The sequence below is a fragment of the Carya illinoinensis genome, chromosome 16, assembly GCF_018687715.1.
Source record: "Carya illinoinensis cultivar Pawnee chromosome 16, C.illinoinensisPawnee_v1, whole genome shotgun sequence".
NCBI lineage: Eukaryota > Viridiplantae > Streptophyta > Magnoliopsida > Fagales > Juglandaceae > Carya > Carya illinoinensis.
Genome location: NC_056767.1, coordinates 1833847 through 1905935, shown reverse-complemented (window position 1 = coordinate 1905935; position 72089 = coordinate 1833847). Strand labels below are relative to the sequence as shown.

At 34.6% G+C, this 72089-nt stretch overlaps 2 protein-coding genes across 4 annotated transcripts; both read left to right on the top strand.

Moving 5' to 3' along the window:
• Nucleotides 1-29305: 29305 nt before the first annotated feature.
• LOC122299197 (TMV resistance protein N-like) lies at nt 29306-41102 on the top strand. Of its 3 annotated transcripts, none has more exons than XM_043109257.1 (7): nt 29306-29417; nt 35609-36211; nt 36833-37931; nt 38014-38289; nt 38389-39279; nt 39422-40138; nt 40219-41102. In XM_043109257.1, exons 1-7 carry the CDS (start codon nt 29410-29412, stop codon nt 40921-40923), a joined length of 4299 nt encoding a protein of 1432 aa, XP_042965191.1. In that variant the 5' UTR covers nt 29306-29409; the 3' UTR covers nt 40924-41102. The 3 variants fall into 3 exon arrangements, with proteins under 3 accessions (XP_042965191.1, XP_042965190.1, XP_042965192.1); XM_043109256.1 differs by lacking the exon at nt 29306-29417 and adding an exon at nt 33957-34751; XM_043109258.1 differs by lacking the exon at nt 29306-29417 and having other exon boundaries at nt 35726-35965; nt 36064-36211.
• Nucleotides 41103-60176: 19074 nt separating this feature from the next.
• LOC122298520 (disease resistance protein RUN1-like) lies at nt 60177-64299 on the top strand. The gene is made up of 5 exons (XM_043108306.1): nt 60177-60940; nt 61636-62740; nt 62817-63098; nt 63198-63845; nt 63926-64299. The coding sequence occupies exons 1-5, from the start codon at nt 60426-60428 to the stop codon at nt 64190-64192; spliced, it is 2817 nt and encodes a 938-aa protein (XP_042964240.1). The 5' UTR covers nt 60177-60425; the 3' UTR covers nt 64193-64299.
• The last annotated feature ends 7790 nt before the right edge of the window (nt 64300-72089 follow it).

Below are 72089 nucleotides of genomic sequence, written 5' to 3'. Positions count from 1 at the left end.
TAGTGAAGAAATAGTAAGAAGAAACCTATCATTATTCCTTTGAACGAAATTATAACTTGATTAGATGTTAAAGTGAGTGGGTGGTTGGAGACGTACTGAACTAAGTGACTACTCTCTTTGACAGGACAAGCTGGAAAAAGCAGCAGCTAGCCTTCTATTCCAAACAAAAATAAGGTTCATTACAGTAGAAAGGCAAAATGCTAGAGTTATAATTATTTTATTATCTATTTATTATCTTTTTAGTAATTAATTTTTTTTAAATTTTTAATTTATTTAATAATTAAAGAAGTAATTATTAATAAAATTATATATTTTTTTAAATTTTTTTTAATGATTAAAAATGTTAAAAAAATATATAAAATAAAATAATAATAAAATAAAAAATTTCAAATGATTTGAAAGTAGTAAATGGGTAGCGCTATCACTACCCTAGTAGAAAGTCCTTGGTCTAGCTTTCGTGCCTTTGATTTTCTAAACGTTGCCTTTGCTATATCCGACTATCGTGCAACTACAAATAATTTTATAAACGATACAAATTTGTAACTTTTTCTTTTTCCTCGAACAGTAATGCTAGAGGCAGGAACAAATATGTGACTGCTCGCGAACTCCGCTAACACATGTACATCAGCTATTATCTTTTTTATTTCTTTTGCTTTTTTTATTAAATTGTGCCACGTCCCGATTACGTTCCATTTACACAGCAACGACTCTACCCAACAGCATTGAGTCACATAAATATAAAACGTACTGTTTGAAGAAGTCAAAGTGTCAAACACCTTATTTTCCAAGTTTCTAAACCTACTGTTTTATTTATGAGTTTTGCTATATATAAGTACAATTATGCATTAATCTGTATATTAATATTGATTTATTTATACTTAAAATTTAAATTAACATTGTTTTCAATAAAATCTACTTTTTAACCAATCACATTATATTGGTGCACAGATTAGTGCACAATTATGCTTGCAACTATATTTTTCCTTTATTTACTTCAAAATGGTGCGTCTCTCTCCACGTTGGATGTTGTCTGCAGACAGGCCCGAGTTCGTGCCTGGGTTTACACTTTTTCTTTTACCAAACGTTGCCATTGCCATATCTGACTATCGCGCAACCACAAATAATTTATAAACGATACAAATTTGTAACTTTTTTTTTTCCTCGACACATACAGATAACCAACCGACATCCTTTTAAGTAATACTACATACGGTTATTAAGTGTACAAACATCGCATAATCACTTTGTAAAAAAGAGTGGGGTCCACAATTAAAAAGTTAATTTTTTTCATGTGGATCCCGTATTAATTCATTTTTTTCGAAAAAACTATGCAGCGCTTGTACAACCACAACTGCAAATATCATTTCTCCATCCTTTATGGTCACTTTTTTATACTTCCATGCATTAATTTCAAAATAATTATTATTATAAGTGAAAACAAACAGTTAAAAATTAAGATAAAATAAGTTGATATGATTAATACTTATATACTATTTGAATGGTGAATAGAGATAAGATAAGTTGATATGAAAGTTAAAAATTGAATAAAATATTGTTAGAATATTATTTCTTAATATTATTATTATTTTAGAAATTGAAAAAGTTGAATTGTTTATTCTATTTTGTGTGAAAATTTAAAAAATTATAATGATGAGATGAAATAAAATAAAATACTTTCAAATTGAAACATTACATGTTTATTCTATAAATAACTATTACACAACATAATCATTTGACTCTAACTATTAAGAGTAATAATAATAGTTAAGGCAGTATAATTAAAAATTTTCATAAGAAATTGAATTATAAATTCATAATAATTTTAAAATATAATATGTCATTATGAATATTTTTCTTTGAGAAGTGTGAGAATGTAAAATCAATTAATTTTTTCATTTTTGTTATTTCTTATAGTGTCTTTGAGAAATGAAATAGATTAATAAATATATTTTTAAAAATTTTAATAAAACTATTTGTAATTGGTCATTTGTATTGTGGCTAAAACAAAATTAATAAAAATGTTTGTAGTTAACAAAAATGACAATGAAACAAAACTATTTTTTACATCGATAAAATCTTACCTATATTTAATTAAGATACTTTAGACCATATATTTTTCTCACTGTCAATTTATTTTCCATCAGATTATTGATATCTCTATTTCATACATTCATATTCTTGTTAGAGTTAGCAATTATTTTATCTGAATGTTATATAATAATTATATTTTTATAAAATCATATGAAGTTGAAAATATTTATTTTCTCAATTGGGCACACATGCAGAGCACATTACCCTTACTGTATATACAAATGTGCTTGTAAACTAGGGGTGAAAACCGACGCCTTCGGCGCAGCTTTTGGGCAAAACCAATGCTGATCGATGCAGTGTAAGAGGGAGGACCCACCAATCGTATATAAGCGGTCGATAGGGAGGAGGAAAACCGACAGTCTCGACTCCGACAGTTCTCTGTCTGTTCTCGACCGGTTTTCGGTTCCTACCCAATGCTTTTATTTCTATCCATTTTCCTTCCTACCATATGTGTATTTGCGACCAATGTTAGCATGGATTCTCTACGGGAGAGTTAACCTAGGGCTTGCTTTTGTAGTATTAAAGCCACTGGGCCTTGTGTCAAAATCCCAAGGTAGGAGGCCACGAGCCATGCCTTGACAAGCACCCTTCCATGCCCAAACACCACGTTAGGAGCACTGTTGGCATTGCTTGATTGCCCACAGACTGAGCCCTTGGAGAATCCTAGGTAACAGTCATCCTTAACCAGGCAGCGCACAGTTAGCGCGCACGTGCAAGCGAGGTTGTCACACCATGCTCAGCGCACGGCTAGACTGCATGCACTGTTACAACCCCTAGGAGATTTGCCCGTGACCATACCTCGACACGACTCATGGAGGGTCAGGACAGTCACATGGCTAGCCTGCTTGCATACCTTGGCTCAAACCATGACACGCAACGGGCAACGATAGAGGCTATTGGTCGCGCACAGACCATGTGTGCAGGCTTGCGCGTGCCCTTGAACGTGCTCCTGCGCGCATGCATGCGTACCCCAACACCACTTAGCGAGGCTAGTGGCGTGCCTGTGAGCGCACGGCGCCAGCCTGTGCCTTGTAGGCAAGGCTAGTGGCATGCCAACCAGTGCACGGTTCCAGGCCGTGCCTTGCAGCCCCATAGCCCAGACCGTCAGCTTGGGCCATGCATGCTCATCACCCAGGCCACCAACCCAGGCCATACAGAACCACCGCCCAAGCCACTTGACTGGGCACTACAGCAGCAGTATAGCATCACCCTGTGCCCACCATCAAGCCTAGGCTTAGCACCATGCCATGCCCACCATCAGCAGGCCACGCACAACGCCATGTCGTGGCCACCACCAAACCAACACATGACACCATGCCATGCCATGCAGTGAGCCATGGACCGAACCATGACTAGCCTAGTTGTGAGCCATGCACCACCATAGCCCATCATGGACCTTGCATGCCACGACCACCATGACTAATTTATCCATTTTATTATTTTTATTTATTTTATTTAAAGACTTATTAATTATTATTTCATTTTCTTTATTTATTTATATTTATTTGCCTAGGGACATTTTGAAGTTTTACACTTTGTAAACTCTATAAATAGGACCCTCAGACATTTCATTAGGATCTGTTGGCATTTTGAACATTGAGTGGCCGGCTATAGGACTTGGAGTTCTTCATTTTCGGTGCATCTTTCACTTGGGCTCTTTTGGGGTGCAATTCGTGAATCCCCGAAGAGTGGATCACACCTTGCAATTCATGAATAGGTGTGGTTCGATTTATCTTTTAATATATTTGAAGTTTCCATTCAATTTTTTGTGCAAATTCGTGAACCGGAGATTGTTTAGGTCCTTTGTTATTTTTCAGTTCTTATCTTTGTATTTTGGTTGGTGATTTGTTGATTGATTGGAGTGGGGAGGCCAAATCCTTCATTGGGATTTCGATTTGTGTGGTGAATTGCAAGATCTCTTGTGTTCATGTGTTTTCTCGCATGTTCATGGGATTTATTTGAAGTTTCTTGAAGAATCCCATCTCCCAAACACATATTCAGCCAGCCCATCATTTTGCTCTACACACCACCTTCATTTGCCCATAGCCACAAAACCCTAGCCTCCCATCAAGCCTTACACGCCACCCTCAAATCCCATAGTCAAACCAACCACAAAAACCCTAGATCTACCCTTGAGCAATTCGGCCATAGCTTCCTTGGCTTGGCCGAAACCCTAGATCCTACCATTTCTCATTTCCATTTTCCTTCCATCATTTGATTGGTCAATTCCCTTGATTGGCTCACTCATATTCCATCTTCCCACCAAAACACATCACCCTTATCCATCCCACTCATTTTCGGCCAACCCTAGTCCATCTAGAAATCAAGATCTTAATTCATACTTTTTAAGAATTACACAATTCCTAACTTTTAGAATCTTTACAAGCCACCTTTGCCCTAGCCGTGTGCCCTAGCCGTGTGCCCCCGTTAGCCTTGGCTGAAACCTTCATCAAACCTAGCCTCAATCACTCATCACTAAATCCTAACCAAGATTACCCTTCATCCTATCCTAGCACACAAGTGGCGCCTAGCATACCAACGGTTACTTAGTCGTGCACCATCATCACCCAACCCGTGATCACCTAGCCCAAAATACCATCCATACTTTCTACCATTGAACCATGTTGCCCAGATGACTAACACAAGAGGGGGTGAATTGAGTTGTATTTAAAAAAATAATAATTATAAATCAAATATACAATATAAAATATAAACAAAATACGAAACAGCAATAAATATAAAGAGTAAGGGTAAGAGAGAACCAAACTCAGTATGTTAACGAGGTTCAGCCCCACTGCCTATGTCCTCGCCTCAAGCTACCCCTTGAGGATCCCTAAATTCACTATTCAACCTCCTTCAGGTGGAGATAGAAACCTATTACACCTTTGAACAACATCGCTACAAAGGATCCGTGTAGAACACCATCTACACTTGCAATCACCTTACACGTAGTGATTCAACTATTCCCCGTGTAGAATACTTTCTACACGCATAAGGGTTATCCACATCCTTTTACTGATACAAGAGCTGATAGTGGGTAGGTTATCAGAAAACACTCATCAATGAGTGAAATAAGAACAATACAGCGTAAACTATATTTCTCTCAAAATGAATAAGAATTAAAACTCAATACTTAGAGAAGAGAGAATAGAAGTTTTGAATGAATGTTGTATGCTCTGGATGTTGTGAATGTGAAGCTCTCAAATGATCTATTTATAAGCATATGAGACTTCATATTCAAATTTAAAAAGATTCACATATCAAAGACAATATCATTCATTTTTTAAAAAAATTCAAATAAAAGGTTCTTCTTTTTCAATTGTCAAAGACAACATCATTCATTTTTCAAAAACTTCAAATTTAATCTTTTACTTTTTGCATATGACAAAAGGAGCACACTTTACTTTTCAAATTTTTCAAACAAAAACATCTACCTTTTACATAAGTAAAAAAAAAAACATCAATTACTTTTGAAAATATTCAAATAAAACATGCACATGTGAAAGATGACAATCAATCATCTTTAATATTTTCAAAGTTCAAACCTTTAATCATGTAATGCACATGTGAAAGATGACAATCAATCATCTTTCATAATTTTCAAATTTAATTTTCAAAATATTCATGCACATGTTGAAAATGTATTTTAATGTTTTATGAAAAAATATTAATTTTGAGCCTTAATCCTAATTTTGAATTTTTAAGAGATTTACAACATTACTCTATGACTTTAATGTGAACTTATTCCCTTCTTGCTCATGCTTGTTTCCTTTATGTGCTTGACTCCATTGTGTAGACAACTTGAGGTTGAGACTCCTTTATTCTTTGAATTCATTTGTTATCATCAAAATCCATGTGTAGATATATATAATTACAGAAAACTTGAAACCTTAGGTTCAACAAACTCTAGCCTCATCTCACCCAAGCTCCTTTTGGGCTACACGTGATCTACACCAAGCAAAGGAATTCCATCGGTCACTTGAGGAGCAACAAGACGAGGATCGGACCCTTAGTGTTTGGAGGCTTGACCGAGGTCCACAACATGCGCACGTGCACCGTGCACGCATGGGCTACGCGCATGCATGGCCTGTGCGCAAGCACAGCACACATGCACAGCCTAGCCAACGCAACGCACGCATGCACACCCATGTTGAAATTGACAGTGCGGCTGCCCAGTAGGCTCACACAGGCTGGCATGCTGCTCAACGAAGGCCAGAGTCATGCTGATCAACGCCCTGGCTTTGGCCAAGGCCATGCTGACCAACGCGTGGGGCCTGGGCCATGCTGATCAACGCTCAGGCCCCATTAGCCTGGGCCATGCAGACCAACGCCTAGGCCCCACTGGCCTGGGCCATGTAGCAGCCTATCATGCTCAAGCCCACCATGGTCCAACCCAACGACTCACCAATGGCGCCCAGTCCACACAACCTGGGCCACACATGCAGGGACCAAGGACCAGTCAGGGCTAACCCAGCATGCCAATCTGAAGACCCACGCACACAAGCAAGCAACCCATGCTATGGGTTCATCCAGGCCACCCAAGGCCCACTGACAGCATGAGGCCTTAACCAAGAGGCGTGGATCCAACAACCATTTTCCTTTTGTAATCATTTTATTTGCTTTCTAGTATAAGTAAGGCACTAGGCCATCAGTTGGTTTTTTATCTTTGAACATTGGAAGAATTTGGCTTGTAAGCCCCCATAGACACATTGGTGCTTTGTCACTTAGGTTCCATTGGGTGCAATCCATGAATCCCAAAGGAGAAGGCTCACCCTGTGCATTTCGTAAATCCGGGTAACCTATGTTTTTCATTGTTTTCCCTTTCATTAATGCACTATTGAGGTATTTTAGCATTGTGGATTGTGTTTATTGCATTGCATTCGCATTTGCTTGCTGATCGTTTTACACTGCTCGAGTGGGGCATCGCATAAGGCAACCACAAGTTTCCATTGAAGGGCATCTGGCTTGCACCAGGCCTCCCTGGTCGAATCTGGAGCAAGGTCAGGGATAAGCTGATAGTTACTGCCCACCACCCAAGCCACTCACCCAGCCATAGCCACTTGTCTAGCCATAACCATTTTCCTACTTTGTAGGGAGTAACCACCCACACCATAAACTGCTCAACCACCACCCACTCGGCCAGCCCACAAAACCACCCATAGCCACGTGTGCTTCACCATCAGAAGACACATGTGCTTAACTTGGTCAGCTCACCATCAAGCGACACTTGTGCTTGACTTGGTCAGGCCACCATCAGGAGACACTTGTGTGCTTAACTTGGTCAGCCCACTAGCAGGAGACACGTGTTCTTGACTCAGTCAGTCAAGCCACTTAACCACCTTATCCCACTCAACCGTTTTAGCCCACTCAACCACTGCACATGCATGCATGCATGCACAACCACTAGAATTTCGCCCACTATCATCCTTTGAACACTCATACGAGTTCAGCCAACACCACCCATAACCATCACAGTCAAGCAAGTGGCAAATCATCAAGGCACAAGGAGAGGCGCGGCGGCTTGGTGTCTAGGATCTCGACCGAGGACCCTATCACCCTGCTTGGTTAACCAAAACCAAAAATCTCATCTCATCTCAACTCAACTTATCGTTACAATTTTTTCAAATCCCCATACAAAATATAATAAACAATTTAACCTTTTCAATTCCCAATACAAAATTAAAATTAAAAAATTATATTATAACAATATTTTATTCAATACTATTCAAAACATTTCATCTCATCTCATCTGTGTAACCAAACAGGATAATCAGTCTTTGCCTTTTGGATTTTAGTTCAGTCTTGTATTTTTCCCATCTGTTATGATCACAAATAGGACCTAGAGTCCAAACTGTTACACCCAAATGAAAAGCGCACAATAGAAGCAACTTTTAGTGATTTTCAGCTCTAAGATAAGATGGTTTAAAAGTCTTCAAAGTGCATCAAATATACAAGTAATGGCAATTAATGAAAATTGACAGTTTTGGAATTGATCTTGAGTCAAATTGACTAAAGTGTCTCTGTCGTGATTTAAAGCCAAAACGCTCACTTGGTGCATGCTAGAGGAGCATATTTTCTTTCGGAGACAGCGGATCGAGAAGACTAGGTCATCGATCAGTAAGTGAGCGGTGTTAATTGTAGGCAATAATGCAATGAGGATTGAGGCATACAGGAGAACGACTGCTCAGTATTTTGTAGGGCGGCCTTGGGACACCTATTTATCCTTTTCTTTATATTAAAAAGAAAGCCCCGAGAGTTTGTGAATCTAATTAATTGCCTCAAATTATATGCGTATATGCCTTAAGATAAATGTTATAGAAAAGTGGAAATTATACGTTGGAGAAGAGAGCTATCAAAGCATGTACTACAGAGTGCATGTTATAATGGGACTCGAGTTCTATGCGTGGAGTCTGCCAGGGGTGTTCACCCGAATCCCAGTCTGGATATCTGGCCATAATCGGATCCGGATCCGGATCCGGATCCGGATCCCCAAATCCGGTCAGTTATCTACCCGGATTCAATCCAGGTGGATAACCGGATATAATAATTTTGTATTCACCTGGATCATCCGAATTTCCAAATTTTTAACTAGATCGGAAAAAAATCTGGTCTGGACGCACACCCTTAGGGTTTGGTTTTGTTTGTGATGGTTTAGTTTGATGATCCAATTTGATAAGGATCTATTGCAGTTTTTTGTGGGTTTTAACTAAGACTTCGACTATGGAACGGTTTTTTTGGTGAATCTTGATCTGACCTGATCCTATGGGTGTTCATCCGGGCTGGATTTTTATCTTGTTCAGCCCAACTAGGTTCCGGTTACAGTTTTCAGCCAAGGGCAAACCTGGACCGAAACTTGCAATTGTAATAACCGATACATCTGGTCCGAACCCAGGTATGAAACCCGGTTCTGTATTTAATACCCGGTGCTACCAGGTTTGTATAAAATGAAAAGAATCTGCCCCTCCCTCCCCCATCTCTCTCTCTCTCTCTCTCTCTCTCTCTCTCTAGCTACGAAACCCTAGCCGTTGCCGTATCTCATGTGGCCCGTCTCCCCCCTCGAGTCCCAACCACCCATTTCTCTCTCCCTCTCCCTCTCTCTCTCTCTCTCACATGAAACCTTGCTTTGAAACCCTAGCCATCATCATGTCCCACAGGTTTTTCACTATCTCAGTGGTTACTTGATGGAAAGGAAAGCAGATATGGGAAGAAGATGATCCCTCTGTTTTGAGCGCCGAAACCTTTGCCATCGCCATCATCCTCGTGACCCAAAGGTTTGTTCTCTACGATTTGGGTCCTTTTTTTTTTACTTAGGTCTGTTTAGCTTTTGTTCTTTGCTACTGCTTGTGTAACTTTTGTTCGGGCTAGATTTATTGCATCATTCTTTAGATATTTTAGGGTTTTTTCTTGTTGTTACTTTGTTAATTTGGGTATGTTTTGATGATAATGTTTGAATGTAAAAGATTTAAGGAAATGTTTTTGTCGGTCAGATCTATGCTAGCATATTTACTGTGACTTTCAAGACTGTAACTTTCGAGAGATGCACTAGCTTGGCATCTTGTAGCCGTGCTAGATTACCCATCACCATGCACAGCCCCACATCTAACAGAGCACAATAGCTCATATTTATCTACCACCATCTAACAGAGCACAATATCACAATAGCATATTTCCTTTTTGGATGTTAGTAGATGGATATAGTGACTATACTTGATTTTTTGGATTTGCCATTTATCTTATTGTTACCTAGGGAATACTTTCATATACAAAATCTATATACTCCCTCTTATTGTTTGTTTAAATTGTACTCATCAAACAGCATATTGATCATCTGTGGGCTTAATCAAGAAGATAGTACATCCTTCTATCAACTTTCTAAATGCTAAACAAATGCAATTTTCAAATAGGCCCACTGCATTATGAGTTGCCTTCCATGTGAAAAGAGCCATTTTTAAGTGCATTTTAACTAGCATTAAATGTTGAAGTGATGGCTCTAATAATTAACTTGAATTCACAGTCAAAAAAGCGTAAAAAGGATTTGTTGGCCAAAATGGTGTTGGAGGAGCATCGTGATCGGGAGATGTCTAAGATTGTGAACAAATTGCTTCCTGATCCAAAGAAAACTACTGTGGAAAATCCTTCACAAGCCAAAAAGGTACCCTATTTTCCTGCACTTTTGCAGGTTGTTGGGTTTACCCTTATTTACAGTAAAACCTCTCTAATAGTTTGATTGTTTCCAATTAAACTCCCCCTTTGCAGAGGGTAAAAGCAAGTTGACTTTTTAGTTTATATGTTTTTTGCCAGAGGAGTAATGATGCTACTCCTCAATCATGCAAGAGTAAGGCAGAGCCACCCATAACTCCAATCAGCTTATGGGATGCAACTCAGGTACTCATTCTTTTCCCAGTTGTGATTCTTTTGGGGTGGGGTGGGGTGGGGTGGGGTGGGGTGGAGGTGATTAGGTAAAGGCCTGCTCAGAGATTTGAATATGCTTTCAATTGCTTTCATTTTGCATAAACATGCCTCTAAACATTCAGTTTTTGCTTCATGGGCTGTCAAAGAAAAACCTAGGCTTAAAGAAAAATCTATTTGCAAGCTCGCTTATTGGTACAAAAAAACACGTCACTAATGTAAATGACTGCTGCACCAGCTGGCATACATACCGGTGTATAAGTAGTAGAACTCTTGCTTGTATGTTTGTTTCTTCATACTTATTGTAATTTTTTCATGTGATTCATTGTTCCCTTTTTTCGCTCGATAAGTAAATAAACCCCTAAGACTGATATTTCCTTGAACCACATTAATAGGAAGTGTCCAGTGCACAAAATCAAGGCAATCGTTCCGCGAGTAGTCATGGGAGCTGGAGCTTTAAGTCATAAGATTAGGTTTGATATCTTTACTTAAAATATCAGTAGACCAATTAATAATTTTTAATAATTCAGATGATATATTGATTTTGTTTCAACATGTATATCTTGCAGATAAGCTTGGACCAACAATGGCTATTATGAGACAGGAAATTCATCAAAAACTAAATTCAATTGTGGAGGAATGCATTGATTGCATGGAACAGACATATTATGTATTGGTGGCTATATGTAATCTACTTTTGATATGGAATTTCATATATTGTAATTTGTCTTTTGTAATACAATGTATAAATACCAAGTAATAAAATATGAAGTGATTGCATTATGTTTATTTAGATGCATTTAGTTCAAAAGGTAATTAGTTTTATACATAAAAGAATATGCTTTGCAACATTTTTTCTTGAAAAATTTACAATAGAATATAGGCTCTTAGATAATTAAAATAAATAAATAAAAGCTTCTTGAAAGGAACGGAATGATAGGTTGTTCTTAAAAAGAAAAAGAAAAATGGGTTACAAGCGGAACCCAGATTCCAGGTTTCAAAAAATTCGGATTCACCCGGGTTTTGGCCCGGATTGTAACTTGCGTATAGCCAGGGTGAAAACGGGCCTAGGTTTGAAACTCGGGTTTCAGATTGGGTATACCTGAGTCTAGAACCTGGATGAACAATCCTTTCGATTGCAAAATGATATTGACAATATTAATTTGAACACTGCCATCCAAATAATTTGAGAACCCACCATCAATTGAATATATAAAAGAACTCAATCACACGATTAATTATATAACCAGACGTCTTGAATTTAAGATAAGATGCATGAATTATTTAACAAGTGGCTCGAAAGCGATTTTGTTTAACTCGATTTATTTATTAATCAGTTATTTGTAAATATAAAATTATGATTGTTTATTAACAATATTTTAAAGAGTAATGTTACAGACCACTCTCATCTAATTTTTATTAAAAAGATCACATTCTTACAAATAATTCTTTATTTCTTTCGAAATAAATAATCTATAATCCTTTTTATCTACAATCAAGAAGATGCAAAGATGGTGGACCCATAACAATATAGTGAAGAGCAGTTCTTAAATTTAACATCAATATGCCCTTTAACTGATTGATTAAAAGACTTTTGATTGAGACAAATTGTTTGATGGCTATAAAAGTGCTCAATAATGAAATTGAAACTGTTGCTCTATTAGATCTATTAGTGCACGAAATCAAAAAATTACAAGGATTATATGCAGAATGCAATATACAACATGTGTATCAAGAAGGTAATCGGATTGCTCACAAACTTATCCGATTTGTTTGAAATATTGAGGATTGTTATAAACCGACTTGTATGACCACTTTTAGCTGTCATAATTGACTGTCCTTAACCATCAATTATGACGGCCAATACTGCCTTTGTACTCCTATATATATGGGTATCATTCACTTGTATATATTCAAGATTTTCAATATTGAATAATCCTACGCATTCTTTCTCTCTCTCTCTGTCTTTCCCTCTCTCTTTTTCATTGGTTTCTTTTCCACACTTTTGGGCTCTCTTCCTCTTGCATCTCCTCCTTTTCTCCTTCTGCAAGGAAGATCTGAGATGCCTGATTGCAACGGTACAGGTCAAGAAGATTATTTTGCTTTCCAAGACCATGAGTTTTATAACACGTTATTAGCACGAGGTTCTGTTGATTCTAAAGCTAGTGGTCTTCTACTTCAAGTAAGTTTTTCAATATATTATTTGCAATCCCCAATGTGAGTATTAAAGATTATATTCCTTATTATTACTTAATAAAATTCTACGTTTATTCACATAGTTTACATCTCAATTATATATACGATGAATTAAAATTTTCATAATTTACATTTTAGTTATAATTGTGGTCAATTTTTATTCACATAGTTTATATACAAGTTCCATTTTTTTTTTTAACTTGATATGAATTATTGATGATAAGATTTATCTTGGAATAGAAATGAAGCATCCCTGAAGGATCGCAATAAACCAATAATTTTATTGAGTATCTCATAATAAAACATCTATTGATTCTGTGAGATAGTTTAAAGTAGTGATACATGTACCAAAAGATTGGGATCCTCTCAAAAGCTCGTTATGATTAATGCACCTAAAGTTGCATAATTGAAATTGTGTAGAGAAAAGCCATTAAAAAATATCTGTTTAAAATGAATGCCTCAAATGTGCTCCTAAAGTAGCAATATCGAGTGCAAAAGTTTATAAGATATTTTAAACTTATATCTTGTCTTCTAGTGGTTGAGCAAAATAATGAATTTTTGTTAAGAAATCATTAGTCACGTCCTACTAGTTCCACATCATTCCTTGAAGTGAATGGTATTGGATTTATATCATTCTCATAAGAGAATGATGCGTTTTTTTCAAAGAAACCAAGAGCTTGGACGTGGTAATGAATATCTTTATAGTACTTCTATGATTTCGAGCCAAAAACTCGTATTGGAAAAACTATCAGCTTTTTTTTTTAGATGATATTATACAACTATTGAATCAAATATTATGATGCATCAAAAGTGATATGATTCAAAATATTTGTATGTTTTTCATGATTATCTCGATCATCCAAAATCAATTACGATAAGTCGAATAATTTTCATATGGACGTCTATAAAAGAACCAGAAGATTCTTTTACTATAAAGTCTTCTCACCATGAGCGGAAAGAAAAATTTGCTCGAAGTAAATAAAACGAAATAATTCGATGTTATCTTGATTATCATAGGTAAACTAGAAGTTCAGATGATAATTAATTTATGGATGCAATAAGATAAAAATGTCTCATATTCTAACTGCTAAAATCCCAGTGATGATTGAAGTCCTTGTAGGACAATTAAGAAATTTAGCAGTCTAATGAATATAAGACATTTCTAAAAGCGTGTGAGACCTATTGATACAAAAGTACAAAAGATAAAGCATTCCGAAAGAGAAAAGCACAAATAAAAGAAATTGGTGCTTCTGAAGAGGCCATACTCACAAAACAAGCAATAAGATCCATCCAAACTGTATGTACAAAATTCTCTCATAAGAAAAACTCCTGAAGAGTATAATCCTTCTGAAGAGTACCTTCTGAAAAGGTTTTTCATGAAGTGTCTTCCCTTGAAGATGGACATGTACATGAAAATAACCAGATCTCGATACATTTTATGAGTATTAGCGAAATTCTGGATAGAAATAAAATCGTTATCGATAACGTATTTTCATATAAGATGACACTTGACATTACCAGAAGTAATAAAGAAAGTGAGCCAAGAATCGTTAAATAATACCGACGTAAAAATATTGGCCAAAATAGAAAGAAACAATTCCTACATAATTGATATCACTAGTAAAATGTGATACATATGGACTTGTAGTCCAAACACCTAAGGGGTGATGCTTGTTGAATATCAATGGGTATTTGTATAAAGGAAATGAAAATGTAATATATAAATCATGAATCGGTTTCTCACAAATAATATTGATATAGTTTTGAAGTTGATGAAATTATATTGAGGTTTTTATTAACTGGATAGTTACCGAGAGTTTGGATATGCATGATTAACTGCATATTTATATAAATCACTAGATATGAAATTCATGAAGCGTATAGTCCTGAAATACTTATTCTATCAAGTTTCAAAAATCCTTATATGATCTCAAACAATCCAAACGCATGTAAAGCAAGCTATTTTTCAGATATTCTCAGTATCTAGATTAGCTTTTATTGCAGTTTATATAGAAGATTTAAATGTCATTGAAGCTCCAGAAAAGCTCATGAAAACTGCACATATTTGAAATATAAATCAAAAACCCTTTCGACTTCAAGGGGAAGATGAATGAAATTATTAGTTCTGAAATACTATCTCTTAAATGCAATTAGTATTTCAGATTCATATTACGGTTTTGTAAGAAATGTGCATGATTTAAGGAGAAATAAAATGAAGCACACAGAACATCTACCAGAAGATAGAAACACAACGTGAATATTTGTAAAATATTATTTTATTATCTCGAAACAAAATTACAGAAATTTGAGGTTATTCGCCTCATTTTTTAAACGATCTTACTCTTCATAAATTTGCATAGCATCTCTGTCTAAATGAGTAGGCAATAGAAAAGAAGAGTCAAGCAAGGATTTTAAATTCCTATTCTCTTACTTTATTGTTCCTACCTTCATGTTAGACTCTAGAAGAAATCGCTGAAAGATAGAAATTTTCTCATTGAGTTTGTCAACCTCACAAGTTTTAGATTGTAGTCGCTGAAAAAATGCAACAATGGTTGATGAGTATTGGGTACCGAGACTCACAAGCTCGTAGATAGCATCATCATCTGATTTATTAGTCAGATCATTATTGTATTGTATTATAGCACCTATGGTAGAAGCAGAAACAACTGGTGAACGAGGTGTAGAATACCTCACATATTGGTCACAAAAAGATTGTTGGGCTATTATAGAGTAAGAATACAGACTAGTTACAGAAAAATGAAGAAGATGAGATGCAAATGAAGATAAGCTGAATATTTCTTTTATAGAGAAAATTATGAAATTACGACAAAATTATATATATTGATAGAGGATACGCTAAACACAGATATCCTACAGTTATTTACTAGGCCGTAAAATTAAAAGCAGCTTACCCCTACTATCTTAGAAGTTTGACTTTTTCAGATATCCGCGGCAAGATTAAATGCAGTTTTTCATTATTCTCTAAGTCTTTGGATTTCTTCAAATATCCGTTGCGGCTGATCCTATATTTGAGCCAATTCTCTTTCCAGATTCTCTATTCGTGGCTGAAGATCATGGGCATACTGTTTTGGTGCCTTATTCTTGTTACTGATCATAGGCCGCACCTATGTCACCTAACAATTGTACCTACCAGACTAGCCAGCCACCGTCTCTACCGGTGCACCGTCACCCATGGTCGTAGAGTCTTGCTTCGGTGACACAGTCACAAGCGAGAGTTCCCATGAGTGATCTGCTTGTATAAACAGTACAGATCAACTAGCTCTGATACCAATTGTTACCCAGATGACTAACACAAGAGGGGGGTGAATTGAGTTGTATTAAAAAAATAACAATTATAAATCACATATACAATATAAAATATAAACAAAATACTAAATAGCAATAAATATAAAGAGTAAGGGTAAGAAAGAAGCAAACTCAGTATGTTAACGAGGTTCGGCCCCACTGCTTACGTCCTCACCTCAAGCTACCCCTTGAGAATTCTCAAATTCACTACTCAACCTCCTTCAAGTGGAGATAAAAACCTATTACACCTTTGAACAACACCGCTACAAAGGATCCATGTAGAACACCCTCTACACTTGCAATCACCTTACACGTGGTGATTCAACTATTCCCTGTGTAGAACACTTTCTACATGCACAAAGGTTATACACACCCTTTTACTGATACAAGAGCTGATAGTGGGTAGGTTATCAGAAAGCACTCCTCAATGAGTCAAATAAGAACAATACAACGCAAACTATATCTCTCTCAAAATGAACAAGGATTAAGGCTCAATGCTTAGAGAAGAGAGAATGAAAGCTTTGAATGAAGGTTGTATGCTCTGGATGTTGTGAATGTGAAGCTCTCAAATGATCTATTTATAGGCATATGAGATTTTATATTCAAATTTAAAAAGATTCACATGTCAAAGACAACATCATTCACTTTTTCAAAAAATTCAAATAAAAAGGTTCTTCTTTTTCAATTGTCAAAAACAACATCATTCATTTTTCAAAAACTTCAAACCTAATCTTTTACTTTTGGCATATGACAAAAGGAGCACATTTTACTTTTCAAAAAATTCAAACCTAATTTTTTACTTTTGGCATATGACAAAAGGAGCACATTTTACTTTTCAAATTTTTCAAACAAAATCATCTACCTTTTGCATAAGTCAAAAAAAGTATCAATTACTTTTAAAAATATTCAAATAACACATGCACATGTAAAAGATGACAATCAATCATTTTTAATATTTTCAAAGTTCAACCCTTTAATCAAGGTATGCACATGTGAAAAATGACAATCAATTATCTTTCAAAATTTTCAAATTTAATTTTCAAAATATTCATGCACATATGGAAAATTTCTTTTAATGTTTTATGATAAAATATTAATTTTGAGCCTTAATCCTAATTTCGAATTTTTAAGAGATTTACAACATTACTCTATGACTTTAATGTGAATTTGTTCCCTTCTTGCTCATGCTTGTTTCCTTGATGTGCTTGACTCCATTGTGTAGACAACTTGAGGTTGAGACTCCTTTATTTTTTGAATTCATTTGTTATCATCAAAATCCATGTGTAAATATATAATTACATAAAGCTTGAAACCTTGGGTTCAACAATCTCCTCCTTGTTGATGATGACAAATACTTGATAGAACCTAAAGCCTGTATTAATACTTAAGCTCCCCCTGAGAATGTGCGTTAGTTTTTCAAGGAAAAGTATGAATATAATTCCAAGTATATATAACAAGTTTAGCAATTAAAACAATGTTAATGTTCTAGTCTAACACTTCTCCCCCTTTTGGCATCATTAAAAAGGATCCGTAACATGTAAATAGACTGAAGAAAACGGTGTGTTAGTAGAAACTGTAGATAGTTGAAAAAATAGATCCGTCCGTGACCCGACAAGTGTGGCTGGAGATTTGAAAAAAAATCGCCTGATGTTGTTGACAAACGAGTTTGAGGGCTCCGAGTTTCTAAAAAAATGTCATTTTCACCGATCGGTGCTCTTTGACTTGGATGATAGCTCGTCTTGTTCTTTATGTTATCTCTATAAAATCAGTCTTAAAGTTCATCCAATTCGCTTCAAGTTTTCTTCTCATCTCTATAACTCATCTGCATTCCTTCAACATTCTCGTCTTAAGCTTTCAATTCTTTTCCCAATGGCTCATTCTTCTAACATTTTTCTAGATCCATCCATGAGGCATTCTGCACCTCAACCTCCTGTCCTTTCTACAGCTGCCATTAGTGGCATGTTGCAGCAAGAAAATAATAATTTGGCTAATAAGTCAAATTCCGATACTATCTACGACTTGGTGAGTCTTAGGACTCGCTACTCCTCCTCTATTGTTGCTTTTTCTCAATGGCTACAAGTCAGAAATCATGAAGTTAAAAAGTTTAAAGAACAAATTATTGTACTTCAACGAATTGTTCAAGAGTCTCACACAAGGGAATGAATCATTCGGCATAAGATTAAACAGTTGAAATCTTTATTAGATTCTTCATTCCACTTGCCAGTTCCCATGGATAAGAATGACATGATATTGTATGAAGAGAATGAGCATCTCAAACATGAGACTAAGAATCTCAAGTTTATGTAAAAGTATTTAAAAAATCTCTCTCTATTTTTATTGACTATGGCCTATCTTTTAAGAGATATTCATAGCATGCATCATACCTATTTCTCTTATGATCATACATAATCTATCTTCTGGTAAAGGTTTTGTGAAAATATCTGCTAACTGATCGTGTGTGTTTGTGAACTCTAGTACTATATCGCATTTCTGCACATGATCTCGAAGAAAATGATATCTTATTTCAATATGCTTAGTTCTAGAATGTTGTATTGGGTTCTTTGAAAGGTTTATAGCACTTGTATTATCACATTTGATTGGAATGTGATTATACATAAGTTTAAAATTTTCAAGTTGTTGCTTCATGTAAAGAACTTGAGCAAAACAACTACCCGCAGCAACATATTCTGCCTCAGCAGTAGATAGTGCAACAGAATTTTGTGTTTTACTGAACCAGGAAACTAGTGCATGACCTAAGAAATGACATGCTCTACTAGTGCTTTTTCGATCTATTTTACAACCAGCATAATCAGCATCTGTATAGCTGATTAGATCGAAAGATGTGTGTTTAGGGTACCATAACCCTAGGTTAATTGTACCACTAAGATATCTAAGAATGCGCTTAACTGCGATTAAATGTGATTCTTTGGGAGATGATTGAAAGCGTGCACATAAGCACACACTAAACATAATATCTAGTCTACTGGCTGTTAAATATAATAAGCTACCAATCATACCTCGATATATCTTCGAGTCAACTGGCTTACCGGATTCATCTTTATCAAGTTTAGTTGATGGGCTCATTGGTGTTCCAATTTCCTTAACGCCTTCCATCCCAAACTTTTTCAGTAATTCCTTAATATATTTTGATTGATTGATGAATGTCCCATTTTTTGCTTGCTTAATTTGCAATCCGAGAAAGAATGTAAGTTCTCTCATCATACTCATCTCAAATTCTTCCTGCATAGTCTTAGCAAAAACTTGACACATATTTTCATTAGTAGCACCAAATATTATATCTTCAACATAAATCTGAATCAAAAGAATATCATCATTTTCATATATAATGAAAAGAGTTGTGTCGATTTTTCCTCTTGAAAAACCTTTTTCAATCAAGAAACCATTGAGCCTCTCGTACCAAACTCTAGGAGCTTGTTTGAGTCTATATAGTGCTTTTGTGAGTTTGAAAACATGATTTGGAGAAATATGATTTTCAAAAGCTAGAGGTTGCTCAACATATACCTCTTCATTTATAAAATCATTTAAGAAAGTACTTTTAACATCCATTTGAAAAAGTTTAAAATCTTTATAACAAGCATATGCAAATAGCATTTGAATAGCTTCTAAACTTGCGACTGGTGCATATGTCTCATCATAATCAATTCCTTCTTTTTGATTGGAACCTTGAGCTACAAGTCCAGCCTTATTTCTAGTAATGATTCCGGACTCATCTTTCCTGTTTCTAAAAACCCATTTTGTTCCAATAACAGTATGATTTTTGGGTCTAGGAATAAGTGTCCAAACATTATTTCTTTCGAATTGATTCAACTCTTCTTACATAGCTAGAATCCAAGATCCATCAAGAAGTGCTTCATCAATATTTTTGGGTTCAATCTGAGATAGAAAAGCAGTATGATTGTAAATTTTTCTAAGAGATGATCGAGTACTTACACCTCGTGAAAGGTCTCCCAAAATTTATTCCACTGGATGATCTTTCACAAATTTCCACTGTTTGGTTGCATCTTGTATTAAATTTTGATGATCTTTCCTGATGGTTTCATGTTGAACTTCCTCTATTGTGTTCTCTTTGTTGAGATTGAGATTTTCCGTGTTATTTATACCTCCTGTTTCTTCATCAATAGATTTCTTGGAGAGTAGAGAATTAGATTTATCAAATACTATATGCATAGATTTTTGTACAGTCAAAGTCTTTTTATTGAATACTCTATAAGCTTTACTATTAGTAGAATACCCGAGAAAGATACATTCATCAGATTTTGTATCAAACTTGCCTAAATTATCTCTGTCATTCAAAATAAAACATTTGCATCCAAATACATGAAAGTAACCAATGTTGGGCTTTTTCTCATTCCAAAGCTCATAAGGGATTTTATCTAATTTAGACCTTAACATAACTCTATTTATAACATAACATGAAGTACTTACCGCTTCGGCCCAAAAATAATTAGGCAAGTTGTTCTCATTGAGCATTGTTCTTGCCATCTCTTGAAGAGATCTATTTTTCCTCTCTACTACCCCATTTTGTTGAGGAGTTCGAGAAGCAGAAAAATTATGCATAAAACCATTTTCATCACAAAATGTTTCAATATTTTTATTAACAAACTCTTTTCCCTATTACTTCTGATACTTGAAATAGTATAACCATTTTCATTTTGAATTCTCTTGCATAACTTGGTAAAGGCATTATGTGCCTCATCTTTATGAGCAAGAAAGATGACCCAAGTATATCTAGAGAAATCATCAACAATAACAAATGCATAATATTTTCCTCCTAGACTTGCAACTCTATTTGGTCCAAAAAGATCCATGTTTATCAGTTGCAATGATCTAGTAATGGAAATATGTTTCTTGGTTTTAAAAGAAATTTTTGTTTGTTTACCAAATTGGCATGCATCACAAATTTTATCTTTAAGAAAATTTGTTTATAGTAAACCTCTCACAAGATCACTTTTTGAAAGTTTGGAAATAAGTTCCATGTTAGCATGACCTAGTCTTCTATGCCATAGCCAACTAGTTTCATTTTGAGCTGAAAAATAAATAGCATATTGTGAGGTAATTTCTTCAAAATCGATTGTATAAACATTATTGCTTCTAAAAGCAATAAAATAAATATTATAATCATGATCATTCAAAATAATGCATTTATCCATTTTTAAAGTAATTGTAAATCATTTATCACATAATTGACTTATACTCAAAAGATTATGTTTTAGACCTTCAACAAGTAGAACATCTTCAATTATAAGAGAATATTCATTATCAATTTTACCTATTCCCACGATCTTCCCTTTCGAGTTATCTCTAAATGTCACGTGTCCTTCTTCTTTAGATCTAAGATCAAAGAATTTAGTCTTGTCTCCCGTCATGTGTCTTGAACATCTACTATCTAAAAACCATTTGTTTTTGTTTGTGGAGGACTTCATGCATACCTATAAAAACAATTAAAATGATTTTTCTTGGTACCCAAATTCTTTGGGTCTTTTATTTATTAGTATTAGAAGAAACAAGATTTTTAGGTACCCATATGGCCCTAATAGTCATTATATGCTTTCTTCTAATAGGACAAGCATGATAATTATGACTATTTCTATTACAAAAATTGCAAATAGCATGTGGCATATATGAAGAACTTGAGTAATTATAATAATATCTTTTTTTGACAAAATTATTTTTATAAAAATAATTTTGAATGTTGGACTTTGATGTAGAAGGATTATCAAAGAAGTTTTTATAAGGTTTGTATTTTTGTTTTGGCATATATCCTAAGCCTGCCTTGTCAAAAACACATCTTTGACTACCAAGAAATTTTTTAAAATTTCTTTTTCCATTCGTAAAATTTTCAACAATATTTTCTAAATCAATTTTCTTCTTCTTCAACTCAAGATTTTCATCTTTCAAAATGATGCTTTCTTTTCTTAAAATATCAATTTCGTTTGTTAAAGAAAAATTTTTCTTTTTCAAAGCAGTATATTTGATACCCAATTTTTTAAGTTCCTCATATATCTCTTCTAAAACATTTTGCAATTCTTCATATGAAGGATTTTCAATATTATCAAGATTTGTTACCTCAATGTCATTTTTAGACATAAGACAAAAATTTACTGATTCTCCATTGCTTGCTTCACTATCTGAGCTACTTGAATCATCATCCCATGTAGCTTTCATTGCTTTCTTGCCCTTGTTTCGATCTTTCTTTAGCAGAGGACAATCTGACTTGATATGACCATGCTTATTGCATTTATAACAAATTAAAGTGTCATTTTTACCTGAATCTTTCTTGGAAAACTTTTTGAAGGATTTCCTCGGAGGAGTTTTATTTTTCTTTAAAAACCACCTGAATTCTTCTTGTTATCATCGCAACTTTTTCATTTTTATCGTCATTTTTCTCATCTTTATCATTTTCACTTTCATAAGGAACAGCTTTAAGGGCCAAGCTCTTCTTTGGCTTTCCTTCTTCTTCTCCTCTTTTCATTTTGTACTCATGGGTGATAAGTGACCCGATGAGTTCATTCACTTCGAGTTTCTTGAGGTCTCTAGTTTCAAGAATCGCTGTCACTTTTGATTCCCAGCGTTTTGGTAGAGAGTTGAGAATTTTTCTTACTATCTCCACCTTGAAATAAACTTTGCCAAGAGTTGTTAAGCTGTTAATGATATTAGTAAAACGAGTGTGCATACTAGAAATAGATTCATCATCATTCATCTTAAATATTTCATATTCATGAGTAAGAATATAAATTTTTGATTCCTTGACTTGCGAAGTTCCTTCATAAGTAACTTCCAAGTTATCCCAAATTTCTTTTGCCATAGCGCAAGTCATTATTCTATTAAACTCATTTCCATTGAGAGCTTTAAATAATAAATTCATGGCAGTTAAATTCAAAGTATAAAGTCTATCTTTTTCACGATCAAACTCTTCTTCTTCCTGTTTGACCTTTACTCCATCAACCACTTTTGTTGGAATATAAGGTCCATTTACAATGCATTTCCAGATTTCTCGACCTTGAGCCTAAAGGAATATTCTCATTCTAACTTTCCAGAATGAGTAATTGTCTCCACAAAAGAGTGGAGGCTGACTGCTAGATTGACCTTCACCAAATGAAGTTACAATGTTAGCCATAAGATCTTAACTCAAAAGATAGTTAATCTTATAATAGAGTTCTTAGCTCTTATACCAATTGTTACTGATCATAGGCAGCACCTATGTCACCTAACAATTGTACCTACCAGACTAGCCGCCCACCGTCTCTACCGGTGCACCGTCACCCATGGTCGGAGAGTTTGCTTCGGTGACATAGTCACAAGCGAGAGTTCCCATGAGTGATCTGCCTGTATAAACAGTACATGTCAACTAGCTCTGATACCAATTGTTACTGATCATAGGCCGCACCTATGTCACCTAACAATTGTACCTACCAGACTAGCTGGTCACCGTCCCTACCGGTGCACCGTCACCTATGGTCGGAGAGTCTTGCTTCGATAACACAGTCACAAGCGAGTGTTCCCATGAGTGATCTGCCTGTATAAACAGTACAGGTCAACTAGCTCTGATACCAATTGTTACCCAAATGACTAACACAAGAGGGGGGGTGAATTGAATTGTATTAAAAAAATAACAATTATAAATCAAATATACAATATAAAATATAAACAAAATACGAAATAGTAATAAATATAAAAAGTAAAAGTAAGAAAGAAGCAAACTCAGTATGTTAATGAGGTTCGGCCCCATTGCCTACGTCCTCGTCTCAAGCTACCCCTTGAGGATTCTCAAATTCACTATTCAACTTCCTTCAAGTGGAGATAGAAACCTATTACACCTTTGAACAACACCGCTACAAAGGATCCGTGTAGAACACCCTCTACACTTGCAATCACCTTACACGTGGTAATTCAACCATTCCCTGTGTAGAACACTTTCTACATGCACAAGGGTTATACACACCCTTTTACTGATACAAGAACTGATAGTGGGTAGGTTATCAGAAAACACTCATCAATGAGTGAAATAAGAACAATACAACGCAAACTATATCTCTCTCAAAATGAATAAGGATTAAGGCTCAATGCTTAGAGAAGAGAGAATGAAAGCTTTGAATGAATGTTGTATGCTCTGAATGTTGTGAATGTGAAGCTCTCAAATGATCTATGTATAGGCATATGAGACTTCATGTTCAAATTTAAAAAGATTCACATGTCAAAGACAACATCATTCACTTTTTCAAAAAATTCAAATAAAAGGTTCTTCTTTTTCAATTGTAAAAAACAACATCATTCATTTTTCAAAAACTTCAAACCTAATCTTTTACTTTTGGCGTATGACAAAAGGAGCATACTTTACTTTTCAAAAAATTCAAATCTAAACTTTTACTTTTTGCATATGACAAAAGGAGTACACTTTACTTTTCAAATTTTTCAAACAAAATCATCTACCTTTTGCATAAGTAAAAAAAAAACATCAATCACTTTTGAAAATATTCAAATAAAACATGTACATGTGAAAGATGACAATCAATCATCTTTAATATTTTCAAAGTTCAACCCTTTAATCAAGGTATGCACATGTGAAAGATGACAATCAATCATCTTTCAAAATTTTCAAATTTAATTTTCAAAATATTCATGCACATGTGGAAAATGTATTTTAATGCTTTATGATAAAATATTAATTTTTAACCTTAATCCTAATTTCAAGTTTTTAAGAGATTTACAACATTATTCTATGACTTTAATGTGAACTTGTTCCCTTCTTGCTCATACTTGTTTTCTTGATATGTTTGATTCCATTGTGTAGACAACTTGAGCTTGAGACTCCTTTATTCTTTGAATTCATTTGTTATCATCAAAATTCATGTGTAGATATATAATTATACAAAGCTTGAAACCTTGGGTTCAACAATTATCTTCCTTCAGTTTCTTGTTCTTACGACTCTTCACAGAGAGCTCCTAATGCAAGTAAGATATTTGATTATTGAGTTGGTTAACCTCATTCTCTTTAGCTAATAACCTTCGAGACATGGTCATAACAGAGGTAGAATATTGAGCACTAAGAAATCTTGATTCTGAAACGACATCAGAATATCTCCTTCCAGAAAAATGAATCTATGCTCCTATCATAAGAGCAACATCCTCATGTGAGTAAAATGAAGGACAAAGTATCTCTATTGCTTCACAACGTCTTTCATGAAGTATCTCTCTACAAGAGACAAGAGATGTAGCATTATAGTCCTGCGGCGCCTGACAGCTACAAAAGAGCCGTAAAATCCTGCGGTGCGTGTCTAGTCTAAAAAGGTGGCCACCGTTTTTGTTGAATATTGAGGTTGGCGGCTTAACTTTGATGACTTCTCCATTAATTATGTTATTCACAAGAACTCCAAAAGAGCACAACTCCGGAAGAGTGGTGAATTTAATGTTAAAATGATTTTGAATCAATATGACAAATTTGTTTACCAAAACATTACCAACTACATCATTTAAAGAGTTGGTACACAATATTGAGATGCATCAACCAAAGAGCTTTCACTATAAAGTCTTGAATAACTTTTATATGGGCAAACCTCATCCACTGAGTACTCCAATAGTTGTTCGATCACTTGATGTGCATAAAGACCCATTTCGTCCTTGTGAAGACAATGAAGAAATTCTTGGTCCTGAAGTAACTTATCTCAGTGCAATTGGAGTCCTGATATATCTTAGAAATTGTACTTGATCTGATATTGCATTTTCAGTTAATTTACTTGCAATATATAGTTCCGCACCAACTCGAAGACATTGGAATGGTATTAAACATGTCATTCGTTACCTCCGAGGTACGATTGATATGTGATTATTTTATCAATATGGATCAAGTCCACAATTAGTTGGATATGCGGATGCAGGTTATCTTTCTGATCCACACAGAGATATCATTGCAATTTATGAGAAGAAATGTGAAATTGATATTAAGTAGATACAATCAAGTGATAATTTAGCAGATTTATTCATTAAAACATTACCAATTGTAACATTTAAGAAGATTGTGCAGAATATTAGAATGCAAATATTTCAAAACCTATCATAATGCACTTTTCTGAGGGAGTAAATGTTTTGAAGACTAGTGTTGATTGTACTCTTTTTCCTTCACTAAGGTTTTTTTCCCATTGAATTTTCCTTTGCAAGGTTTTAATGAGGCAATCCTAAAATATTTGGCGGTACACATGAATATTGTACTCTTTTTCCTTCGTCATTCGTGTTTTTTCTACTGAATTTTTTCTTGGTAAGGTTTTAATGAGGCATATTCTTTATATATGGTCATTCAAATGGGAAGTATTATAAACCGACTTGTATGACTACCTTTAACCGTCATAATTGACTGTCCTTAGCCGTCAATTATGACGACCAAGATTGTATTTGTACTCCTATATATATAGGTATCATTTATTAATATATGTTTAAGGTTTTTAATATTGAATAATGCTGCACATTCTTTCTTTTTCTCTTTGTCTTTTCCTCTCTCTTTTTCATTGGTTTCTTTTTCACACTTTTGGGCTCTCTTCCTCTTGCATATCCTCTTTTTCTCCTTCTGCACGGAGGAGTTGAGATGTCTGATTGCAACTATATAGGTCATGAAGATTATTTTGCTTCCCAATATCATGAGTTTTATAAGAAGGATATGTCAATATGATAGAATTGTTTTTCAGATTTTATTTGTCAAACCATTTGATTTGAAAGATATCTTTAAACTTTCTTTATTAATGAAATGTTCCCAAAAAAAAAAAAAAAAAAAAAAACTAATCGATTAAAAAGCATGTTTGTTTTCTTGAGAAATTATTCATCTTTCAATTAGATATGCCCAGTTTTCATTGTACGCCGTCCCTAACGATGGATTCCCACCGCTTCTTCTTACCGTGTGGGATCCACTCCTATCATGCGAAGTGCATGATCTCACGCCCATTAACTTTGGCCGACAAAACAGTACCATTTTCATTTTCATGTTGCCTCGGTAATATGGAAAAGAAAAAAGCGGTGCCCGTCCATCTAAGGGTTTAGTCTGAATTTCTACCGAATGCAGTTTTTTTTTTTTTTTTTTGTGATTTTTTTTTATATTTTTAAATATTTTTTTAAAAATAAATTCACAACATCTTTTAAAAGAATTTATTTAATCACTAAAAAAAAAAAAGATTCGGTAGATTTTTTAGCTCTCCAATTAGAGAGTTTTAACATTTCTGAAAAGAAATATTCTTTCTCGTTATGCTATTCACTAAATTTTATTTTTTATTTATATTTTTAAATAATAATATTTTATTATTATAGAAAAGGTGATGATTATTTTAATATAAATTTAAAACTTTGAATGATTCATTAAAAGAGAGAAAAATTATATACTAATTAAATTCTAAAAAAGTCCAATAAATGTCAATATTTTAAGGAGATGGATAAAAAAGCTATATGAAAAGAGATAATAATATATAATTGTAACCAGCTGTATGAGACTATGGGTTATATTTTAAGGAGATGGTAGAAAAGCTATATGAAAAGAGATAATAATATATAATTGTAACCAGCTGTATGGGTTGTATTTCTATTTAGGAAAATGTTATGATGCCCTCTTTTCGTGTCTTTTTAAAGTAATTGTTGGTCATAAATTTTTTTTTTTAATTTTTTTTTATTTAATGATTAAGAAAATGATTTTAAATGTATTGATATTTTTTTATATTTTTTAAAAATTTTTAAATATATTAAAAAAATTTGAAAAGAAAAAAAAAAAAAAAAAAAGAGGCTGTGCGGTAAAAGGAGCGGTGCACTCATCTAATGTATTGGTTGCAAGAGACAAAAGTCGGGCAAGTGGGTAGGAAATCTACGGAAAATCTAAAGAGATGGTAATATATAATTGGTACCAGCTGTATCAGTTGTCATCCACCGTATTGGCTCCAATAGACAAAAAGCCTCATGCAAGTATAGGTACAGAATGCGTCAGAATCACGAGTCCCTATAGCTAGCTAGCTCTAGCTAAGAGCACTCACGTTGTAGAAAGTCGAATCTCACTTTTACCATTGTAGCTATCCACGTCAGATTTTAACAATTGTTTATTTTTATTATTATATAATAATAATGTAATTTAAAATATATTTAACTTAAATATTCCTACCAAATTTTTACATTAAATTATTTATTTATTATATAATAATAAAATAATATTAATTTAAACAAAAACAACGACGTCTTTAACTTTAAAGTCATTTGAGTGTCCTAGCATTCTCATGTAAATGTAAATTTAATAAAAAATTTAGTTAATAGGATTTAAAAATATTCTATATTAAATTATGTAACTTCAAAATCTTTAATTTTTAGCTATAATAAAATTAAAGTTTATAACTAAATTTAATTGTTATTATTTCACATTTAAATAAATAAAAAATAATATCTTTTTACACTCTCTCTTTCTTCTATTCTTCCTCCTCATTCTTATTTTTTCTCATATATTATTTCTCCATATTATTTAATAAATAATAATAATGTATTTTCATATTAGTTCTTAATTTAGAGAAAAATTAATAGAAAAAAATTTTTCAAAAAATTATTAAATTTATAATATTTTATTATTATTTTAACTAATAAATAGATAATTTAATATAAAAATAAGTTTTAATTAAAATTGTTAGATGATAAAGGGTAAAGAGCTGCAAGTCGTCTATATTATTGTTTTTACCTCACATTGTCGTTTTACACTCTTTCATTTATACAGCTGTAAATATGGAATATTGCTTTCTTTTTCTGTTAGTTTGTTACAGCCCCAACGTGTATATAGGCTACGGCCTTCTTTCCTTTTGGAGGTACAGTGTAATATACAGAATCGTTTTCCAGCACCTCCATTACTGCTCTCTGTTTCTTTCTTGTTACCAATAACTTACATGGTATCCAAGAGCCAGTGAGAGCACAGATGGAGAACCTAGACTCACATACCCCACCCAATTCACCCACTCATTCAGACCTTCATAACCCTCTATCCCGCTATCTCAATCTTGCTGATCCCACAAACCCTTACCGTTTAGACCACGGTGACAGTCCTTCAATCACTCTCGTCGCCGATCTACTCACCACTGAAAACTACACAACTTGGTCCCGTGCGATGAAGCGTGCTTTACGAGCTAAAAATAAGCTCGGTTTCATCGACGGCACCCTCACAAAACCCACCCCTACCGATACCCTTTTACTTGATCTTTTGGAACCGTTGCAATGATATGGTAGTGTCATGGATCCAAAATTCCATCACTCCCTCTCTCAAATCCAGCGTTGCCTTTGTGGATGATGCATACGAAATTTGGCTTGATCTCCATGAGCGGCTGTCTCACCAGAATGGGCCCCGAATCTTCCAATTGAAGAAAGCTTTGGCTTCCTTTTCCCAAGACCATGACTCGGTAAGCATCTATTATGGAAATTTAAAGACTCTTTGGGATGAAATGGCAATTTACGAACCTCTTCCAACTTGTACTTGTGGTGCCATGAAGGCTTTTTTGGATAGATCCCAACGAGATTGTGTTCTTCAATTTTTAATGGGGTTGAATGACTCTTACTCACCCATTCGTGACCAGATCATGCTTCTAGACCCCCTTCCCCCTGTTTCTAAAATTTTTTCTCTTGTACAGCAACAAGAGCGCCACCACCAAATCACCTCTCCCCCACAACCCTCTGAAACACTAGCTCTTGCTGTCAAGAAACCTTATAATCCCTCCAAACCATCTCCCAAAAATCAACCCAACCTCAGAAAGGATCGCCCATTTTGCACTCACTGCAAAATCTCAGGTCACACTGTTGATAACTGTTTCAAACTTGGTAATGCCGACCCTCCCCTTTGTACTCATTGTAATATGACTGGTCACACTGTTGAAAGGTGTTACAAACTTAATGGGTACCCCCCGGGTCACAAATTCCATACCAAACAGCCACCTAGTTCTCATGCTAATATTTCTATTGCTGCTGAATCTGATGGTGTTGGTGAGGACAAGGTGGGCTTGACAAAGTTCCAATATCAGCAGCTGCTAGCTCTACTCCAATCGCAGGATCATATCTCGGCTAATGTTCTGCACTCCAGTTCTTCAAATAATCAAGCCTCCCCCTCCAACATGGCTGGTATACTTAATTGTTTTTCAACACACACACACGTTCCTTTAACTTCACCCAACAACACTTGGATAATTGACACTGGTGCTACAGACCATATGGTCTGTAGCACCTCCCTCCTCTCATCCATTAGTTCCACAGTTGCATACTCTGTTAAACTTCCCAATGGAAGCTCAGCATCCGTGACCCATGTTGGTACCGTTCATTTAACCAACACTGTTATTCTCAGAGAAGTCCCTTGTGTCCCTTCTTTCAACTTCAATTTAATTTCTGTGCCAAAATTGACCAGATCTAACAACTGTTGTTTTCTATTTTTTTCTTCTCACTGTTTTATTCAGGACCTACATTCTTGGACAACGATTGGGAGGGGTGACCTGCTGCATGGACTCTACCATTTCCACAGTTCAGACGTACCCCCCGCTGCCCTTACCAACTATTTCTCCATTTCTAAACACAAACCACCCACGAATCTCACACACTTTGTTTCTACTGCACAGAATACTACACCATACAACCTATGGCATTGTCGCCTAGGTCACTTATCCAAAAATAGATTTCAATTACTCAATGATTTCCATGTAACCTCTCATAGCTCTCTTATTAATGAAATGCCTTGCACCTTGTGTCCTTTGGCCAAATTCAATAAATTACCTTTTCCTAAGAGTGAACATTCTTCCTCTAGGATATTTGAAACCATCCATTGTGATATTTGGGGACCTTCCCCAACTATTGCACATGATGGTTCCAAATATTTCTTAACTATTGTAGATGATTTTTCTCGTTCTACATGGGTTTATTTACTCAAAACCAAGGCTGAAACACGCAGATGCATTGAATCCTTCTATCATTTAATTGAAACACAATTTAACATGAAACTTAAAATTTTAAGAAGTGACAATGGTGTTGAATTTCAAATGAAAGATTTTTTTCATAATAAGGGCATCATTCATCAAAGAAGTTGTGTGGAAACCCCTCAACAAAATGGCATTGTTGAGAGGAAACACCAACACTTGTTAAATGTCACTAGAGCCCTCATGATTCAATCTAGTTTGCCCCATAAATATTGGAATCATGCTGTCCTTACAGCAACCTACATCATCAACAGACTTCCTTCACCCCTTTTAAACAACATGACACCATATGAGCTCCTTTTTAACAAAAAACCAACCTATGCTCATATGAGAATTTTCGGGTCTTTATGTTTTGCTGCCACTCTTTCACAAGGCAGAACCAAATTTCAGCCTCGAGGCCGTGCTTGTGTTTTTATTGGCTATCCCTTTGGAGTAAAAGGCTATAAACTTTTGGATATTCAAAACAACACCATTTTCATTTCCAGAAATACTACTTTTCATGAATTTGTGTTTCCATTTCATACCATTAACTCTAACTTCTCTCCCTCTCCAGCATTCTCATCACCTATTTTTCCCCTTAATCCACCTTCAACATCACCACTTGACCCTCCCTCCCATACACTATCACCCTCTTCTCTTTTGCCTCAACACCATCACAACACTTCCAACTCTTCTCATCCCCTTCCTACTACCGAGTCCCAGTCACCTACACACACACTTGCACCTACCCATACACTTACACAACCCAACCCGCCACACAACTCTGCCCCTGCACCTTCTCCTACACAATCCAGCTCACCACCCACCTCTATTTCTTCCATAAATCCTACCACTGCCCCACAACCTACCCTTAGAAGATCCTCTCGCATTAGAACAGCCCCCCAATATCTTAGGGATTACCACTGTCACCATGTCATGCAGCACCCTTATGAGCAATCAAATTCCAAGAAGGCTCCTGTTCAAAATGGTAAGCCTTTTCCTTTATCTCATTGTTTATCTTCTCATCGATTTACACCTATTTTTCAAGCCTTTACCACCTCCATTTCCCTGCATACCGAGCCTCACTCTTACAAACAGGCCATTAAGGATCCTGCTTGGTGTAGAGCTATGGAAGCTGAAATTGCAGCTTTGGAAAACAATCACACTTGGCTACTTACTGATCTACCAGCAGGAAAAAGAGCAATCGACTGTAAGTATGTTTACAAGGTTAAATTTAATTCTGATGGCACTTTGGAAAGATTGAAAGCTAGGTTAGTAGCTAAAGGGTACACTCAAGTTGAAGGGGTAGATTATGTTGATACCTTCTCACCTGTAGCTAAAATGGTCACTGTCAGATTTTTACTTAGTGTGGCAGCTATCAAAGGCTGGTTTTTACATCATTTCGATGTAAACAACGCTTTCTTGAATGGTGATTTAACTGAGGAAATTTACATGAAAAAACCACCAGGATACACCAAGGGTGAACCTCACCAAGTTTGCAAGCTTCTTAAGAGCCTTTATGGCCTTAAGCAAGCTTCACGCCAATGGAATTCTAAGTTGACATCCTCTCTTCTTGGTTTTGGGTTTATTCAATCAAAATCTGATTATAGTTTGTTTACCAAACAAGAAGGAGATTCCTATATTGCCATCTTAGTTTATGTTGATGATATCCTCGTTGCTAGCAACTCAAATAGTTCAATCTCATCTCTTAGAACTTTTCTCAATAATCAGTTCAAGATACGGGATTTGGGCTGCTTAAGGTATTTTTTGGGTTTAGAGATTGCAAGATCGTCCAAGGGCATCCACTTATGTCAAAGGAAGTATGCCTTAGACATACTCTCAGATTCTGGTATGTTGGGTTGCAAACCTTTAAAACTTCCCTTGGAACAAAACTTCAAGCTTAGCAAAGAGGATGGAACCCCCATTTTTGATCCTAGCCTTTATAGGAGACTTATTGGCATGTTATTATACCTTACAATAACTCGGCCAGATATCAGTTTTGCTGTCCAATTGTTAAGTCAGTTCATGGACCAGCCTAAATCCACTCATTTGGCTACTGTGTACAAACTTTTGAGGTTTATTAAAAACTCCCCTGGACAAGGAATTCTCCTCTCTTCCTTATCTCAAATTCAGCTAAGGGCATACTGTGATAGTGATTGGGCCTCTTGTCCTGACTCCCGCAGATCCACCACAGGCTATTGCATATTACTAGGCCATTCACTAATCTCTTGGAAGTCCAAGAAACAGCATGTAGTCTCTCGGTCTTCAGCTGAGTCTGAGTACAGATCAATGGCCACCACTTGTTCGGAGTTGACTTGGCTTCGCTATTTATTACAAGATCTTGGTCTCCATCATCCACAGCCTGCATTCCTCTTTTGTGACAACCAAGCTGCGTTACATATTGCTGCCAATCCGATTTTTCACGAGAGAACAAAACATATCGAGCTTGATTGCCACTTAATTCGTGACAAAATTCAAGATGGAAGCATCACCACTGCGCATGTAACCTCTCAGACACAATTGGCTGATTTGCTTACCAAAGCTTTGCCCTCCTACCTCATGAACTCACATCTATCCAAGATGGGAATAGTTAATCTCTATTCTCCATCTTGCGGGAGGGTGTTAGATGATAAAGGGTAAAGAGCTGCAAGTCGTCTATATTATTGTTTTTACCTCACATTGTCGTTTTACACTCTTTCATTTATACAGCTGTAAATATGGAATATTGCTTTCTTTTTCTGTTAGTTTGTTACAGCCCCAACGTGTATATAGGCTACGGCCTTCTTTCCTTTTGGAGGTACAGTGCAATATACAGAATCGTTTTCCAGCACCTCCATTACTGCTCTCTGTTTCTTTCTTGTTACCAATAACTTACAAAAATAATTAAATATAAAATTATGTCATATTATCTAAATTATATATTTACATTTAGATAATCTAATAAGATATTAAGAATACCCTCGACGGGTCTAACAATGTGCATGATTATTTGTGTTTTAGTTAAGAAAGTTCTAGAGTGATGCTGCATCATATCTACTTGAACTTTCCATCTCAGGTTGGCCAGTACTAGCACTGCATGGCTAGCTTCTATATGTACCTATATAGATCACCCCAGGAAATCTTCGTTGTTCTTCTCATTTTCTAAGCTTCTCATTTTCTAAGCCCACGAATTACCAATATTTCCTTTTACAATTCAGCTTCTAAATCACTCGCATTTGCATTCATGGCCTCCCAAATATCCTCTTTATCTACTTCCGAAGGTACTAAGAAAAGAAAAAGAGACAATCCATCTTGTTTGGAAGAAGATGAAGAAATCATATCCTCTTACCCATCTTCTTTCTCGATGCCTCTATGGGAATATGATGTTTTCCTTCATTTCTGCAAAGACACTAGGAGGAGTTTTGCGGATCATCTATATGCTGATTTAAAACGGAAAGGCATTGTCGTCTTTAGAGAGGAAGAAACACTCAAGCGAGGAAAATACATTTCTCAAGCGCTTCTAAAAGCAATTCAAAAATCACACTACGCCATCGTCATTCTTTCAGCAAATTATGCTTCTTCCAAATGGTGCCTCAGGGAACTTGCCGAGATTGTTGAATGGAAGAAAAGGATGAATCTTATCAAAATTATTCCTATTTTTTACCATGTGGAACCTTCAGACGTAAGAAATCAAAAAGGGACTTTTGCAAAAGCTTTCGCCGCACATGAAATGGATTCCAAGGTAGACATCAAAGAGATTGACACGTGGAGAAATGCTTTCAAAGAAGTGAGCAGTATTGCCGGATACATAGTTGGGGACATGTAACATTTACTTCTCTTTTCTTCTTCCATTGACAGATAGCAAGCAATTAACATCTATCTATATACTTAAATTATGACATTTATAATTTTTAAAATGTTTACATTGTGATCTGGTCTGACATGAGCTCTAGTGTTGCAAGAGGGAAGATATTGAATTATGAAGTAAAGTGTTTTGCTTTCTCTAATAAATAATGCTAATTATCATCTAAAGCTTTTTTTTTTTTTTGCTCGTGTGGTCTAGTCAATATTAATTGTCCTATCAATTTACAGTTATGAATCAACAATTATACAAAAGGTCTGTGGACGTATATCTCATGAGTCGAATTCTAGATTCTCATGATTACGATAAACTTGTTGTAATAGACTCCCATGCAGACGAAATGATAAAGTTATTGGATATGGAATCAAACGATGTTCGCTTTGTAGGAATCCATGGGATTTGTGATTATTTTTTACATTGAAGAATTATATGCAAAACATTGTCAAATTTTAGAAATCCATTCTGGGATTAAGGATCTAGTACTACCACCACATTATTAGAGTTTCACATAAAGTTTATTTGACAACTTTCACAGTCCAAAGTGGAAAATCATGCTCAACTATTCCAAATCCTAAACCCTAAACTAATTTATGACTTCTTCAACTAAATAAGGAAGAGATTCCCAATACTCATAATTTAAAACACTCCAGTTTCGTTAATTACCAAATTTTCAACCAAATCATGCTCAACTATGCTACTATTTTAAATTTACTAGTTTACGGCGAACACGCAAAGAATCAACCCTTACATATCTCTCTGTGATTTGTGTTGGTCTTGAGTTGGCTCATCAATAGGCTTTATTTGATCTATTTTATAGGTATGAGTCGGAGTTTATCCAAAGCGTTGTCCAAGGGATATCTAGAGAATTGATCAACATTTTTGATGATGATGAGGACAAACTTTTGTCCGATATGGCTCCCACCATCAATACTGAAAAGACCCCGTCACCAGCCCCTTCCTCTTCTTCCAAACACCGATGGGAATACCAAGTTTTCCTAAGTTTCGGAGGTGAAACCCGTGATATATTTACCAGCCGTCTACGCAACGAGTTGTGTAAGAAATTTATCTCCACCTTTAAGGATGATTACAGACTGGATATTGGAGGACCCATCAAGAAGGACCTCTTGGATGCAATTGAGAAGTCAAGAATGGCGGTCATCATTATTTCAAAAGAGTATGCTTCGTCCACACGGTGCTTGGAAGAACTTGCAAAGATTGTTGAATGCATGAAAGATACAGAAATGAAAGTTTTGCCCGTTTTCTATCATGTAGATCCTAGTGATGCGCGGAAACAGGAAGGCTCCTTCAGAGATGCCTTTGCTGAGCACGAGAAAAAAATTGAGAACAAAGATAAGGTGCAAACTTGGAGAAATGCTTTGAAAATAGTGGCTAATCTCTCTGGATTCCATTTAAAGAACGGGTAAGAATCTAAGATACACAAATTTTCTCTAGAAAGAATCTCCTTTCTTTTTTAATTTTTTCTAGTTTTGGAGCTGACTATGAACTAGTAGTAGGAGACATATCTTGTGTAGCTTCAGTGTCATTTTCATTCTCTCGATTTTAGAATTCTTCATCGAAGGTATTGACTCAATATTGAACTTTCTTTGCAATCCCACAAGGCATTTTCATTAAAAAGATCACATTGTTACAAATAATCACTTTATTTTCTTCGAAATAAATAAGCTATAACCCTTTTTATCTACAACCAAGAAGATGCAAACATGTAGTGTAAAACAGGAGTTCACACCACATCTGAACCAAAGATGGACCCATAACATTATAGTGAACAACACTGCTTAAATTTAACATCAATATGCCCCTTTCAGCTAATTGATTAAAAACCATGTTTTACCTTTCTTGACAGATGATTCATTTTCAATTAGAAATGCCAAATTTTCAACCAAATCATGCTCAACTATGCTACTATAAATTTCACTAGTTTAAGGTGAACACGCAAAGATTCAACCCATACATATCTTTTTGTGTTTAGTGTTGGTTTTGAGTTGACTTATCTGTAGGCTTTATTTTATCTGTTTTACAGGGATGAGCTGATGTTTTTCAAAGAAATTATTAAAATGATATCTAGAGAATTGATCAACCTTATTGATGATCATGAAGACAACCTTGTCGGGATAGACTCTCGTGTGAATGAAATGCATTTGCATTTAGGTATTGGATTTTATGATGTTCGCATTATAGGGATATGCGGTATGAGTGGAATGGGCAAGACAACTCTTGCACGAGGTATATTTCAAAAGTTCAATCATCTATTCCGAGCTAGAAGCTTCCTTGAAAATGTTAGTTTGGTTTCTAAAAGAAATGGTCTAGTTGCTTTACAAGAAAAGCTCCTTTCTGATATGAAGTTGAAGGTTGACCAAGAAAAATGGGATGTGCATAAGGGAATTGATGTGATAAGGAATAGATTACTTTACACAAAAGTTCTTATTGTTCTAGATGATGTGGATGAAAAAGAACAATTAGAAACATTAGCAGGGAACTGCAATTGGTTTGGACCAGGGAGTAGAATCATTGTGACCACTAGAGATGAATGTTTGTTAACAGCACATGGAGTGCAAATTATACACCAGATTAAAGGACTACACGAAAATGAGGCTTTACAGCTTTTTAGCCAAGAAGCCTTTCGTAACCCTGATCAATGTGAAGATCAAAACTTTTTGGATCTATGCAATGACTATGTGAGTTGCGCCAGCGGTCATCCTTTAGCTCTTAAAGTTTTCGGTTCCTCCCTTTTGGGAAAAGGAAGAGAGGTATGGAAAAGTTCTTTGAATAGAATACAAGTACTTCGTAATAAAGATATTCAACAGAAACTCAAAATAGGTTTTGATGCATTGGGGGATACAGAGAAAAAAATGTTCTTAGATATTGCTTGTTTCTTCAATGGGGAAGACAAAGATCGAGTGGTAGATTTATTGGAAGATTCTGGTTGCTTCCCAAACATTGATATAGAAACTCTTATGGACAAATCTCTTATCACTATTTTGGGGAGAAAATTGCAGATGCATAGTGTACTACAAGAAATGGGTCGGGAAATTGTTCGCTGTGAATACCCTAAAAAACTTGGAAAACGCAGCAGATTATGGCTTCATGATGATATCCTTAAAGTTCTACGAGAAACTTCTGTAAGTGATACACACACACACAATGCTTGTGACTATTTGTTGCATAGTTCCATTCATTTATTTGTTTATTCTTGGTTACCAGGGAACATATAAAGTCCAAGGTATAATGTTAAGTAACTCGTCTCCACGTCAAGAAGAGTTGAATCCTGCAGCCTTTTTAAATATGAAAAAACTTAGATTGGTTAAAATATGTGATGTGAATCTTCCACGGGGCCTCAATTCTCTCTCTAATTGGTTGCTACTATTGGAATGGCATGAATATCCTTTGGAGTCCATGCCGGAGAGCTTTCAACCAAGCAATCTTGTTGAGCTCATTATGCATCGCAGCAGCTTTGAGGAATTACCAATGGCTTTTCTTGTGAGATCTTTTTCCTAGATTAATAGTTTTTTTCTTATTTAATTTGGATTAATTTCTTGAAGACTTAATTTTCTCTATTTCTATATTGTTGCATCACAGAAATTAAAGAAGTTGAAAGTCATGGACTTCAGTGGCTCTGAAAAATTGATGATGACTCCTGACTTCTCTGGATGCCCTAGTCTTCAAAAGTTAATTTTTGAAGGTTGCACAAAATTGTCCAAAGTTCACCCATCGATTGGAGCTCTTGAGCGTCTTATACTATTAAATCTCAAAGATTGTAAATGTCTGAGTAGCCTTCTGCATGAGATCAACTTGGAATCATTGAATCTTTTGATCTTGTCGGGTTGTTCAAGTTTCAATAAGTTTCCAGAGATTGCGCAGAATATGAAGCTTTTGTCGGAGCTTTATTTGGATGGGACTGCCATTGAGGAACTCCCATTATCAATTCAACGTCTAACCGGCCTAACATTACTAAATCTTGGAGGGTGCAAAAAGCTTTCGGTTTTTCCGAGAGTCATTTGTTATTTACCTGCTCTTAAAACACTCATTCTCTCTGGATCAACCCCAACCTTGTTGCCAAACTTTTTTTCACGGTTGACCTCTTTAGTAGCTCTAGATCTAAGTGACTGCAATCTATTGGATGGAGCACTCCCCACCGATCTTAGTAGCTTATCCTCCTTGGAGTCTCTGAATTTGAGCAGAAACAATTTCACACGCTTGCCAGAGAGCATTTCTCAGCTTCCAAAGCTTAAATTTCTTTGTTTGGATAATTGTAGCAGGCTTCAGTTATTGCCAAATCTTCCCTCAACTACACAATTTGTAATGGCTCGAGAGTGTACTTCACTCCAAAATTATTTCAATCAAGTTGTTGGGTCGACTTCAGGTGGAGGAGAATCCACTGTTATTAACTGCCATAGTTTGGCGGGTGAAGAAGACATTTTGAGTGAGGTTGCTTCCCTATATACACACTTTAAACCCCTGTGGATGGAGGTCTCTCTCTCTCTCTCTCTCTCTCTCTCTCTCTCTCTCTCTCTCTCTCTCTCTCTCTCTCTCTCTCTCTCTCTATTATATATTCACAAACATACTAAAAACTTATTTCCTTTTAATTTTTCCGTTCTATGATATTGTACAGGAGGAAATCCATCAAAATGACGAATACCATGGCATGCCTCAAACTGGAATTGCATTACCATACGATCTCTCTAAAGACAATAGTTGGAGAGTAATTGTGTTGCTTTTGAAAACTTTACTCAGCACTACGCAAGTGAATTCTCCTCAAACACAAAATCTTGGAAAGTGCAAAAAGCTTTTGGTTTTTCCGAGAGTCATTTGTTGTATACCTGCTCTTAAAATTCTCATTCTCTCTAGATGTAAAGGCCAACCTCCTTCCCCCGATTTATTTTCAATTGGTGCACCCCTCATATTGTCGTTGCCTAGCTTTTTTTCAGTGTTTACCTCGTTAGTAGCTCTAGATCTAGGTGACTCCAATCTATTGGATGGAGCACTACCCGAAGATCTTAGTAGCTTATCCTCCTTGGAGTCTCTGAATTTGAGCAGAAACAATTTCACCCGCTTGCCAGATAGCATTTCTCAGCTTCCAAAGCTTAAATTTCTTTGTTTAGATAATTGTAGCAGGCTTCAGTTATTGCCAAATCTTCCCTCAACTACACAATTTGTAATGGCTCGAGAATGTACTTCACTGCAAAATTATTCCAATCAAGTTGTTGTGTTGCCTTCAGGTGGAGGAGAATTCACTGTTATTAACTGCCTTAGCTTGGCTGCACGTGAAGAAGACATTCTGAGTGAGGTTTATTCACTATATACACACTTTCAGCCACTGTGGATGGAGGTCTCTCTCTCTCTCTCTCTCTCTCGCGTATTCACAAACATGCTAAAAGCTTATTTTTTCTGTTCTATGATATTGTACAGGAACAAATTCATCAAAGTGAGGAAAATCATGACATGCCTCAAACTGCAATTCCGTTACCATACGATCTCTCTAAAGACGATAGTTGGAGAGGAATTGTGTTGCTTTTGAAAACTTTAGTTAACACTACGCTAGTGAATTCTCCTCGAACACTAAGTCTTGGAGAGTGCAGAAAGCTTTTGGTTTTTCCAAGTGTCATTTGTGGCATACCTGCTCTTAAAACTCTCATTCTCGGCATACCTGCTCTTAAAACTCTCATTCTCTCTGGACCTCCTTCCCCTGTTTTATTTTCAATTAGTGCACCGCACACCATGTTGTTGCCTAGCTTGTTTTCAGCGATGACCTTTTTAGTAAATCTAAGTCTAAGTTTCTGCAATCTATTGGATGGAGCACTCCCTGATGATCTTAGTGGCTTATCCTCCTTGGAGTTTCTGAATTTGAGTGGAAACAATTTCACACGCTTGCCAGTCAGCATTTCTCAGCTTCCAAAGCTCAAGTTTCTTGATTTGGGAAGTTGTGTTCTAGTGTCGACTTCAGCAGGGGGGTCCGTATATGACGATACTAAGTTGAGGGAGGCGTCGGGGATTGGGTCAGCGCGCAAGCGAAAAATGGAAGAGGCGTTTGGGCAGAGGGAAATGGCAAAGGTGGTAAGATTTGACAAGCACGGTCTACTCACCGCCGACTTGAAACGAGATTTGCAGTTTTAGATTTGATATAACTTGGTTATGTAAAAAAAGGTTGACTTTGAACTAGTAGTAGGAGAGATTTCTTGTGTAGCTTCAAAGTTATTTTCATTTTCATTTTCTTGATTTTGGAATTCTTCATTGAAGGTATTGACTCATTATTGAACATTCTTTGCAATTCCACGAGGCATTTTCATTATGAAGATCACATTCTTACAAATAATACTTTATTTTCTCCGAAATAAATAGCCCTTAACCCTTTCTATCTCCAACCAAGAAGATGCAAAGATGGACCCACAACAATATAGTGAAGAGCAGTGCCTAAATTTAACATCAATATGCCCTTTTAACTAATTGATTAAAGGACTTTTGATTGAGTAGATTGTTTGATGGCTGTAAAAGTGCTCAATAATGAACTTGAATCTGTTGCTCTGTTAGATCCATTAGTGCACTAAACCAAAAAATTACAAGGATTATATGCAGAGTGCAATATACAACATGTGTATCGAGAAGTTAGTCGGGTTGCTCACAAATTTGTCCGGTTTGTTTGGAATGTTGAGGATATCTCATATTGTTTTCCCCATTTTAATATCTGTACACTTTCTTTATTAATGAAATGTTCCCTTTTTATCCAAAAAGAAAAACTAACTGATTAAAAAGCATTAATTATGTTTTCTTGAGAAATTATTCATTTTAATTGAGCTGAAATATTGCATTCTTTATACATTTAGAACCAATATATTTTATTTACTTCATTACATTATTATTGGTTTTAGATAAAAAAATATTTAAGATGAATAAATCTGAGTTACGATTTAAATTGGTTAATAACATGATTTATGCTTAATTTTATAATTTGTGATTTAATTGGATAATGTTCATTCACATGCACAAGATATTTTTGATATTCAATTATTCCTTTTTATTTTATTTTATTTCTAATTTCTATTATTTTTATAGGCCAAGAAATGAAAAACACATAAATAAATAAATAAAAATCACATTTGCATGCAGGACTGTTACTTTTGATTTTTGGACAGAATTTGATTTCTATCAACTCACACACATGGCTCCTTAAGGAAAAGACATGCAATAGCATCAATATTGGTCTATACATATGTATATGGAAAGTCATATTTAAATAATATGAGCCTAAATTCATGCATATTTAAATATTTGCATAGTTATGAACAGCACCTTTACATACTATTCACTCTCCAAAACATATTTTATCCTCCTAATCTCTTTCTACATATTTTACCTTTACATATTTTTACATATTTTTACATATTTTACCCATTCACTCCTCAAAAAATATTTTACTCAAATATTTTACATATTTAAAGATCAAACCTGTGCACCTCTCTCTCACAGGTTCTGAGTACATGTATTAGATGCTAATGGACTTTTTTTGGGTGCTAATTACATATATTAACCCAATACATGGAAATTTTAAACTCTATTAAAAATAAATAAATAAATAAATAATAAAAAGATAATATTTTATTATTATTTTGTCTCAAATTTACATAAGTTAATATGAAAGTTTTGCTTGTATAACAAATTAGATTTATAAAAGATGAGATTTTGCATATGCATACTCGTAAACTAATGTAGATGCTCTAAAGACTAAAAAATGCTTTTTAGAGTTTTGACACACATGGACGTGAGAAGCTTGGAGGCCTTTTGGGAGTTTTGACGGAAGGGCATTCTGGGACATTAAAGTCTAATGCGCACAGAAAATTCACATTAATTTCTCTTGGGGTCTTCTTTTATGAGAGTCACGAGACAAGAAGGAACGCGCGCCACACAAATATATATATTTTTTTTCGAAAAAGAAAACGATAGCAGCGGCAGCTTGAAGAACTCCTCAAGGGTCCAAATTACATTGGCTTCATCCATCTCCATCTATTTAACTTGTTCTTTTTATTTTTTTTTCTAGTCTCTATTTAATTTTAATCTGAATTTTATTATATATTTTTGAGATTTTTAATTTAAAATCTTTTGATTTTGGATATTTTATTTTCAGTATATTTAAGTTTGATGTCGTTATTTTTCTTGCTATTTTAAGCTTTCATTTAACAATTATTACAATTGCTATGGATTGATTTTAAAAATTTGTGATTTGAATACAAGGGTGAACCCTATAATCATGATTTTGGAGTTTTTTCAATTTTCAGCTCGTATTTTGTCAATTACTTTCTAATCTAATTTAATTCTTAGTTTAGTTTTATTAATTTCTTAATTCTATTGCATTTTATATTGATTAAAGGTTAATTAGGACTTAAATAATTTCATATTTATTATTTAATTTTCAGATTAATGAAGATTGTTTAGTTTAGTTGATTCATTGATTGTTAATTTCAATTTGTTAGTCTTTTACGTTTCATTTCGATTCTCAAAAATCTAAAAATATGAATCTAGTCCATGACTAGTGCTCTTTTCATTTCCATTGCACTATTCCACTCATTGCACATATCACCACTTTGTGTTCTTCTTTGTGAATATTTTTACCTTTTACACGAGTTTTATTTTAAACAACTTTTTCCAAATAGATGATTTATAAATTTTATTCTTAATTATTACACGATACCCTCCTGCACTTGGGATAGCCTTTGTACTATTCATTTTTGAGTGAGTCACATCTTCAATTACATATGCCTAATTTTCAATGTGCATTGTCCCTAAGAGCACTCTCAATCGTTCCTTTATTATATCTTTCAAAATACATCACTAAAATTTACTTTTTCTATTTTATAAATTAATTTTTACCATAGATCATACATCGGCTTATATTATTTAAATATTATACTTTTTAATGTTTTTTATTCATTTCAAATATTTTTTCTAATTATCAATAATATTATCATATATTTTAATATTTATAATATCTTCTCATATACAATATCATATTATTATATTTTATTTTAAATCAAACTAAAATTGACATTGATTAAAAATATAATAAAAAAAAGAAAAAAATTTGTGCTGTTTACTCAATAAAAGGTAAAAAAGTACGTGAAAAGTAATAATATTAAAAAAGTTATAAATAGTAATGAAAAAGTACGTGAAAAGTAATAATAAAATATTAAATAAAAGTAAAAGATAATAAATAATAATAAAGTCAATTAAAAATTGTTGAGATATTCTCAATATCTAAGGGACTGCATGACCTAAAGTCGCTGGCTGGAATAAGTTTATTTCTATAGTAAAAGAAAAGAGTAGAAGGTAAGAGAAAGAAATGAAAAAAGAAAAAATGCATTTGTGAACAGTATCTATTAAATATAGAGATGGTACTGTAACAAACTGTATATTAAAGATGAAGTATATAATCCGGAGGGTTATTTTGAGCTCTTTGCTTTAAATTTTACAAAAATTAGATTTTACGTGGGCTATTGGAAGTGCTCTAAGAGCACTCTCAATGGATTCTTTATTCTATCTTTTAAAATATATCATTAAAATGCACTTTTTCTATTTTTCATACTGACTTTTACAATATACTAACATCAACTTATCTATTTTTTCTTCATATCATTTAAATATTATACTTTTAAAGAGTAAAAAATAAAAAGAGAAATGAATTGAAAATTTATACAAATGTAAACAATATTCTATAAATATGGAAGAGGTATTGTAATAAACTGTATATTAAAAAAAAATTATATAATTCAATAGAAGCGTCTTTTGAACACATTCTTTTATTTTCTAAAGAAATATTTATTTTACAAAAGTCATTAGGAATGCTCTAACAATGTATTCCCACCTCTTCTTCTACTGTGTGGGATCCACTCCTGTCATGCGAAGTGCAAATGATCTCATGTGGGGGGGAGTTCGGTCTGGTCTTGGGGGATTTTATAGACCGGACTGGACCTATTCGGTCCAGGGGTTTCCCACCCTGGACCGGACTGAATCTCATAAAGACCGGAGCGGTCCGGTCTCATTCGGGACGGTTCGGTCCGGTTAGTCCAATCGGTCCGACCGGCCTCCAAATGGGCCAATGGCCCAATTTTTTTCTTATATAAATTTTGGCCCAACAGTTAAAATCCACTAACAATTTATCTAGTTTGAAGCCAAAAATACCAAAAAAATACTTAGTAAGAAAAATAAAAATAACCATTAAAAAAAATTATCTATATACAATAAATTTTAATAAAATATTTTACTACCAAAAAGATAAAAAATTCCTATATACATCCAAACAATTTAAACAAGGGGATCAATCAATCATAGTATATACTATATAATATTTATCATATAGCAATCTACCAACTTAATTGCAATATGCAACTTGCATTATCTAAAAAAAGAAAGAAAGGTCTTAAAAAGAAAAGAAAAGAAAAGAAAAATACAGTTAAAATCTACCTTCATGTATCTTACATACATCAAATGAATCAAATTTGCCTCCTGAAATTCCCAACGTACCCCTGTAAAACCACGAAATTGTCTACCAATTTCCTTGAACAAATAGGTTAGATCTCAATTATCAAGATTATGAAACGAATCAAGTAATTTAAAATAAATAATCAAACTTGCAAGACACAACGATTGGTTACGAAGGGAAACCCTTTAAAGAACTCTTTAAAGGTAAAACCCTACGGGGCAGCCAAACCCAGGAAAGTCAATCTTATTATTTGAAGAACAATTACAAGCAATAATCAATTACAAAACCTTTGCAATTCGACTCTCTTACTTGCCTAGACAAACGACCCGTTTGTCTTCTACCGCAGTAGCAGCCAGAACCTCTGGCGATCTTCAAATGTTGACCTCCCTTCTGGAACTCCAAAGGCTGAAACACAATCGATGTTGTTTCGCACTCAAAGCACGATCACACTCAAGAAGATATGAAAAATCCCATGAAAATTCTCAAGTGAATTTTCTCTCATAAACACTCAGGATCTCCTCTGTAAAATTCGTGGCTTGAAATCCTTGAAAAGATGCAAAACCGAATCCCCTTTAAATAGAAGATCTGAAAAGAGTTCTAGTTGCAGTAGGACTCTGCTGACGGTTAGCAACAGACGCGAAAACGCGTCCCGACGGACTGCTAACATTTCGAGATAACTTCTTCTGATATAGACTGAATTCTGTTCCGATTTCTTCTGGATAAGTGTACTGCTAACAGAACTCGATTTTGACTTCAGGAACTTATCTAAACAACACCTAAGACTTCTAGATAGACTCAATATTGTTTAGATATAAATCAATACTTATTTTACATTCATCCAAATTTAATCAAATAATGATAAGATAAACCTTATCATTCATTCAAATTTAATCAAATAATGATAAGATAAATCTTATTATTTAGTCATCTAATCCTAGCCAATTTTTGCCTTTACAATCTCCCCCTTTGGCGGATTGGTGACAAAACCAATTTGATGAATGTCTTGGATATACAATCTTCCCTTTGGCGGATCAGTCACAAAATCAACTTGATGAATGTAGTGTGTACCTAAGATAAAAACAACCAGCAGACCAAGATCTCGTGAAAAATATCTTAATACAGTAATGATAAGAAATGACATAGAACATTCCTTGAAACTAGTCCCAATAATAATCAAAAGTTAGATGCAATGTAAACCTACAAAAAGAAAGTGTTCTAGTCATCATCAATAACCATGTTCAATACTTAATTCTCCCCCTCAATATTTTGCTGCTCCCCTTTTTTATTTTCAGCAAATTCATCATCAATAACCATGTTCAATACTTAGTTCTCCCCCTTAATATTCTGCTGCTCCCCTTTTTATTTTCAGCAAATTCATTAAACACCCACTTACTCAAACTCCCCCTAAATTTCACGATAAACTTTGAGTGTTCATAAAAGGTTAGATGCAATGTAAACCTACAAAAAGAAAGTGTTCTAGTCATCATCAATAACCATGTTCAATACTTAATTCTCCCCCTCAATATTCTGCTGCTCCCCTTTTTTATTTTCAGCAAATTCATCATCAATAACCATGTTCAATACTTAGTTCTTCCCCTTAATATTCTGCTGCTCCCCTTTTTATTTTCAGCAAATTCATTAAACACCCACTTACTCAAACTCCCCCTAAATTTCACAATATCAAGATATTCCAATTTATTTATCTCCCCCTTTTTGTCACTAATCTGACAAGACACAAAATAGAATAAATATCTTATGTGAGTCAATATGAAGATACTAAGAAAGACATGGTGAACAACTCACATGTGTCTCAATTTTTCATGGATTAAATGCACTTGATGTATGAGCATGAATGCATGTTTAAACAATGAGCAAATGATTGAGACAACTTAGTTGAGAAAAAAAACAAACACTTGGTGGGCATTCCATAAAAACCGAATGACAAAGGCTAAGGACCCACTCAAAAACCGTCCTCAATACATGCAAACAAAATGCTCAACTAAGCAACCATAGTGATTTCAACGCAACCCAATCACATATAATGAATAGCCCCTCATAAATCGGCTGAAAAACATATCAACCCTAGAAATTTTAGAAGACCGAAAAACATATAAGCCTTACCTTGATTAGGATGCAAAGATGAGTAGAACTGGATGATCTTCAGAATTTCAAAAGTCTAACTAGTGATATGAGTGAATGAAGGATTCGGTTGGGTGTCAAAAGAGGAAGAAATGTGTGAGAAAGCTGGGCGCCGTGCAAAATAAGAGAGAAAGGGGGTGGGAGATCGGCGCATGTATGAGACACAAGAAGGAAAAACATAAGGCACGTAAGTGTCGTGTGCCTAGGCACGTGCCCGAGGAAAAAGAGTCCCACTGGGACTACTGCAACACTAGCATAAGTGACCAAAAAAACACAGATTTAGGCTCATATCTCAAACAAACAAAAAAAAACTTCATATTTTTATTTCTGTATTTATTTTATAGAAACCAGAAAAAATAGAGATTAGTAAAAATAAAAACAACAAAAAAATTTTATTTTTAATTTTTTATTTTATATAAAGCAATAGGGCAAGTAACATGCCTAAATGCATCTTAGTTCAAACATAGTGTAACTCACAAAACAAATTCAATAAAGTACACCCATTTATTTGCAACAATCACTATGGATATTCACTCCTCATAAGATCATCAATGTCAAAGTTCATGTGAGTGTGTGAGTGAGTATACTTATAACAAAGCATTTTTATGAACTCCTTTCTTCAATATCCTTTTTTTTTTCCTTTTGATACCTTTATTCATGAAAGATTGCTTCTTATAGATGCTCACAAGAGTTTGTTGCTTCACCTTAAAAGTCAAACTTTATGCTAGGGCCTAGATACATGAGCATCTCCTCCAAACACTAATTTGCACAATCCCCTTTTTTAAGTCCATTTTTGTTGCTCATCTTTTTCCACAATGATTAGAGCAACGATTCTTTCTATAAGGACTTAAGGAGATAGATCCGTGTAGGGTGTTTGTCTTTTTCCACAATGAATTAACACCGACTTTTTCTATATGGATCACTCTTTGTGTTTGGCAAGAAGAGAGCTCTTTATTGATGTACTAGGTTCAACTAGTATTAGTCAATTCAAGGTAGGAACTCTCTCTTTGATGAGCATCTCATTAAATGATGTGAACTTTAATTATAAAAAACATACATATAAGTTTCTCACTGTGCATTGAAAATGAACTTTGCTAAGATAATCCATAGGGTTAGTATACACAAAGTGAATTGCACAAAGTAGAGAGATGCATAGGTTCAGGAATTTATTAAGTAAGAACACAAATGCTCAAACTTTGACATATCAAGCATGCACTTTCCTTAAAGAAAAGTTATGAACCAAACCAGAATTTTTTTTTTATATTATATTTTTCTTATTTAAAACTGAAAAACAGAAACATAAAACAGAAAAATAAAATGCATGTCCTAGGCTAATGCAATAATATAACGGATGCAAGAACATGCAAGTAATCATATCCATTAATGTGACATGGCATCCTCTTTGACCACCCATTTTGCTTTAAATTTTGGCCTATTCTTTTTGTCAACATCACTTTGTATGATCTTTTCTTTATTTTGAAAACAAAAATCTGCTATTTCACCAATTTTGAGATTTAAAAATTTGATTTGTTGACTCATATCACAAACTTGATTCTCTAGACTATTTCCTTTCCTTTTTAGATTTCTTTCACATCCATTTTTCTTCACTTTATTCAAGTTAAAGCAATTTGGTCTTATATGACCAACAACACCACAATAATGACAAATAGGAATAAACTTACCTTTGGACTTACCTTGTTTGGGCTTCTTTGTCATTGATCTATCATGTGAGGCTCTTAAAACATGAGTTGTAGACACGGCCTTCTTTGGAGTTTCCTCATCTTGACTTCCTTTAATAAAAATGATATTTTTTGATGAGGTGGCAGCGGATGATGAGTCTTTAAGTTCCATACCTTGAGAAGTCATATACCCCAAACCCGTGCGATCACAACTAGATTTTTGAATACTCAACATCTCTTCTAATTTTTGTGTTGCTGTTTTTTCTTGAACCTTTTCCAACTCTTTTTCTAATGCAATTTTTTGATCCCTTAATCTTGCTATTTCAATATCAGAAATTTTGAATGCCTCAAACAAGTTATTTTTCTCACTCTCCATATTAGTGAATTTCTTGTACAGCTTCTTGTTGAGTTTCTTTAATTTGATCACTTCTTCACACACATCATTGTAAGCTTCTTGTAAACTCAACTCATGATCATCCACAACTAGAGCAACCTCTGAATCACTATTGTCATCATCACTTTCAGATTTTGTTAGCTCAATATCAGAAAAATCATTAACAACAGTAGAAAGAGCCACAAAAGTATTGTCATAATCAGATGATGAACTTGAAGTTTCAGATTCTGAACTATCACTAAGTGTGACATTCAATGCTTTTCCTTTACTTTTCTTGAAATTTGGACATTCAATTCTTATATGACCATAACCAGAACATTCATGACATTTTACTTTATCAGATTTTTCTTTATTCCATTTTTCAAAATAATTTTTCTTTGCAGAAAATTCTCTACCTCCTTTTTCCTTTCCACTATACTTTTTATTAAACATGAATTTTCTGAATTTTCTTACTATAAGATCTATATCCTTATTGTTAAGATTTTCTTCATCAGAAAAATTATCTTGATTTTCTTCTATAGTTTTTAAGGCAATAGACTTACCTTTTCTTGCTTGAGGAAGCGAAGATTCATACGTTTGCAAAGAACCTACCAATTCTTCTACCTTTATTGCATCAAGATCTTTACTTTCTTCAATAGCGGTAACTTTGGGTCGAAATCTTTCAGGTAAAGACCTTAGAATCTTCCTCACGATCCTTGAATCCTCCACCTTCTCGCCGAGATTAAACCTGGAATTCACAATATCATTCAGTTTAGCATAAAAATCATTAAAATTTTCATCTTCCAACATTTTAATCTCTTCAAATTTTGAGGTTAGCATTTGCAATTTCGAATTTTTTACTATTCTTGTGCCTTCATGTGTAACCTCCAAAATATCCCAAGCTTCTTTAGCAATCTCACACATGGAGATTCTTTTAAATTCTTCGGAGGATACCGCCATAAAAATAGCGTTAAGTCCTTTGCTATTTAAATTGCAATTGCTAATTTCATCTTTTGTCCAAGCATCTATAGATGTCTCGGGTTTAGTCCATCCTTGTTCAACCAAATGCCATACACGTTCATCCAAAGACTTGAGAAAAGCCCTCATACGAACTTTCCAACAAGCATAGTTTTCCCCACCGAAGTATGGTGGAACGTATAATGACGTTGACATGATCTACAAGGGCACGGATCACACTCGAATGAGTGAACCACGCTCTGATGCCAATTGAAATTCCCAACGTACCCCTGTAAAACCACGAAATTGTCTACCAATTTCCTTGAACAAATAGGTTAGATCTCAATTATCAAGATTATGAAACGAATCAAGTAATTTAAAATAAATAATCAAACTTGCAAGACACAACGATTGGTTACGAAGGGAAACCCTTTAAAGAACTCTTTAAAGGTAAAACCCTACGGGGCAGCCAAACCCAGGAAAGTCAATCTTATTATTTGAAGAACAATTACAAGCAATAATCAATTACAAAACTTTTGCAATTCGACTCTCTTACTTGCCTAGACAAACGACCCGTTTGTCTTCTACCGCAGTAGCAGCCAGAACCTCTGGCGATCTTCAAATGTTGACCTCCCTTCTGGAACTCCAAAGGCTGAAACACAATCGATGTTGCTTCGCACTCAAAGCACGATCACACTCAAGAAGATATGAAAAATCCCATGAAAATTCTCAAGTGAATTTTCTCTCATAAACACTCAGGATCTCCTCTGTAAAATTCGTGGCTTGAAGTCCTTGAAAAGATGCAAAACCGAATCCCCTTTAAATAGAAGATCTGAAAAGAGTTCTAGTTGCAGTAGGACTCTGCTGACGGTTAGCAACAGACGCGAAAACGCGTCCCGACGGACTGCTAACATTTCGAGATAACTTCTTCTGATATAGACTGAATTCTGTTCCGATTTCTTCTGGATAAGTGTACTGCTAACAGAACTCGATTTTGACTTCAGGAACTTATCTAAACAACACCTAAGACTTCTAGATAGACTCAATATTGTTTAGATATAAATCAATACTTATTTTACATTCATCCAAATTTAATCAAATAATGATAAGATAAACCTTATCATTCATTCAAATTTAATCAAATAATGATAAGATAAATCTTATTATTTAGTCATCTAATCCTAGCCAATTTTTGCCTTTACACCTCCTAAAAGAAAGAAAAATAAAAGTCCATTCTCAAGCATATTTAAAAACTGAAAATTAAAAGGTCTTAAAAAGTAAAGAACTATCAAATACTAGAAATCATATTTAATAATTTACATCAAAAGCACTGATGCACAATGCACTATAACAGACTAACTACTTAAAAAAAATGACCAACAGTAGCATCTAAGAGTTAACATAATTACATCAATACAAAATACAAATTATACAATTAGGCAAAGTGAGAATCAGTCCTGACTATCAGCAATGAGTGTCTCAGTTGTCACTGGTCAGCTGCTGGATAAATGCCACAAATTCGTCACGATCAATTTCTCTATCAAGGTTGAGATCACAGATCTGCAGATTTTACAAACAGAAAATGTAATAGAGAAAGAAATAAAATTAGAAAATTAAACAGATTTTCAGGAGCACACAAGTTCAAAACAATCATTCTAATTTCTCACGGTCTCACCTTTTTGGTCTTACATCAACATTGGGTTAAGAGCCGGTAGCCATTGAATTTGATCCTTCTGCAGAATCAGCAAATTCCCTAACAAGTTCTCCTTCGATCAATAAAAATTTAAAACAAAACAAATTAAATAAATTTAAAATAATATAGAAGATAAAAAAAAAAATATACTACAAAATAAATCAAAACTAAATTGATTACATACCCATATCTATATGCTTCTCAAATTCCTCCACTTCATCCATTAAAGTCCTAAGGCTTATTGGAGTAAAGGAAGAACGAAGCCAATTTTATGCACATATGAGAGCCTCAACCATAATCGGATTTAAACTACTTCGAAAAGGGTCAAGTACACAACCCGCAGTACTGAATGTAGATTCAGAGGCCACAGTAGATACCAGTATTGCAAGTACATCGCGTGCAACCTTTGAAAGTACGCGATATCTAACTGAATTCACCTTCCACCAATTTAGTAGGTCAAAATTATCACCTTGATCCTCACATTTTTCAGCTAGATATCTATCAACCTCTGACTTGCTTTCCAAAGAGTCTTCTGACTATAACTCTTGCTTAGATTGGGCCATCAATGCAGCTTGTTTATTCGTAGACTGAGTTGTGGGAGGACTTGAATCTTCACGTGGGGAACTTGTGCGTTGAGGAGAACTCCCTTCTTCATTTTGGATGTATGCCTCATACATGCAGATAAATGTATTTTTCACCTTCCAACTCAAATCAATAATTTTTGATTGATCATATGCATACATTTTTCTCAACCCAAAGTCAAGATATCGCATCTTGTAACGAGGATCAAAAACAATCCCAACGTACATCAACATATTCTGATTATCCATATTTTCCTAATACTTTTCAAACTTTCTCTACATATTTATGGCCATTAATCATACCACGGTATTTCTTTCTTCACGCTCTATGTTAATGGCATTTCTAATAGTAACCAACTCTATAAAAAAGGTATTGCAAGTTACATACTCACCCTCTGAAAAGCGTAAAGTTGCATCATGAAATAATGTAAGAAACTTCTCAAACAACTGTACTTTATCCCAATCGGATGCATTGGGAGGCCCTAACTTCTTTGACTTTCTCCTAGTTACCACATCACCTTCATCATCGTCATTATCATCATCTCCAATACTATTTAAAAAAGCACATATATTTTTCTTCAAACCGATCAAAAGCATTTCTAAATTTCCCAGCCATCTCCAACATAAGATATGTGGAGTTCCACCTAGTCGGTACATCTAGGCAAACATGACTTTTGTATTGAATATCTTCCAACTCCACACATTTCTTAAATGTACTCCACCTTTGAGGGGAGGATTTAACATACTTCACAACACCTCTCACATTCGCAATAGACTCCTCATATTCTTTCAATCCCTCACGTACAATTAAATTCAAAATGTGGGTACAACATCGAACATGCAAGAATTCATGTTCCAAGACCGTATCCCTCCTATACTTGGTTTTTTTTTTCAAATAAGAAATGGCCCCATTATTAGAACTTGCATTATCAAGAGTGATTGCAAGTATTTTCGGTCGCCCCCAATCATGCAAACACAACTCTATGCCTTTACCAAGTGTATCACCCTAGTGATTTTCAACCAAAGAAAAGGAAAGAATCCTCTTATGTAGCTTCCAGTCATCATCAATAAAATGTGCTGTTAGACACATATAATTAAGGTTTTGCACGGATGTCCATGTATCCGTGGTGAGAGAAATTCGTTGTCCTCGAAGAGCACTTCTTAATTTATTTTTTTCCCTCATAAACAAATTAAAACAATCATTTGCAATCGTCCAACGGGATGGAATCCCTACCCACTAGCATAAACTTTCTAGAATCCTCCCATTCAACAAACCTAAATGGTAACTCATCAACAATAATCATCTTTGCTAAGACTTGTCGGCAAGCCTCAACACTAAATGAAATGAGCACAAGTACCCCACCACCACTATCTCCCTCCATTTTCCAACCTAGAGTCGTCTGGGACTTATCCGTATTCTTAAACGAACATTTCTTACATTGCTTCTCAATGTGATGCTTCATAGACTTTGTACCATTGATTTTTGTATCACATGCATACGAAACACTACAATAATTACATGCAGCCCTAGGTTTAGTGGGATTCCCTTTAGGTATTCTTGTAAAGTGATCCCAAACCATTGACCTAACTCTACCACTTTGTGACCCACCAATGTTAGATTTATCACTTACATTGGATAGGGGTGGAGGCGGAGGCATATTTGGACTTTGTATTGACTCTTGCACATCATTGGTTGAAGTTGACGAATCCATCTAGAAAAATAAACAACCAACAATTAGTGTAATAAGTTTCTATAGAACAATTGGAGGTCCGTAGCCTTGAAACAACCCTAATATCCACCACTATCCAACACACAAACAATCCTAAGAGCAGAATCCATATTGGCTTCATCAAAGCCATCTTCAAAATTTGATGAAAAGTACAAATTTTCCATAAATCTAAAACCTTTCTATCCATAATCCCACATTGGATTAACCATTGGATTCATCAAAATGATAATATAATATTATTTTTTTTAATAATAATTAATTTTTTTTTTCATTTTTTGAGTTCGCTTGAGCTCAATGTTGAGCGAGTGCCGAGCATTCAACTCTGTCTGAATTCGCTTGAGCAGCATGTCTGTCGAGCGAGTGTCGAGCGTTCAACTCTGTCTAAGTTCGCTCGAGCGGCATGTCGAGCGCTCAACTCTGCCTGAGTTCGCTCGAGCGGCAAGTACGCGAGGCTTGAGCGAACCCATTTGTTTTCACTTTTCACCAATAATGCCAATGCTCTCAAATCCACAACTATCCAGCACACGAACAAGCCTAATATCCACAACTATCAAGCAAATTAACAAAAATAATAACTAATAGGTAAGATATAAAAATTATATAATAAAGAAAGAGAGAGAGAGAGGCACCTCGTTCAGTGACTACAGGGATGCAACAGTTGGGAATTTGGGATGCGACGGAGGGGCAACAGCACGGCGTCGGCAATGGGTTACGGCTTGGAGGGGATGAGCACGACACAGGGCTAGGGTTTGTAGAATTTCTGAGATGAGAGTTGACTATTGAGAGAGAGAGCGAAGTGAAGACTGAAGGGGGAGGGGAGGGAATCGGGGGGAGGAGGAGGAGGAGAGTAAAATTATGTGCTGAAACGGCGCTGTTTCACACAACCCAGTTTCTAATAAGACATTAATGGTGCCGTTTTCAATTTTGACTTCTAAATTCTAATTCTAAACAATAAAAAAAAAATTAATTAGTTAGTAAAAATAAAATTAAGTAAACTATTTAATGTGTATTATTTAATTAAATCACTAAAAAAATCACTAGTTAATTTTAATTTATTAATTATTACTAACTTGGAGAGTTTTTTTTTTTTTTTTGAAATTTATTAACTTAGAGAGTTAGACTTAGAGTATATCAATTGACAATTTTTATTTTTATTTTATATCCAAGGGAATATATTTAATACTTATGTAATTATATTGTGATATTAATTTAATATATATATAACTAATTGTATACTATTATATATATATTAGTAATACACTAATACTATTATACTAATACTATTAGTCTATTAATATATAATAAATTAGTAATATTTGTTAACTTTTTTTTTTCTTGATAAACAAACATCACATTCCATTAAATCAAGTCCTTACAAATAACTGCTTATCAAGCCAAACGGCTTGAGAAACAAAAGAAGGACATTCAGTCCATAAGACCAAATCAGAAAAATTACAAGCATTCCTTGCCAAAAGATGAGCCACAGAATTCCCTTGCCTACTAACATGCAGAAATTGCACTTCTTGGAAGCCCTGTAATAAGCTTATGATAGTCTCAATAAGGAAAGCAAAATCTCTAAGCACTACAATGGCTTCAATAAATTCTGGAGATGACACCTCAACTTCAGGTTTACTACAAGCAGCAAGAACATCTCCTTTACAGTCCCTTACCACCACGCCAATACCTGCCTTGTGAAGATTAAAGAAGTTGGCTCCATCAACATTCATCTTAATGTAGCCCGGAGGAGGAGAGGACCAACTTCAAACTGTATGCATGTCCTGTCTATGACCTTGAAAAACAGACACTCCATTGCCGAGAAGTCAATCTAGTTTCTTGTAAGAATAACACATTGGGATCTTCCTTCGCCAAAAGAGCACGAAGCGTCTGAATACCCTGTGGGTTCCCAAGCCCACGGGGATTCCAGCTGAAGATTTTCATGATGTCCGGCGGGGCTGCTCAACAGCCTCCGCCGATCTCGCAACAGTCTACGTCGATTGCTCAACAGCAGCCGCCGATCGCTCAACAGCCTTTGCCGATTGGTCAACCCCCTCCATCGATCGCTCAGAGATATGGGTCCCTGATCCTCCATATTTTTTTCGTCTGTTGATGGGTTCCGGTAGAGCACCAGCAGATTTCCGTTTAAACCCATGAGAAACACTGTGCGAAGAGATGCCGCCAACAACAGAGAACCCTAAGGGTTCATTCAGGTTATGAGATGTAAGAGTGGAGTGGGTCGTGGGCTCCTTCGAATGGGCAACCCGAAAGCTGGTCAAATTTATTTGCTTGGTCGAGCCCACTAGCAACTCACCATTAAATGTAATCGGGATATCCACCAAACAGACTCCTTCCCCCTCCGGAAAGTTAGAAATGCCCTCATTCAACTGCAACCGACTACCTTCCATGGAATTACCATCAGTATCTGAAACTACCTCCGTAGAGTGCGCTGGAATCACCTCAGACGCCTGTTTATCAACAGTTAACAAGGATTCCGCCCTTATCAGTTTCAGAGACACCTGTGGAAGAGATGAACCGTTACCAACTAATGGGGATCTTCAACCGTTGTCAACTGCTCGTCGGTACCCACAACATAGTCCGTTATGGGTGATGGAATAACTGTCACCGTTGTCGGCCGTGATGCCTTAGCCATTGATTGCATGCCAAGAACACTCTGACCCGTTGAGTACCCAGATCTCAACCAAACCCCATAGGGTAAATTTCCAGAATTCAACACCGATGGGGTACAAACCTCACATTCCCTCTGTGTGTGCCCAATAATACCACAAACGTGACAGAAATCCGGCAATCTTTCATAAGCAAGTCGAACCCAACAAGATGGACCATCGCCAATCTTTAGCCACTTGCGACGTTGTAGTGGTTGAGTGATATCGAGTTGAACTCGCACCCTCATATACTCCCCCCACTCCACTTCTCCTATCTCTAAATCCACTTCTAAAACTTCTCCCAACATACCACCAACAAGTTTCCCCACATACCCATTACGAGCCATTAAAGGAAGATCGAAAATTCTAACCCAAAACGCCGCATGGACCATATGCAGAGAATTAAGCTGTATATGTCCTTCAAACGGTTGAATAATAACCACTTGTTTGTCAAATGACCAAGGGCCCTCCCGTAACACTTTCCGTTTATCCCCAACATCTGCAAATTCAACCATGGTAAAAACAAAATTGAAATCACGGAACTTAATACTCTTAACTGGACGCCACACCTTGCGCATGGTTTGCTTAAAAGCTTCATGGTTATAATGCTTCCGAGTAACCAACTTCATAATGAAACAATGTACACCACGAGCAAGTACTTCCTCAACCTTACTAGTCTCCACCACCACCTCTTCATTCTCTTTCTCAGTGACGGTGAGCGCAGCATACAGTGTCTCCAAATCAGACTCCATTTGTTAACACAAACTCGTACTCCGACGAGAAGAAAAACTCCACTCTAGGTACAGAGAGAGGGGACTTTATGTGTTTAAATGAATTTACTTTTGAGGCCGAATATATGTATTAACTTATTTACTACAAGTTTATAACTAATAACTAGATGTAAATATCATGTAATAACTAATAGTGATTTATTAATTTAGACGGTTAGTGATTTAGTCTTAGTCTTAGTAAGTTAGTATAAATATTATTATATTAGTATTAGTATAAAATTATATATATTAATAATTAGTATGATAAATATTAGCCTATTAGGTTAGATAAAAATTATAAATAATTATATATAATTATAAATATTATATAAATAATAAAATATATTAATAATATATAATATTCATTCGGTTTCAGGCTCAGTCCGGTCCGGGGCAAAAAACCCCCTGGACTTGGACTGGGACCGAACTGAAACCCCCTCGGTCCAGGGAAAATAGGACTGAGGCCGACCGGACCTTCTCCCGGTCTGGTTCGGGGAAAAGGTCCGGACCGGCCGATACTCCCTCCTACTCATGCCCATTAACTTTGGTATACAAAACGGTACCATTTTCATTTTCATTTTACCTTGATAATATGGAAAAGAAAAGAGCGGTGCCCGTCTATCTAAGGGTGTAGTCTGAATTTCTATGGAATGTAATTTTTTTTTTATATTTTTAAATATTTTTTTTTAAAATAAATTCACAACATCGTTTTAAAAAAAAATTTTATCACTTAAAAAAAAAAAGATTCGGTAGATTTTTTAGCTCTCCAATTAGAGAGTTTTAGCATTTCTGAAAAAGAAATATTCTTTCTCGTTATGCTATTCACTAAATTTTATTTTTTATTTATATTTTTAAGTAATAATATTTTATTATTATAGAGAAGGTGATGATTATTTTAATATAAATTTAAAATTTTGAATGATTCATTAAAAGAAAAAAAATTATATATTAATTACATTCTAAAAAATGTCGAATAAATGTCAATATTTTAAGGAGATGGATAGAAAATCTATATGAAAAGAGATAATAATATATAATTATAACCAGCTGTATGAGTTATATTTTAAGGAGATGGGTAGAAAATGAATTTTGTTATATATAAGTATAGTTGTGCATTAATTTATATACAAACACTGATTTATTTATATTTAAAATTTAAATTAACATTATTTTTAATAAAATTTACTTTTTGACCAATCACATTATATTAATACACAGATTAATATATAATTATACTTACAATTATACTTTTCCGTACAAAATCTATATGAAAAGAGATAATAATATATAATTGTAACCAGCTGTATGAGTTGCCATCCACCGTATTGGCTGCAAGAGACAGAAGTCGGGCAAGTGGGTAGGAAATCTACGGAAAATCTAAAGAGATGGTAATATATAATTGGTACCAGCTGTATCAGTTGTCATCCACCGTATTGGCTCCAATTCCTAGACAAAAATCCTCATGCAAGTATAGGTACAGAATGCGTCAGAATCACGAGTCCCTATAGCTAGCTAGCTCTAGCTAAGAGCACTCACGTTGTAGAAAGTCGAATCTCACTTTTACCATTGTAGCTATCCACGTCAAATTTTAACAATTGTTTTTTTATTATTATATAATAATAATATAATTTAAAATATATTTAACTTAAATTATTTTATTTATATCAAATTTATTTATTTAATATATAGTAATAAAATAAATTTAATTTTAAAAAAAATACTAGAAAACAAAAACACCCGAATGACGTCTGTAACATGATAGTATGGTGTGCACATACAAAAATAATAATAAGATAAAATAAATACAAAAGTAAAAATGAATCAAAGTATGCACAAAAGTAATGACAAATGAAGTACCAGAAAGAGAGTGTTATAAAAAAATTTGAATTTAGTTTTAGAATTATTGCAATTAAAAATTATTATAGCTATCCTTTGTCTAATCTAATATGGACAGTTTTATTATTGTAATAGCTAACAATACATTTATTTTACATTTAACTAATGCTCTAAGGAGGAAAAAATGTCCGAAAGTGATCAAAAGATTAGGTAAAGAATCGCTTATTCAAAAAATTTCAACTGCAGGGTCGTCTCCTACCCAATGCTTTTATTTCTATCTATTTTCCTTCTAGTTCCTGGTATATGTGTATACGCGATCAGTGTTAGCCTGATCATGTATCCTACGTTGGGAGACACAACTTGTAGTACTTTTTTACAAATATTGACCCAAAGTCAAAGGATCCAGCTGTAAAGATACAGCACAATGATAAGCCTGATCTCATACCTCAACAGACTCCAGGCCAGCCTCCGGGAATCATGGCCACTGTACACTTAAATACGTGTGGAAAATAATATACAATTTACTTTCACTTTTTAAAAGTTGTGTTGAAAGTAGAGCAGATTTCCGTTGTTCCGTTTGTTCACCCACCCCTGGAGATGAGCAGATTTTAGTGTTAGCATGAGTTTTGGGGATGATCGATCAGTTAATTGAGGGCTTGCTTTTGCATTGTATATCCTTTATAATCTAAACTCAAAGATGCTTAATTAGCTAAGCCAAGTGTCCGATATGGCTTCCACCAGCAATATTCAAACAACCCCATCATCATCAGATCCTTCCTCTTGTTCCGAACACAGATGGAAATACGAAGTTTTCCTCAGTTTCAGAGGTGATACCCGTAATACATTTACCAGCCATCTATTCAATGCATTGCGTGAGAAATTTATCTACACCTTTAAGGATGATGAAAGACTGGAGATCGGAACACCCATTAAGAAGGAACTCTTGGAAGCAATAGAGAAGTCACAAATGGCGGTCATCATTATTTCAAAAGAGTATGCATCATCGACATGGTGCTTGGAAGAACTTGCAAAGATTGTTGAATGCATGAACGATAGAGAGATGAATGTTGTGCCCATTTTCTATCATGTAGAACCTAGTGATGTGCGGCACCAGAAGGGCGCCTTTGGAGATGCCTTTGCTCAACACGAGAAAAATCCTGAGAACAAAGAAAAGGTGCAAACTTGGAAAAATGCTTTGAAAGAAATGGCCAATCACACTGGAAGACATTTGAAGACCAACGAGTAAGATACAAGATTTTTCTCTAGTGAGAATCTTTCTTCTTTTTCAAATTTTTTTTTACTCGTTTTGGCTGTAAAATACAGAATTTATTACTGTATCACTATAACAAGATTTAAGGACTTAATTTGTCTCAATATTCTTCTCAACTGTCCTAATTAGATGTAATTGGCTTGACTAGCTAATTTGTAGCATGCATTCATAATATCGGTCTCCAGTAGAAGTATTTAAATACTGTAAGCTTTCAATCAGGTTTCTACAAAGAATTTCGTCCGTTTCTTCCGTCACATTTTATTTTGATAAACTTCAATGCCTAAAAAGTATACTTGAAGAAACCTATTCCACAAGTTCCATATAATCTTTTTTTTTAATCATCTTAATTTTTGAAATATTATTTTCATCACCATGCCAAATACTAAATCAATAATAGAATACCAAATTATTAACCATGTGCCCTGTTGCACAAGGTTGGCATGGCACTTTTGCTTTTACGAAAAATCTCTTTATTCAATTAAGAAGCAATCTCATCTCAGTATACCATACTCGAAGTGTTTTGCTTTGGGCAATAAAAAAACGTCTTCTTATAAATTTCACTTGTTTTAAGGCAAACACACAAAGAATCACCTCTTACATATCTCTCTGTGATTTGTGTCGGTTTTGAGTTGACTCATCGATAGGCTTTATTTTATCTGTTTTATAGGGATGATGAGCCGATGTTTATCAAAAGCATTGTTGAAAGGATATCTAGAAAAGTGAAGGAACTTATTCGCGGTGATCCCGAGTACAACCTTGTTGGGATGGACTCTCATCTTATGGAAATGGATAATCATTTAAATATTGAAACGGATGATCATCCTCGCTTTGTAGGGATATGCGGGATGAGTGGAATGGGCAAGACAACTCTTGCACGAGTTATTTTTCGGAAGTTCAAGCGTCGATTCCAAGCTGTAAGCTTTATCGAAAATGTTAGTTCGCGTTCTAAAGAAAATGGTCTAGTTGCTTTACAAGAAAATCTCCTTTCTGATATGAAGTTGAAGGATGACGAAGAAAAATGGGATGTGCTGAAGGGAATTAATGTGACAAGGAATAGATTACGTGACGCAAAAGTTCTTATTGTTCTTGATGATGTGGATGAAAGAGAACAATTAGAAACATTAGCTGGAAACTGCAATTGGTTTGGACGAGGGAGTAGAATCATTGTGACCACAAAAGATAGACAGTTGTTAAAAAGTCATGGAGTGGAAAATATATACCCGATTAAAGGACTACAAGAAAGAGAGGCTTTACAGCTTTTTTGTCAAGAAGCCTTTCATAATAACTCTGTTCAATTTAGAGATCAAAACTTATGCAATGGCTATGTGAGTTATGCCGAGGGTCATCCTTTAACTCTTAAACGTTTGGGTTTCTACCTGCGGACAAAAGGAGGAAAGGTATGGAGTAGTTTGCTGGCTAGATTACAAGAATATCCTGATCAACATATTCAAGAGCAACTCGAAAAAGACTATGATGCATTGGCAGAGACAGAGAAAAAAATGTTCTTAGATATTGCGTGTTTCTTCCACGAGGAAGACCAAGATCGAGTATTAGATTTATTGGAAGCTTCCAGCGGCTATCGGCCAACCATTGATATAGTAACTCTTGAGGACAAATCTCTTATCACTATTTTGGAGAAAAAATTGTGGATGCATAGTTTACTACAAAGAACGGGTCGGGAAATTGTTCGCTGTGAAGATCGTGAAGAGCCTGGAAAACGCAGCAGATTATGGCGTCGTGATGATATCTTTGAAGTTCTACGGGAAAATTCTGTAAGTGATACACACAATGCTTTTGACTATTTGTTGCGTAGTTCCATTCATTTATTTTGTCATTCTTGGTTACCAGGGAACAAAAAAAGTCCAAGGCATAATGTTAAGTCTCTCGTCTCCACGCCAAAAAGAAGACTTGAATCCTGAAGCCTTTTCAAATATGAAAAAACTTAGATTAATTAAAATATGTGGTGTGAATCTTCCACCACGAGGCCTCGATTCTCTCTCTAATTGGCTACGACTAATGGAATGGCACCAATATTCTTTGGGGTGCATACCAGAGAGTTTTCAACCAAGCAATCTTGTTGAGCTCATTATGCATCGCAGCAGCTTTGTGGAATTACCAATGGCTTTTCTTGTGAGATATTTTCCCTAGATTAATAGTTTTTTTCTTATTTAATTTGGATTAATTTCTTGAAGACTTAATTTTCTCTATTTCTATATTGTTGCATCACAGAAATTAAAGAAGTTGAAAGTCATGGACTTCAGTGGCTCTGAAAAATTGATGATGACTCCTGACTTCTCTGGATGCCCTAGTCTTCAAAAGTTAATTTTTGAAGGTTGCACAAAATTGTCCGAAGTTCACCCATCGATTGGAGCTCTTGACCGTCTTATACTATTAAATCTCAAAGAGTGTAAAAAGCTTTTGGTTTTTCCTAGTGCCATTTGTTGTTTACCTGCTCTTAAAACTCTCATTCTCTCTGGAACCACCTTGTCGCTGCAGAACTTTTTTTCTGGGTTGACCTCTTTAGTAGCTCTAGATCTAAGTGACTGCAATCTATTGGATGGAGCACTCCCCGACGATCTTAATAGCTTATCCTCCTTGGAATCTCTGAATTTGAGCAGAAACAATTTCACATGCTTGCCAGGCAGCATTTCTCAGCTTCCAAAGCTTAAATCTCTTTGCTTGGATAATTGTAGCGGGCTTCAGTTATTGCCAAATCTTCCCTCAACTACACTTGTAATGACTCGAGAATGTACTTCACTACCAAATTTTTCCAATCAAGTTGTTGGGTCGACTTCAGGTGGAGGAGAATCCACTGTTATTAACTGCCATAGTGAGGTTTCTTCGCTATATCCACACTGTCAGCCACCGGGCATGGAGGTCTCTCTCTCTCTCTTATATTCACAAACATACTAAAAACTTCTTTCCTTTTAATTTTTCCGTTCTATGGTATTGTACAGGAGCAAATTCATCAAAATGACAAATATCATGGCATGCCTCAAACTGGAATTCCATCACAGTACGATCAAGAATGCCCTTCACGCAATATTGTTTCCAATGAATTAGGAGGGTTGACTTCAGCTGGGGGGTCCACATCTGACGATATGTTGAGGGAGGCGTCCGGGGTTGGGTCAGCGAGAAAGAGAAAAATGGGAGAGGCGTTTGGGCAGGGGGAAATGGCAAAGGAAGTAAGATTTGACAAGCCCGATCAACCCAACGCCGACTAGATACGAGATTTGCAGTTTTAGATTTGATATAAATTGGTTCCCGTAAAAAGGGGTTAACTTTATAATACATTATTAATAAATGAATGGTGAATCTGCCTAATCTGAAATCAAATTGTAATAGTCTGTGTAAATTTTATTTCAAAATTATAATTTTAGTATTATTGGAATGTAATATGTGATGTGATTTATCATGTCACATCACATATTTTACATATTTTAAAATTATTTTTTAATATTTTTTATTTTATTTTATTCTTATTAAATTAATTAAATTGTTCTACTTGATATCACATCTATTATTTGTACATGTGATATAATATGTGTAGATCATTAGTAGAATTATTCTAATAAAAAAACAAAACAACAGACAGAAGTTACAGAACTCTTCTTCGCTTCGGGGTGTTCTTCTCTAAAAACAGATCGAAGTGGTGTCTTCTCGGGATAGCAGAATCGCATTTCACCCACAAACCAAGCTACACTGCATTTCGTGGAGCAATAGGAAGGTAATCACCTCTCTCTCTCTCACTACTTAACGGGGCTTCTTAATAGAATTTTTGTTGAATCTATCCCTCACTCACTCTCTTCTTTGTCTAACTGTGTATGTCGTTATTCCCCACCGAGACGGGACCAAAGTTCTCTCTATTTATCATCTCTGAATCTAAAGCTTCTTTTGTATGTTAATTTTTTTTGGATATATCTGTAGAAAGTATGTGAGGCGCAGAGACACAAATTTGTGGCTTTCTGTGGATGGAATTTCGGCCACCTCTACAACTTCCACTAGAAATTTAGATCTACTCCTCTTCAATGACTTCCTCTGCATCGTCTCCGGCCCCCTCGTTCACTCCCTCTATGTAATCTCTCTCTCTCTCTCTCTGTCTGTGGGTGTTTGCTTACCAATAAATTTGTTGATCGGGAAGCAGCTAAGTTTTATAGCGCTAGGCCGCCGCCCAGCATTAGAGTTTTTTTTTTTTTTTTGTTAATTTTCTTTTCATATTTTTTTAATATATATAAATATTTTTTAAAAAATAAAAAATATATCAATATATTAAAAATTACTTTTTTAATTATTAAGTTAAACAAATTAAAATGATGAGCAGTATACTTGAGGCGGTAAAGTAGTGTTTTCCTAAGTTTTACGGCTCACATGCCTTTGGCTGTTTTGGGTTTTGTTTACGTGGGATTCTGCTTATTGTGGGTGCGGTATTTGTTGGAAGGAAGAATCTTCTTGTAAGTATATTTTGTGCACCAATTAGTCTATCGATATTGATATGTAAGATATATGTTTAAGAAAATGATGTAAATTAAAAATAAAAATAATTTTCATGAGATAGGAAATTTTCCTCTTCCTTCAAAAATTTTTTTAAATAAAAAAAATTATCGGTATGTGAATTAGTGCACAAAATATATTTGTATCTAGCAAAACTCTAGAAGGAATTATGTCTATTCACTTGTGTTTGTTTTCCAATAAGAGATACTGTCTGTTTGAATAACAAAAATGTTTTATCTCATCTCATCTTATCATTACAATTTTTTTAAATTATCACATTTTTCACACCACATATAGTGAAAGGGTTTTGCTACTCATCATTCCCAAACTCCACACACTAAACTATTTTTTTTATTTTTTATATTTTTTTAAATTCTTTTTGATTTTATTATTCCTAAACTAATTGAAATCATCTATTTATCATCCATACACAACACATTTGTTAAGAATTTGTTAAGAGAAAAAAATAAAAAATTATATATGATATGTGGTGTGTAAGAATAATGAGTATATTTTTTTTACAAAATATAATAAATAATTTAATTTTTTTCAAATTTAAAAATAATAATAATAAAATAAAATAATATTTTATTCAATTTTTAACTTTTATATCTCACTTCACTCAACCTCACCTCTAGGGCTGAGCAGAAATTCGAAAATCCGACTCTGACTCCGGCTCCTCTCCGACTCTGAACAAATCGGAGTCGGAGTCGGAGTTTTTTTCTCCCTGGAAGTCGAAGTCGGAGGTAGAGGTGTCCCGACTCCGATCCGATCCGACTCCGACTCCGACACACCGACTCCGACTTACAATCCGACTCCGACTTCGACTCCGACTCCGACTCCGATATTGTGCATATTTTATAAAAATATTTGTTATCAATATATTAACATCTAATAAATAATAATCTATAAACATTATAATGAATAATATAAGTTAATATAGTTACTATAAGTTAATTTACATTACTAATTTACTATAAGTTAGTAAGTTACTATAAGTTAATATAGTTATTAGTTACACTATAAATTACTAATTACTATACCTTATATAGTTAATTTACATTACTAATTTACTATAAGTTACTATAAGTTAATATAGTTACTATATAAGTTATCATACCTTATATAGTTAATTTACATTACTAATTTAGTATAAGTTACTATATAAGTTACTATACCTTATATAGTTAATTTACATTATTAATTTACTATAAGTTACTATATAAGTTACTATAGCTTATTTTATATTTTACATTACTAGTTTACTATAAGTCAATATATAATATATATAGTTATATATATACTATATATATTAAGGGCTTGTATAGTATATAGTTACTATACTATTTTGAGAGTGACGAGGGACTAGGATTGGCTTCAGATGAGAATTTCTGAATGCCTTTCCTCACTTACAAACTGCCTATTTATAGACTCCAAAACAGTACCTTACAATAATATTACTGACATGTACAGTGACTCATACACAGTAAATAGGCGGCTACATTTATTAAACATGGGCGGCTAAACAGTAACTAGACAGCTGGATGATTCTTGACTGACGGGCATCTTGAACAGTGACGAGCATCTTAAACAGTGTTCTGATAATGGAAGAAAAGGACGATAATCTTTTGGAATTACATAATCTGAGGGTCATAATTTGCCAGTTCCAATTCATACGGATCTTGAGAATCCATCATCTGTGAGGGATAATATGGTGAGTTGTCATGAGAATGAGAGGCCTGTTGGGATGGAGAGGCCTGCTGTAGTGGTGATGATGTTGTCTGCTGTGCTGGAGATAATCTGACTTGATGGTCTTCTTCTTCATCACTGTCTGATACTTGTGACATTGCTTCTGCTAATTTTTTCAAGTCTTTTTTATTGGTAATTGTTGCTAATTGAGCTTGGAATCTGCTTCTCTGAACAAGAACCTCAGGAGCCTTGGTAATTTTTGAGAACATTTTTACAACATGGCCATCCTATAATCCATTTTCACCATTATCCTCTTCAAAATTACCCACATACTCAAAAGCTGTTTCTTCTACTAGTTCTTCTCCTTCTCAAATTATTAATCCTCCACCTTTATCTCAGCCCTCTGTAACTCCTATTATCTTTAAATCCCATTGGCATCCAGTCTTTCCTATTGAATCAGAATTACAGCATCTATCTGAACCTCAAAAATTACTTGACGCTTTTCTATTACCAGATTGGCATTATGTTCCCCAGAACATTACCAAGACTCAGAACTTTTATGAATTTATTTTAGTAGACACTGATTCTATTATTATCTCTGAAATCTCCTGCTCTTTACAATCTCAACCTTCTCCACCTGCAACTCCGGTCATTGCATTCCACAAAGTTACTATTAAACAGGTTCGGATATATATATATATATAGTATATATATAATAGCTAATATAATAGATATATTAATAGATTATAGAATATATAATAATAAACAAATAAATGAAGTGCAGGAAGTAAAGGCATGAATAAAAGTAAAGATCAAAATAAGATAAACTCAATTTTATTGAAAACATAATACTTACAAGGAGATTAATTCTCAGAAGTTTGAAAAAACCATGAGTAAACAATTAGAAAGAATTGAAAACTTAATATCTCCTATTAAAACTCCTGTTAAAGAAGCTAAAGAAATTCCTTTGTTTATTCCCCATGAAATACCTGCTCACTTAAAATCTAGTTTTTCCAAGACTAAAGAAGATTTACTAGAACAGATCTCTAGCAAATTAGAAAAATTAAATAATGATAATAATGCATCCACTTCAAGACAATCTCATATTAATGTATTAAGTAAGACAGATTCACCTGATCTATCTGATTCTGAAATTAATAATCTTGAAAATCAATTTAAAGAATTACAGATAAACAAAATTAAAGGAAATCAAACTACGTATACCAGGATATATATATATATATATAGTATATATATAATAGCTAATATAATAGATATATTAATAGATTATAGAATATATAATAATAAACAAATAAATGAAGTGCAGGAAGTAAAGGCATGAATAAAAGTAAAGATCAAAATAAGATAAACTCAATTTTATTGAAAACATAATACTTACAAGGAGATTAATTCTCAGAAGTTTGAAAAAACCATGAGTAAACAATTAGAAAGAATTGAAAACTTAATATCTCCTATTAAAACTCCTGTTAAAGAAGCTAAAGAAATTCCTTTGTTTATTCCCCATGAAATACCTGCTCACTTAAAATCTAGTTTTTCCAAGACTAAAGAAGATTTACTAGAACAGATCTCTAGCAAATTAGAAAAATTAAATAATGATAATAATGCATCCACTTCAAGACAATCTCATATTAATGTATTAAGTAAGACAGATTCACCTGATCTATCTGATTCTGAAATTAATAATCTTGAAAATCAATTTAAAGAATTACAGATAAACAAAATTAAAGGAAATCAAACTACGTATACCAGGATATATATATATATATAGTATATATATAATAGCTAATATAATAGATATATTAATAGATTATAGAATATATAATAATAAACAAATAAATGAAGTGCAGGAAGTAAAGGCATGAATAAAAGTAAAGATCAAAATAAGATAAACTCAATTTTATTGAAAACATAATACTTACAAGGAGATTAATTCTCAGAAGTTTGAAAGGCAGGAGACATGGAAAGGAGTTTACAAGAGAGAAGTTTTGAGAGTGACGAGGGACTAGGATTGGCTTCAGATGAGAATTTCTGAATGCCTTTCCTCACTTACAAACTGCCTATTTATAGACTCCAAAACAGTACCTTACAATAATATTACTGACATGTACAGTGACTCATACACAGTAAATAGGCGGCTACATTTATTAAACATGGGCGGCTAAACAGTAACTAGACAGCTGGATGATTCTTGACTGACGGGCATCTTGAACAGTGACGAGCATCTTAAACAGTGTTCTGATAATGGAAGAAAAGGACGATAATCTTTTGGAATTACATAATCTGAGGGTCATAATTTGCCAGTTCCAATTCATACGGATCTTGAGAATCCATCATCTGTGAGGGATAATATGGTGAGTTGTCATGAGAATGAGAGGCCTGTTGGGATGGAGAGGCCTGCTGTAGTGGCGATGATGTTGTCTGCTGTGCTGGAGATAATCTGACTTGATGGTCTTCTTCTTCATCACTGTCTGATACTTGTGACATTGCTTCTGCTAATTTTTTCAAGTCTTTTTTATTGGTAATTGTTGCTAATTGAGCTTGGAATCTGCTTCTCTGAACAAGAACCTCAGGAGCCTTGGTAATTTTTGAGAACATTTTTACAACATGATCATAATTATACTTTTTCCACCATTTTACAGAGACTTGGCGGGCCAAGAACATAATATTTTTGAGAGAAGGATGAGGTTTGATGACATATTCCCACTTCATGATCCAATTTAATTTTGTTTTAAGAAAGAAAAGGAGAAGTGGTGAACAGTGTGATAATGAAGGTGGACAATCATTCTGTAATGTGAAAGCCTGAAGACTCTCCTGGAGAGGTGGAGGAAGAATGAGAGATTCTGGTCCAAATTGATCCCACCATAATAGGAACCATCGCGGTAGAGTCTTAATTTCCTGTAATTTATCAAAATGGAGAAACCAGGAATGGCGCAAATTCTTATTCTGTCTTAAGAATGTTTTGTTCCATGCTTGTTGATAATCGTAGTAATCGAAATAAGGAGGATCATATGGCTGAGAAAATCTTCTCGTCAAGTACGGTCTTTTTCCCCACTATTCTAAGGTAAGAACCTGTTTAATAGTAACTTTGCGGAATGCAATGACCGGAGTTGCAGGTGGAGAAGGTTGAGATTGTAAAGAGCATGGGATTTCAGAGATAATAATAGAATCAGTGTCTACTAAAATAAATTCATAAAAGTTCTGAGTCTTGGTAATATTCTGGGGAACATAATGCCAATCTGGTAATAGAAAAGCGTCAAGTAATTTTTGAGGTTCAGATAGATGCTGTAATTCTGATTCAATAGGAAAGACTGGATGCCAATGGGATTTAAAGATAATAGGAGTTATAGAGGGCTGAGATAAAGGTGGAGGATTAATAATTTGAGAAGGAGAAGAACTAGTAGAAGAAACAGCTTTTGAGTATGTGGGTAATTTTGAAGAGGATAATGGTGAAAATGGATTATAGGATGGCCTAATGTTTTGTGGTAATGTCCCTAGTACTGTATAGGGTTTTGGTGTGACGGAAGGACAGGGTGAAGGATAAGGAGGAGAAGGTGATTTGGCATAGGAGGATTTGGTTTTCACTCTGGACTTTGAGGAAGACATGATTTTCCCTGTAAGAATTCTCGGGATAGAAAATCAGGAAGAGAATTAGAATCTCCTTTAATATGCTCAATATCAAAATAAAAAATACTTAAAATAGCTTGCCATCTTGCAAAAATTTGTTTAGCAGCCAAGTTTTTAACATCTTTTACTAAAACTTCCTTGGCTGATTTGCAATCAATTCTAAGTAAAAACTTTTGATTCAAAAGATCATCTTGAAATTTAGAAATGCATAATACAATAGCTAAAATTTCTTTTTTAATAGTACTGTAATTCTTTTGAGCAGGATTCCAGCATCCTGAATGAAATCGAGTAATCTGTTCTTTTCCATCTGATAATTTTTGTTTCAAAATTCCTCCATAACCAAGATCAGAGGCATCTGTTTCAACAATTTTAAAGGCATCAGGTGATGGGAGTCCTAAGTATGGTAATTTCTTAACATGGGCCTTTATTTGTTTTATAATATTTGTATGTTCCTCTATCCATGGAGGTGGATTCTTTTTTAATCTCTTGAATAATGGTTCACATAAAGGTCTAAGTGCTTGATAAAAATCAGCAACATAATTTAAACTTCCTAGAAATCTTTGTAGTTGTTGCTTATCTTTTATTTCATCAGGAAATTTATTAGCAAATTCTATGGCCCTACTTATTGGGGTAATAGTTCCTTGATAAATATCATGTCCAAGAAATCTAATCTTGTCTTGGAATAATTTGACTTTAGATGATGAAACTACTAATCCATTTTGTTTAATGATTTGAACAAAGGTATTTAAATGTTTCCAATGTTGTTCAATTGATGAAGAGAATATTAATACATCATCTATATAAACTATAGAAAAATGGGTGAAAGGTGTAAATATTTCGTTCATAATATTTTGAAATTCACTAGGAGCATTTTTTAATCCGAAAGGCATAACATTCCATTCATAATGTCCAAAAGGGACTGTAAATGCAGTTTTGTATCTATCTTTTTTAGCAATCTGGATTTGCCAAAATCCGCTTTTCATGTCAAATTTTGAAAATATAGTAGCAGCATAAAGTCGGGATAATAAATCTTTTTTATTAGGAATAGGGTATCTAATCCATTGTAAAACTTTATTTAAAGGCTTATAATTTATAACTAATCTAGGAACACCTCTTTCTAATTCTGCTTGTTTTTGTACATAAAAAGCAGCACAGCTCCATGGTGATTTGCTCTTTCTAATAAGTCCTTTAGTTAATAGATCATTAATTTCTTGTTTACAGAATTCTAATAATTCTTTATTCATTTGAATGGGTCTGGCCTTAGTAGGAATATTCTTTTCAGAAAATTCTTTTTCA

Coding starts and splice junctions, on each gene's coding strand:
- LOC122299197 (XM_043109256.1), top strand. CDS start 34,174: ATGGCCTCCCAAATATCCTCTTTATCTACTTCCGAAGGTACTAAGAAA. Junction 34,752..35,608: donor GGATACATAGTTGGGGACAT/GTAACATTTACT, acceptor TCTATTTTATAG/GTATGAGTCGGAGTTTATCC. Junction 40,139..40,218: donor TTCAGCCACTGTGGATGGAG/GTCTCTCTCTCT, acceptor GATATTGTACAG/GAACAAATTCATCAAAGTGA.
- LOC122298520 (XM_043108306.1), top strand. CDS start 60,426: ATGGCTTCCACCAGCAATATTCAAACAACCCCATCATCATCAGATCCT. Junction 62,741..62,816: donor AAGTTCTACGGGAAAATTCT/GTAAGTGATACA, acceptor CTTGGTTACCAG/GGAACAAAAAAAGTCCAAGG. Junction 63,846..63,925: donor GTCAGCCACCGGGCATGGAG/GTCTCTCTCTCT, acceptor GGTATTGTACAG/GAGCAAATTCATCAAAATGA.